Below are 71,642 nucleotides of genomic sequence, written 5' to 3'. Positions count from 1 at the left end.
GCAGTTTTCTATTATTCAATGTAATCCTGTTTGTCTGTTTTTGCTTTTGTTGCCTGTGCTTTTGTTGTTATATCCAAAAAAAATTGTTGTCCAGACCAATGACATAGAGCTTTCCCCCTATTTTCTTCTAGCAGTTTTACAGTTTCAGATCATTTGTTTAAGTTTCTTTAATCTATTTTTGAGTTGATTTTTATCTATGATGTGAGATTATGATCTAATTTCATTCTTCTGCATGTGGATATCTAGTTTTCCCAGCATTGGAATAACTTTTAAAAGGTATTCATTCTCAGCCAGGTACGGTGACTCATGCCTGTAATCCCAGCACTTTGGGAGGCCGAGGCAGGCGGATCACGAGGTCAAGAGATCTAGACCATCCTGGCCAACATGGTGAAACCCTGTCTCTACTATAAATACAAAAAAATTAGCTGGGCGTGGTGGCATGTGCCTGTAGTCCCAGCTACCCAGGAAGCTGAGGCAGGAGAATTGCTTGAATCCGGGAGGCGGAGGTTGCAGTGAGCCGAGATCATGCCACTGCACTCCAGCCTGGTGCCTGGCGACAGAGCAAGACTCTGTCTCCTAAAAAAAAAAAAAAAAAAAAGGTATTCATTCTCCTTTAACATTTCTTTCTGGAAAACTTATATTACTTGTATTTATATTTACATTCTTTCATGTTTATTTTCCCCTTGAGTAATGTGACTAGGCCCTTACCTTGTTATCATAATCATTTTTCTCAGATATCCAGTTAATGTACATTTTATTTTACTCTTTAAGATTCTATTCACTACATCTTGTGTATATATGTATGCATCACTGTATAAAACTAAGACTATCTTTAGTTAATTATTTATTTTTTGAGACAGAGTCTCGCTCTGTCACCCAGGCTGGAGTGCAGTGCCGTGATCTCGGCTCACTGCAACCTCCACTTCCTGGGTTCAAGCGATTCTCCTGCCTCAGCCTCCTGAATAGCTGGGATTACAGGCGTGTTCCACCACGCCTAGCTAATTTTTTGTATTTTTTAGTAGAGAAGAGGTTTCACCACATTGGCCCAGCTGGTCTAGAACTCCTGACCTCAGGTGATCCACCTGCCTCAGCCTCCTAAAGTGCTGCAATTACAGGTGTGAGCCATCTCACCCAGCTGTAACTATCTTTATTCTTATAGAAAGCAATCTTGAGTCTGAGACACAATGTCTTTAATGTCTCCTAAAGTTTTGTTGTTTTCTTTTAAACTGGGTAGAAATCTTACCTCTCCCTCTCGCATTCCCTCGCTCCCTTCCTTTTTTCTTTCTTTGCTTAAATTACCTTTTTGCTAGGCTTCTGAGATTTCTCCCCACTGTGCAATCATTTTTTGACTAGAGATAGGCCTATTATACATTGTTTTGAGCAAGTTTACCGTGCTATTTAAATTTCTTGAGATGACAACTACAACATCTTGTGATAGCTTTAAAAACTCTTGCTTTGGCTGGGCGCTGTGGCTCATGCCTGTAATCTCAGCAATTTGGGAGGCTGAAGCAGGTGGATCACCTGATGTCAGGAGTTCAAGACCATCCTGGCCAACATGGTGAAACCTCGTCTCTACTAAAAAAAATACAAAAATTAGCTGGGCATAGTGGTGGATGCCTGTAATCCCAGCTACTTGGGAGGCTGAGGCAGGAGAATTGCTTGAACCCAGTGGTGAAGGTTGCAGTGAGCCGAGATCGGGCCACTGCACCACTCCAGCCTCGGTGACAGAGCAAGACTCTGTCTTTAAAAAAAAAAATTCTTGCTTTCCTCACCCTTATTTCTATCATTTCTTGATTGCTCTGTTGAACTAATTTAGAATGTGCATATTGGAAGTGTCATACCTTGAGAGTACTGAAAATTATTTATGTTGTTAGCAATTTATTTTGGCCCAGAAGGAACTACTACAGTTTTTACATCTTGGTTCCATATGCTACATAATAAATGTTTTATGTTCCAAAATAATTTTTAAATTGTGTTTGTGGGTTATGCCACCAGCAATGTAATATTAGCTTTAGCTTTTCTCCCAGCTCCGTTTTCCCCATGAGAAGTATTCACTTAGAAGATACAATCTTGACCTCTTCTGTCTCCGTAACTCCAGAGATATATGTCATGTGTCCTCCTATTCATAGGCAATCTAGATCCCTTTTAATTCCAGAGCTACTCATTTCTAATTCAGAATGTAAGTTGTTTTTGGTAGTGGACATCTATCAACTCGACTTCTATTTCTCTTTTTCATTTTGCCAAAGATGCTTGCTCCAAAAATCAACCTTTTCTTCTTTTGCTTCCAGAACTTAGACATACAATATACAAATACCATATGCAATGGTACTAAAATTTAGTAGTTAGTCCCCAGTAGCTCACTTAAAAAGGGCTATCACTTCTTCAGCCTTCGTGCTTTCTATTGGATAAGGCTCAGGCTATTAAGTGCTCTGAGACAAACTGATCTCCTTCTGTATCAGCTTCCAATTAGAACCTTCTTCTAACAATTGATTATAAAATAAATATGGTAAAAACTTGAGGTGAGTGGTCAGAAACCAGGGGAATCAATAAAAACAAAGGGGCAGATGGAAAGGGGCAAAAAGTGGAAAATGAAATGATCTCCCTGGAAAGTTCTATTAATCCATTCTCACACTGCTATAAAGAAACACCTGAAAGTGGGTAATTTACAAAGAAAAGAGGTTTAATTGGCTCATGGTTCTGTAGGCTTTATAGGAAGCATAGTGGCTTCTTCTGGGGAGGCCTCAGGCAATTTACAATCATGCTGGAAGGTGAGGGACAGCTGGCATGGCTTACATGGCGGGAGCAGGAGGAAGAAGAGAGATCTGGTTTAAACAGCCAGATCTCCTGAGAACACTATCAGGAGACAGCACCAAAGCAGTGGTGCTAAACTATTCATGAAGGATCCACCTCCATGATCCAATCACCTGCACCAGGCCCCACCTGCAACATTGGGGATTACAGTTCGACATGAGATTTGGGTGGGGACACAGATCCAAACCATGTACAAAGTGAAACATGAGAGCAGGAGAGGATGTTTTGTGTTCATAGCATTGTCCAACTGGAGAGGAGGAAATACAGAAAGCATTATGTCATTCAAAATTGTGTATATTTTGAGCACATTTATGGGAATACTAAATATTTCTGCTCATAAATTTTTCTATTATGTTCGTTATATTTAAGAATATTGTCAGCTGGGTGCCGTGGCTCATGCCTGTAATCCCATCACTTTGGGAAGCCAAGGCCGGCGGATTGCCTGAGGTCAGGAGTTTGAGACCAGCCTGGTTAACACGGTGAAATCCCATCTCTGTTAAAAATACAAAAATAGCCAGGCATGGTGGCACACGCCTATAGTCCCAGCTACTCAGGAGGCTGAGGTAGGAGACTCGCTTGAACCCAGGAGTGGAGGTTGCAGTGAAGCGAGATCATGCCACTGCACTCCAGCCTGGGCAACAGAGTGAAACTCTGTCTCGAGAAAAAAAAGAATATTGTCCTGGCAGAGCCCTGCATGTGATTGTATGCTTACTAAGTACAGTAGAATTTCAGCATGGGATTTGTAGTTAGGAAGAATAAAGCCCAGATGGGGAGGGATGAAAGGTGTGAATCAAGGACCTTCTTTTCTTTCTTTTACTTCCTTTTTTCCAGAATCTAACACAGAAGATATGTAATTCACCATTTCATTGTGGAATGAGGCTTTTATTCTTGTTCTGGAACGTGGCAGCAGCAATCATTCTCCAGTTAGATCTAAATGATTGAATTGCAAAGTGAACTATCTTGGTGGCTAATTCATCTTCCCTCACCCCAGCACCCTCTTTTCCCAAGATCAAGCCATGTTCTTTAGTAAGGAACTGTATCCACTATCAAGTAGCTTGGAAATTAAGAGGTCCAATGCATCTTTCAAGTCCTTATTTCCTTTCTTTCTTTCTTTTTTTTTTTTTTTGAGATGGAGTCTCACTCTGTCACCTATGTTGGAATGCAGTGGCACGATCTCGGCTCACTGCAACCTCTGCCTTCCGGGTTCAAGTGATTCTTCTGCCTCAGCCTCCCAAGTAGCTGAGACTACAGGCATGCGCCACCATGCCCAGCTAATTTTTGTATTTTTATTAGAGATGGGGTGTCACCATATTGGCCAGGCTGGTCTTGAACTCCTGACCTTGTTATCCATCCGCCTTAGCCTCCCAAAGTGCTAGGATTACAGGCGTGAGCCACCGCACCTGGTCCCATGGAGTACTCTTCACCATTGCCAATAATTCCCTCCAGAGAACACTTCTGAAGTGTCTTGGTAAAAGGTAGAATAATATGGGGAAATGGCTGAGGGCTGAGTTTAGCAAATCAAGGCCCAGTGTTATATTTTTCATTCCTCATCATAGGAGAGATTTGAAAGCATGATCTTGCACTCCATATATGTGTGAGTTCTTTTGATCCCTTTTTGGTATTTATAGACTATGATTTTCTTTTTTTTTTTTTTTTTTTTTTTTTTTTTTTTTTTTTTTTTATTGCATTTTAGGTTTTGGGGTACATGTGAAAAACATGCAAGGTTGTTGCTTAGGTGCATACGTGGCAGTGTGATTTGCTGCCTTCCTCCCCTTCACCCATATCTGGCATTTCTCCCCATGCTATCCCTCCCCAATTCCCCACCCCCCCGCTGTCCCCCCCACTCCCCCACAACAGACCCCCATGTATAGTGCTCCCCTCCCTGTGTCCATGTGTTCTCCTTGTTCAACACCCGCCTATGAGTGAGAACATGTGGTGTTTGATTTTGTGTTCTTGTGTCAGTTTGCTGAGAATGATGGTTTCCAGGTTCATCCATGTCCCTACAAAGGACGCGAACTCCTCGTTTTTAATGGCTGCATAATATTCCATGGTGTATATGTGCCACATTTTTCCTGTCCAGTCTATCATCGATGGGCATTTGGGTTGGTTCCAGGTCTTTGCTATTGTAAACTGTGCTGCAATGAACATTCGTGTGCATGTGTCCTTATAGTAGAACGATTTATAATCCTTTGGATATATGCCCAGTAATGGGATTGCTGGGTCAAATGGAATTTCTATTTCTAGGTCCTTGAGGAATCGCCACACTGTTTTCCACAATGGTTGAACTAATTTACACTCCCACCAACAGTGTAAAAGTGTTCCTGTTTCTCCACATCCTCTCCAGCATCTGTTGTCTCCAGATTTTTTAATGATTGCCATTCTAACTGGTGTGAGATGGTATCTCAATGTAGTTTTGATTTGCATTTCTCTAATGGCCAGTGATGATGAGCATTTTTTCATATGCTTGTTGGCCTCATGTATGTCTTCTTTTGTAAAGTATCTGTTCATGTCCTTCGCCCACTTTTGAATGGGCTTGTTTGTTTTTTTCTTGTAAATCTTTTTTAGCTCGTTGTAAATTCTGGATATCAGCCCTTTGTCAGATGGGTAGGCTGCAAAAATTTTTTCCCATTCTGTTGGTTGCCGATTCACTCTATTGACTGTTTCTTTTGCTGTGCAGAAGCTGTGGAGTTTGATTAGGTCCCATTTGTCTATTTTGGCTTTTGTTGCCAATGGTTTTGGTGTTTTGGTCATGAAGTCCTTGCCTACGCCTATGTCCTGAATGGTTTTGCCTAGGTTTCCTTCTAGTGTTTTTATGGTGTTAGGTCTTATGTTTAAGTCTTTAATCCATCTGGAGTCAATTTTAGTGTAAGGTGTCAGGAAGGGGTCCATTTTCTGCTTTCTGCATATGGCTAGCCAGTTTTCCCAACACCACTTATTGAACAGGGAATCCTTTCCCCATTGCTTGTTTTTATCAGGTTTGTCAAAGATCAGGTGGTTGTAGATATGTTGTGTTGCCTCCGATGCCTCTGTTCTGTTCCATTGGTCTATATCTCTGTTTTGGTACCAGTACCATGCTGTTTTGATTACTGTAGCCTTGTAGTAGAGTTTGATGTCTGGTAGTGTGATGCCTCCTGCTTTGTTCTTTTTGCTTAGAATTGACTTGGCTATGCGGGCTCTCTTTTGGTTCCATATGAAGTTTAAGGTGGTTTTTTCCAGTTCTGTGAAGAAGGTCATTGGTAGCTTGATGGGGATAGCATTGAATCTGTATATTACTTTGGGCAGTATGGCCATTTTCACGATATTAATTCTTCCTAACCATGAACATGGAATGTTTCTCCATCTGTTTGTGTCCTCTCTTATTTCGTTGAGCAGTGATTTGTAGTTCTCCTTGAAGAGGTCCTTTACATTCCTTGTTAGTTGTATTCCTAGGTATTTTTAGACTATGATTTTCAACACAAACTACTGTGCCAGAAACAACCTCTTCCTCTGAAAGCAAGTGACATAAAGATATATCTGCTGGGAGACACTTCCTCCTGCTGCCACTGAACCACACGGTTGAGTACATCTTGAAGTTGTTCTCCAGTTTTTAACAGGGCAAAATTTTTTTCCCAAAAATCCAAATGCCACAATGGCCATGGGGCAAATTCCCACAGCACACATAGAAATGAGGCACAGCTCATGCACCTCTCACCCTGAACCAGTAATTCTCATCGCTGGCTGCACATTGGAATCACCTGGGGGCTTTCAAAAATCCCCCTAAACCAAGTTGCAACAGACCACTGAACCCAGAATTCCTGGAGTGAAACCAGGACATCAGTACTGTTAGGAGTTCCCCGAGAATGGAGGGTGGGGGGTGGTTCATGCCTCTAATTTCAGCACTTTGGGAGACTGAGATGGAGGACACTTTGAGCCTAGGAGTTGGAGGATGTAGTGAGTTATGATTGCAACTCTGCACTCCAACCTGGGTGATGGTGACAGAGCCAGATTTTATCTTAAATTTAAGAAAGAAAAAAAAAGCTTTTTGTAGTGTAGAGCCAGTCCTCAAAACTGCTGCTTTAAAGCAACATTTTTTTGGTAAAGTCTTTGCAAGTGTTTTCTCAAAGGAACGTAAAAACATTTGCTACAGAGTTGTGGCCTTTCAGTCTTCCCTGCATTACCTATTTACTTGCCTTGGAAAGAACTGACCTCTACTTCATGTTTTGTGCCAAATTTAACCCAATTTTACAAGTCTCCCATGGCACTGTGCTAGGTGCCAGGGCCTTGGTGAGCAGCACGGTCGGGGGAGGAGTTTACTGAAAAAACTGCATCGTGCAAAATAAAAACTGTGCCACTTACCAAGGGATAGGACATGACTAAATATCTCACAGTATTAAAAGTCAACTGACGGTGCCATGAGTGAACATGTCCTGTTTTAAAACAAAAAACAGTGCTGCCGTTATTCTGAGATGCTGTTAGGATTTTTGTGTTTAAATGCAATATTTAAGATTTTTATTGATTTTGTAACATGCATACAGAAATGCATGCACAAAGCATTCATGTAAAGCTCAGTGCATTATTACAAAGTGGATAAACTTGTGTGACCAAGAAATAGAACCAGCCTCTATCATGCCCTGACAATCACTTTTTCCTGCCCTCCTCTGCAAAGATAACAAAAATTAGGAGCTAACATTGTAGATAACTTGTCTTTTTAGACCAGTGTTTTATTATAGAAAATTTTAAACATGGAAAAGTAGGCAAAATAGTATAATAGACCTGTCACCCAGCCTCAAAAACTGCTACTATTCATGTGCTCTTTTCATTTCCTCTATACTTCAACCCATTCTCCATCCCATTAGCTGGAGTGCAGTGGTGCGATCTTGGCTCATAGCAATCTCCGTCTCCTGGGTTCCAGCGATTCCCCTGCCTCAGCCTCCCAAATAGCTGGGACTACAGGCACGCACCACCAGGCCCGGCTAATTTTCTGTATTTTAATAGAGACTGGGTTTCACCAGATTGACTGGGATGGTCTCGATCTACTGTGACCTCATGATCCGCCCACCTTGACCTCCCAAAGTGCTGAGATTACAGGTGTGAGCCACCTCGTCCAACCTAGTTCTTTTTTAAAAATCAGCTCAAATGTACATATATTCATAGACACAAATATTAACTGTATATTTTTGACAATTAAATATACCCATATAACCTTCACCCATTTTAAGAATAAAATAATTAGGCAGGGCACAGTGGCTCATGCCTGAAATCCCAGCACTTTGGGAGGCCGGGGCTGGTGGATCACCTGAAGTCAGGAGTTCGAGACCAGCCTGACCAACATGGTGAAACCCCATCTCCACAAAAAATACAAAAATTAGCTGGGCATGGTGGTGGGTGCCTATAATCTCAGCTACTCAGGAGGCTGAGGCAGGAGAATTGCTTGAACCCAGGAGAGGGACGTTGCAGTGAGCCAAGATTGAGCCATTGCACTAAGAATAGAATAATCCCATTATCCCCAGGAATTTTCTCATATTTCTTCCCAGGCAAAGTTTTCCTTTCCCAGGGGCTATTTTTAGTCTGACTTCTTTCACTATCGGTTCGTTTTGCCTGAAATCACACAATATATATTACTTGGTGTCCAGCTTGTCTCGTGTAGCAGGTTTAGGAGATTCGTCTATGGTGTGTGATTCAGTAGCTTGTTGCTTTCTGTGGCTGAGGAGTCTTCTGTTGTATGAATGCTCTACAATTTGTTCATCTGTTTTCCTAGTGATGAACATTTAGTTTTTTGTTTTTGTTTTTTAACTTTTAAGTTTAGGCATACATGTGCAGGTTTGTTACACAGGTAAACGTATGTCATGGGGGTTTGTTATACAAAATAAAATGTTTTTCCGCATCCTCTCCCTCAACCCACCTCCACCCTCCAATAGGTCTGAGTGTGTGTTGTTCCCTCTATGTGTCCCTGTGTTTCCATCGTTTAGCTCCCACTTATAAATAAGAACATGCAGTATTTGGTTTTCTGTTGCTTTCTTAGTTTGCCAAGGATAATGGCCTCCAGCTCCATCCATGTCCCTGAAAAGGACATGCTCTCATTCTCCTTTATGGCTGCATAGTATTCCATGGTGTATATGTATTGCATTTTCTTGATCCACTCTATCACGGATGGGCATTTAGGTTGATTCTATGTCTTTGCTATTGTGAATAGTGCTACAATGAACATACATGTGCGTGTGTGTTTATAATGGAATGATTTATATTCCTTTGAATGTATACCCAATGGGATTGCTGGGTCGAACAGTATTTCTGTCTTTAGGTCTTTGAGGAATTGCCACACTGTCTTCCATAATGGTTGAACTAATTTACATTCCCATAAGTGTTTCATTTTTCCCCATAACCTCATCAGCATCTGCAGTTTTTTGACTGTTTAATGACAGTCATTCTGACTGGTGTGAGATGGTGTCTCATTGTGGTATAGTTTAATGAACCTAACGTCTTTTCATGTTTATTGGTAATTTAGGCTTTTGTATTATTATGTGTCTTTTGGGTTGTCTTTCTTACTGTTTTGTAGCAATTATTTATTTATTTTAGATCCCATTGCAAATATACTCTCCCAGGCTGTGACTTGCTTTTCAACTTTTTTACATCTCTTACTGTTGAAAGATGTTTTATTTTTCTGTGGTATTTTCAATATTTTCATTAAGATTTATGATTTTCAAGTATTGTTTGAGAAATCTTTTCAGATTCATTGTATTTCTCTTCCATAATTTGTTTCATACTCCATTCCGTGTTTATTCTGTAAATACCTTCCATATTTATTATCTTCCATAAGCTTCATTACCTTCTTTTCCACTTTAAAATTCAGCTTTGTTGTTGGTGTTTTTGTAGGAGTTGGGGGATGTTGAGTGCAATAGAAAACACAAGAGCCCACTAATTGATATAGACAGGGTCATGAACCTTGATTTACCTTTTACATGTTACTGTAGGGCCATCTCAAAACATAGTGAGAGTGAGACAGACAGACAAACATAGATATTCTATGATGGCATTTTATTGTGTTTTTTAATAAAGGCTCAAGTATATTTTAACTTTGAGCCTGATTTTGTTTTAATGAAACATTGCATTTACCAATTTTTGTCTAGATTTACTGAAACTAACAGGTGGTAATTAAAATAATTTCTAATACAGCCTTTGCAGCATATACAGCATGTGCTCACATGTTGTCAGACCACAGATGGCAGCAGGGAGCACAGCACTAGCCAGCATGACACAGTCTCAAAATACACCAGAGGGCGCCAGACCCACACAAACGATACATATTCAGATTGTATATATACACATAATGTATGTATTTAAAATTCAGCTTTGTTGAATATATGCATAATGTATAATGCATATATAATATATGCATAATGTACATATACATATATAATATATATTATACATATATTTAACAAAATATATAATATATTATTATATATATATATTTGTTTGTTTGAGAAGGGGTCTTGCTGTGTCGCCCAGTGGCATAATCTAGGCTCACTGCAACCTCTGCCTCCCCAGTTCAAGCAATTCTCCTGTCTCAGCCTCCAGAGTAGTCGGGACTACAGGTGCACAGCCTCCCCAGTTCAAGCAATTCTCCTGTCTCAGCCTCCAGAGTAGTCGGGACTACAGGTGCACACCACCACACCCAGCTAATTTTTTGTATTTTAGTAGAGAAGGGGTTTCACCATGTTGCCCAGGCTGGTTGAACTCCTGAGCTCAGGCAATCCACCTGTCTCAGCCTCCCAAAGTGCTGGGATTACAGTCATGAACCACAGCACCCGTCTACCAAATGATATTAGCAGTTTGGTTTTTGCGGTTAGTTTTTGATGGTAGTTTTCAAGTCCTTTGCCACTTTGCCTCTGACTTTTCTTTCTTTTTTTCTTTTTTGAGACGGAGTTTCGCTCATGTTACCCAGGCTGGAGTGCAATGGCACAATCTCGGCTCACCGCAACCTCCGCCTCCTGGGTTCAGGCAATTCTCCTGCCTCAGCCTCCTGAGTAGCTGGGATTACAGGCACGTGCCACCATGCCCAGCTAATTTTTTTGTATTTTTAGTAGAGACGGGGTTTCACCATGTTGACCAGGATGGTCTCGATCTCTTGACCTTGTGATCCACCCACCTCGGCCTCCCAAAGTGCTGGGATTACAGGCGTGAGCCACCGCGCCCGGCTGCCTCTGACGTTTCTATCCTTAATCACTAAAAGCAGAGGTGAGCAGTGAAAAGGTTCAAGCGGTCCTCCGTACATATTTCAGAAGAAGTAGAACACCCAACTCTGTGAAGAAGTGACTGGCTTCTTTTTTTTTTTTTTTTAGAAATTATATGGCAGTGGAGTAGAAATGACTTAGAAATTCCAGAATCTCACCGCCTCCTTTAGGATGGGAAAGCTGAAGCTAAGAAGCACTCTAACCTTCTTGGGATTGAGCAAGAGCCCTGGGTGTCCTAATTTTCAGACTATCCTCCTGCACTTGAAAACTCTGCTTTGGGAATTGCAACAGAGAAGGGCTCAACAAACATGAATTTTTGGATAAATGGAGAGATACTATTGCTGCTTCAGGCCAGATATTCGGACCTTTTGTAAGGTCGGCAAACTTCAAACTTGCTGCTATGAGGAGTTGGGGACAGGATGGGACTATTTTTCTTGAGAAATAGCCCCATATTGAGGTCTGGGGCATTCTAACTAAAAGTTGGGGAAGTGACCTGCAGGGCCTGAGGACATATCCCCTGTGAGCCTCCCTACATGGGGGCAGAGCATGAGGGCCCACCCACCGTCCTCTCCCGTGCTCCTTCAGGACTCCAGCACTAGTCCTCACTGACCCTTCCTCCATCCATTCGTCAGGGGACTTCTCCATCTGCCTTGCTCACAGTCAGGGTGGGGGATGGCTCTCCTGACCAAGCAGGGTGTGGGCGACAGGTAGAGAGCTCAGACACCTCCAGCTTAGAATCCCTTCTTTGGAAAGGCTGCAGATGTCCCTTCTGATTCAGGAGGTTGGGAGTGGAGCCCAGGCCAGTGATCTTTTACAGCTGTCCTGGTGCTGGATGTGCCTGGACTGCATCCCTCACTAGAGAGAGCTTGCCTTGCCTTACAGAGTTGAGGTTGCATCTTCTGACTCCTTGGCGGTTCACGTGCATTTCTCTAGTTCCTTCCATTCCCCGGTGTATGTTCCCTGCTGTGTGCATCATGGTTTCTCCTTTTGAAAACATGAAGCTGTAGACACTGGGGGAGAAACGGGATTGTATTTGTTTGCACGGAGGCAAGTTTTTACGCTTAGGAAACCTCAGAAGGGCAGTCAGTCCAAGCTCATGCCCTGCATCATCTACTCTTTTTTTTTTTTTTTTTTTTTTTTGAGTCAGAATCTCACTGTGTTGTTGCCCAGGCTGGCCTCCAGCTCCTGGGTTCAAGTGATCCTCCTGCTTCAGCCTCCCCAATAGCTCGGATGGGCTGACTTTTAAGAGGAAAATGCAGCCTGTTGTTTCTGATGGCCACAGAATGCACCCATATTAGTCACTAATGGTGCTTGCTGCTGGCTGATGGGTGCCAGCCCCAGGGTGTCTCTTGGGAGCTACCACAGGCACCTGGCTGGGGTAGAGTGGGGGTCCGCACACCTGCAGCTGCTCCTGCCACCTGGCCAAACCCTGGCCTGGACTCCTCTGTGGTGGGAAGACTCTCGATCCCTCTTTCCACCATCATAATAGAATAAAAAGTTACACTGATCTGGAAGCAGAGTCCTGTCTCAGCTCTCGTGGTCTCACTGTGGCAGTTTTTGGCTGCCACTGTCTGTCCTGCATGCCTTCCTGTCCTCTTATTCACTAGTTGGATGTGCATCCCCTGCAGTTCACGAACCCTGGTTGTGATTCCAATGGAGATGGATCCATTTCAACAATGGCTTCAGAGAGAAGATGAAGAAATAAATGAGGGCCTGTTGAAGACTATTGGGGTAAGGGGGATTTGAGACTGTGGAAGAATGGCAGCTGGGTCACGAGGTCAAGAAATTGAGGCCATCCTGGCCAACATGGTGAAACCCTGTTCTACAAAAAATACAAAAATTAGCTGGGCGTCGTTGCCTGCACCTGTAATCCCAGCTATTCGGGAGGCTGAGGCAGAAGAATCACTTGAACCCAGGAGGTGGAGGTTGCAGTGAGCTGAGATTGCAGTGAGCTGAGATTGCAGTGAGCTGAGATTGCATCACTGCACTCCAGCCTGGCACCAGAGCGAGACTCTTGTCAAATAAAGAAAGAAAGGGTGGAAGGAAGGAAGGAAGGAAGGAAGGAAAGATGGAAAGAAGGAAGGAAGGAAAGAAGGGAATAAAGAATGGCAGCCCAGTGGAGTGGGGCAGCCAGTGTCATAGAAAGCTCACAAACGGAATGCAATGCTGAGCCTTCTTTTCCCTCTCAGGCATTCTCCTCTTATCTCTTCCCTCTCCCTCTTCTTTCATCATACAGGCAGGTAAATTCCCATCTGAATTGAGAAGAGTTTTCTGAAAATAGTTATTCCACATTCACTGGCCTATCTGTTTAGTGAAAGCAGTATCTTAAATGTCAAAGTTCTTCACTGCACTGACACCCAAACTGTTTCCAAATCCCCAGTGCCTCCTTCAGACCTCCCAGCTCACCAGCACCACATGCTCTTCAGATCCCTGTCCTTATCAGCGCTCTCCATCTCGGCTCACAATTACGCGCTCTCTTTTACTGGTTTCACCTGGGTTAGTCTTGTTTTTGAGGCTGATTGCATATTCCTAAAGATGGCCACCATCTGATGTCACCCTATATGCTCCCCTCCAATGTGATGTTGACCCTCTTCCATCGGTGGTGGGTCTGGAAGCTGGTGGGTGAGGAATAGAGTGGTACCCAATGATGCTAGGGAGATGGGCAAAGTTAGCCCTGGCAGAGCGTGGCATGTGATGAAATACTGACCTTTATCATGCAGGGGAATGATGAAATCCAACTGCCTTTTCTCTCTTTCATGCTATAAGGAACAGTTGGTAGCAATGAATACAAGAGCTGCAGTTTTGTTATCTTTACCTTTCAGATAAAGATGTTATAAAAATTATGAGGTTATTATTTTAGACTAAGCTCCTGCACCAGGCTCCAGCTCACCAGATAAAGTCACTCATATTAAACTTGCATGCCACCAAACCAAATCATCTGAGCCTTGGAGAAATCAGGAGATAGAGTAAATAGCCAAATCCCCAAACAGGCCAGTTTCAGTCAGCACATAATAAACTTCCCTCTGCCTTTAATCTGCACAACAAAAAGGAACCTGAAAGAGGCCAGGCGTGGTGGTTCATGCCTGTAATCCCAGCCCTTTGGGAGGCCGAAGTGGGCAGATCACCTGAGGTCAGTAGTTCAAGACCAGCCTGGCCAACGTGGTGAAACACCGTCTCTACTAAAAAGACAAAATTAGCCGGTGCGGTGGTGGGTGCCTGTAGTCCCAGCCACTTGGGAGGCTGAGGCAGAAGAATCGCTTGAACCCAAGAGGCAGAGGCTGCTTTGAAGCTGAGATCATGCCACTGCACTCCAGCCTGGGCAACAGAGCAAGACTCTGTCTCAATAAAACAAAACAAAACAAAACAAAAGTAACCTGAAATAATTGGTGTTAACCAGTCAGTTACCCTTCTGTTGTTCCGTTTTCCTGTTTCCACCTTACAAGGAAAGTAACTTTGAGATGATCAATCTGCTTTTTCTTGTTTCTGCTTTCTTCTACACTTTTCTGTCTATAAAACCAACTCCTTCTGCTCAATTTTTTGGAGCATTTATTCTATTTTATGGAATGGAGTGTTGCCTGATTCTAGAATCACAAATAAAGCCCATTAACATCTTCAAATTCACTGTAATTCTGTCTTTTGACAAGGAGCTGTTACAGCTGTGGGACTTTCCTACCCAGGATCTTGCTCACGAGGAGGGGAAGAAGGGAAGTGTAGCTCCACCACAGGGCAGGGCAGTGTAGTAGGAAGGCTTAGGTCCAGCAGACTCCACACTGTGGACACCTATGAGCTCTGTGACCTTGGGGCAAGTCATTTCCTCTCTGAGCCTCTGTTTCCTCATCTGCAAAATGGGGATAATGGTGCCCACCTGGATGGGCTGCCCAGGGTACTCCCAGTGCCTGCCCCAACGAGGGAGCCAATGAACACAGGAACAAGAACAGGAGCTCATGACTCCCAGCTTGCTCAGTCTCTGGCTTAGTCTCTCCACCTTTAAAGATTTTGAGTGAGGTGTGCACTGGAGTCATGAAGAGAAGCAGGTAGGCACAAATCAGTCACTGACCATCTGAGCGATTTTGCCAAATCGTTCTCTCAGGAACTCATTTCTCCTCCCCTAGGAATTGCGCAGATCATTTCTCAGGTTGGTTATGAGGATCAACTTGAAAGGGCTTTGCAAATGTCTGCTGTGAACAAGTGTGAGGTATTTGTGTTGTTCTTAATTGACATTTGCCCGCCCAGAGCTGCTAATGTGTGGACAGAGTCTGGGGCCGTGGCAGGTGGCATGTACTGGCAGTGATGACCAGTGCCACAGCAACAGTGGCAGCCTGCTCCCTGGACTCTGCATCTTGAAGCTCACGCCAGGCTGCAGCAGCATCCACAGTGGACAGGGAACCTCGGAAAGCGAGCTGCCATCAAGCAGCAATTGCACCAGCTGTGCTCTTGGGTGGCCCCTGCTTAGAGCTTGCAGGCGAAGGGAGGAGGCCGTGGAGGCATCCAGACCTGAGTGCTTGGAGCCTTGGTTTTCTGGCATTTTACAAATGGACTAGTAGTCATAAACCTGCCACCTCATTTAATTTCTAATGATGCTGTAAAACTAAATGAATTTGAAAATTGTATAATACCTTTCAAATGTTTTTGAGGTTTTATTTTTTCTGTTAATATACAGCTGTATTAGTATGATCCAGTACAATAATATAATAGTTTCACTGTGGAAAGTATTATTGGGGCATGTGATCTCTTCAAGTAGAAGAGACTAAACTAATATTTTTGGACTTCCCAGGCATTGACTAAGCTCCTGTTTATGAGAGATGGTATCACGCAATGAGTGAGAGCACGGACTTCGGGTTTGGCTGAACGGGCTTGATTCCTGGCTTTGCTGCTTCAAGCTAATTTTGCGTCCTGGGCAACTTAGCCTCTGTGAATCCCAGTTTTCTAATCTGCAAGATGGGTTGATAATATAGTTGCCCTTCAGTATTTGCAGGGAATTGGTTCTAGGACTCCCCTTGGAAACCAAAATCCACTGATGCTTAAGTCCCTGATGTAAAATGGTGTATTTGCATATAACCTACACACATCCTCTCATATAACCTCTAGATTACTTATAATAACTCATACAATGTAAATGCTATGTAAATAGTGGTTGTACTGTATTGTTTAAGGAATAATGACAAGGACAAATAGTCTACATATTCACTACAGATGCAACCATCCATTTTTTTCTTCCTGAGACAGATTCTCATTCTGTCACCCAGGCTGGAGTGCAGTGGTATGATCTCGGCTCACTGCAGCCTTCGCCTCCTGGGTTCAAGCGATTCTCCTGTGTCAGCCTCCCAAGCAGCTGGGATTACAGGCACCTGCCAGCACACTTGGCTAATTTTTGTGTTTTCGTAGAGACAGGGTTTCACCATGTGGGCCAGGCTGGTCTTATACTCCTGATCTCAAGTGATCCATCCATCTCAGCCTCTGAAAGTGCTGGGGTTACAGGTGTGAGCCACCATGCCTGGTTATCCATAGTTTTTTCCAAATACTTTCAATCCCAGGTTGATTCAATCCATGGATGCAGAGGGCTGACTGTACAGTATCCATCTCTTAAGGTTGTTGTGAGAATTCAATGAGTTAACCTGCATCAAAGTGCTTCGAAGAGTGTCTGGCAAATAATAAGCACCATGGAAGGCCCTACAGTGAGGGCCTAGCATGGTTCTGGGCATGCTGCAGGGGCTTTGTAACCTATATCATTGTTTCTTTACCCCTGTCCTCTTCTCCCACTGAGCAGACTGAACTCAGACATGCCCTGTGTAATAGAGTCTGACTCTATTTTTTTTCTATTTTTAGACAGAATCTGACTCCATTGCCTAGGCTGGAGTACAGTGACATGATTTTGGCTCACTGCAACCTCAGCCTCTCAGGTTCAAGCAATTCTTGTGCCTTACCCTCCTGTGTAGCTGGGATTACAGATGCATGCCACCAGCCTGCCTAATTTTTTGATATTTTTAGTAGAGATGGGGTTTCGCTATGCTGACCAGGCTGGTCTCAAACTCTGGGCTTCCAGTGATCTGCCTGCCTCGGTCTCCCAAAGTGGTAGGATTATAGGCGTGAGCCACTATGCCCAGCCTGACTCCATTTTTTTAAAATGTCTGCTTCTAATAGCTTTCTCTTAAGCATCACTCCTTTCTTTCCCTTTCTGAGATTCATTCTCCTCACCTGTGAACTGCCCCATATCTGAGTGAGGTGATAAGGAAGCCTGGATATTCTCTCTTTTGGACCCCTCTTTAAAAACCCCATGCCACGGGCAAGGACTTCATGACTAAAACACCAAAAGCATTGGCAACAAAAGCCAAAATAGGCAAATGGGATCTAATTAAACTCCAGAGCTTCTGTACAGCAAAAGAAACAGTCATTAGAGTGAACCAGCAACCAACAGAATGGGAAATCATTTTTGCAATCTACCAGTCTGACAAAGGGCTAATATCCAGAATCTCCAAAGAACTTAAATAAATTTACAAAAAAAAAAAAAAAAACCATCTAAAAGTGGGCAAAGGATATGAACAGATACTTCTCAAAATAAGACATTTATGCAGCCAAAAAACATATGAAAAAAAGCTCATCATCGCTGGTCATTAGAGAAATGCAAATCAAAACCATATTGAGATACCAACTCATGCCAGTTAGAATGGCAATTATTAAAAAATCAGGAGACAGCCAGGCGCGGTGGCTCACGCCTGTAATCCCAACACTTTGGGAGGCTGAGATGGGTGGATCACCTGAGGTCAGGAGTTCGAGACCAGCCTGGCTAAAATGGAGAAACCCCATCTCTATTAAACAAACAAACAAAAAAAGATTAAAAAATTAAAATTAAAAAAAAATCAGGAGACAACAGATGCTAGAGAGGATGTGGAGAAAGATCACACTAATTTACACTCCCATTGTTGGTGGGAGTGTAAATTAGGTCAACCATTGTGGAAGACAGTGTGGCGATTCCTCAAGGACCTAGAAATAGAAATACCCAGCAATGCCATTACTGGGTATATACCCAAAGGATTATAAATCATTCTATTATAAAGACACATGCACACATATGTTTATTACAGCACTGTTCACAATAGCAAAGACTTGGAACCAACTCAAATGCCCATCAATGATAGACTGGATAAAAAAAATGTTGCACATATACACCATGGAATACTATGCAGCCACAAAAACGGATGAGTTCATGTCCTTTGCAGGGACATGGATAAAGCTGGAAACTATCATTCTCAGCAAACTGACACAAGAACAGAAAACCAAACACTGCATTGAACAATGAGAACACATGGACACAGGGAGGGGAACATCACACAATGGGGTCTGTTGGGGGGTGGGGGGCTAGGGGAAGGATAGCATTAGGAGAAATACGTAATGTAGATGACAGGGTGATGGATACAGCAAACCATCATGGCACGTGTATACCTACATAACAAACCTGCACGTTCTGCACATGTACCCCAAAACTTAAAGTATAATAAAAAATAATAATAAATAAACACATTAAAAACAATAAAAACCCCATGCCAGTCTTCTCTCCCTGCTCTCTCAAGCCATTTTTGGACCTGCTTGGGAACCACCTTGGGATAAAGTTTCATTATGTGAGTAATGAATCTTTTAATATCCTCTCGGTGTGTATGTGTGTGTGTTGCATCAATAGTCTTGACATCTGAACCACACTTTGGGTGTAGTCTATTCTGTTTCTACACAGTGACTACAATGCCTTCTCTCTGATAATGCAATATGTGAAGAAGAAATTACTGCTTGTGAAAGAGCTAGAGGAATTAATGTAGAATGTAAATGGAGTGGCTGCTAGCTTCTGGAGAATCCAGTCCAATCACAAGGGAAAGATCATACAAATTTGTCCTGTTGCCCTAAATCTTCCATTTTTGTGGTAAAATACTGCTTTTTAGAGAAAAACAGGACACATCCTGGGATGCAGCCATCCTTGAGATAGTCTGTGCATTGGGTTTTAGTATTTGAAGATCAAAGCAATTTGCTAGACTTGCCCTTACAGAAGCAATTTCAACGAGTGGCGGTTAGAGGAGGCAAGTTTCCCCTGAGAAAATGTGACAGCTCTGTCCTCCTTTACCCAACCCCCAGTTTGCCCTCACTTTCTGATAGCACCCAATCCATCCCTGGCTCTTGCTTCCTGAGACTTTCCTCAGGATCTCCCAGCACAAGCCAAAGCCTAGCACGCGTCCCTCACAATTCCATCTTACCTAGCTAGAACTCCATGGTTTTCTTGGTGCAGTCTCTCCTTTGAAGCACAAGTTGATGAAACCTAACTCTGACCACAGGTGTGTTCCTGGTAGTCTTGGTTGGTGGCTCTGACAAAACACAAGTGGTCTTACTCCAGGGCTCGTGTTAGAAGCTGCTTTTTCTTATGCTACTCTGACTCCCAGTGAAGTATTACAGGTGTTTGGCAATGTCACATCAACGCGGCCCATTCTCCCCCTACCCAGTGAGGGTGCAGAAGCTGGGAAACCACAGAGAGAGGAATTTCTAGGACATGGTGTAAAATGCTGCTGAGAGGCCAAGCACCATGAGGACTGAAGAAGGGCCGCTGGACCCGGTGAGAGTAGCCACAGTGAAGAAAGAAGTCAGATCCCAAGGACAGGGGAGCAGGTGCAGCTGTGGACGCTACTTTGCAAATAAAGTTTGAGAATGTAGAGGACAGAGATCACTGCTCTGTGTGCTCAAACTACAAACTAGAATGGCCATCAGTGACCTTTTACTAATGTATCCATTGGACATAACCTGCCCCTACCCTGGGCTCAGCTTACTTGCTGATTCACTTTTTAGATGAAAATTGAGAGCCTTTTATTTGCCTAAAACTAGACTTAGTTCCATGAAGACTATAAAAGAACTAGAGGACACTGGCTGGGTGCAGTGGCTCATGCCTGTAATCCCAACACTTTGGGAGGCCAAGGTGGGCAGATTATGAGGTCAAGAGATCGAGACCATCCTGGCCAACATGGTGAAACCTGGTCTCTACTAAAAATACAAAAATTAGCTGGGCGTGGTCGCACGCACCTGTAGTCCCAGCTACTCAGGAGGCTGAGGTGGAAGAATCGCTTGAATCTGGGAGGCGGAGGTTGCAGTGAGCTGAGATTGCACCACTGCACTCCAGCCTGGTGACGAGCAAGACTCCATCTAAAAAAAGAATTAAAAAAAAAAAAAAAAAGAACTGGAGGACACTATCCCTAAGTCTAGCAGTTGAATAAATCTATTTTCTGTCTCCTCCTCCCCCTTCTCCTCCTCCTTCTTCTTCGACAGGGTCTTGCTCTGTCACTCAGGCCAAAGTGCAGTGGCACAATCATAGCTCACTGCAGCCTCAAACTCCTGGGCTCAAGCAATCCTTCTGCCTCAGCCTCCAGAGTAGCTGGGAGTACAGGCGTGGGCCACCACACTTAGCTAATTTTGAAATTTTTTGTAGAGATGGAGTCTCGCTACATTGCCAGGGTCCATCTCAAACTCCTGAGCTCAAGCAATCCTCCCGCCTTGGCCTACCAAAGTGCTGGGATCACAGGCATGAGCCACCGCCCTGGGCTCCTCCTGCCTTCTGAGTGCAGGTCTTTCTAGGTTCTAAGCCTCTTTTCTTGACTGTTTCCCTTGTTGACAATCTGTTCCACTTCCCCAAGGTCCTTCATTCATCAAACATTCACTGAGCGATCCTGAGTGCCAGGCACTGCTGTGGCTTCAGTGGGGACTCTGAGAGGCAAGGTCTCATCCTCCTGGAGCTAGTGTCCAGGGCTTGTTGATGAGGAGGTGGCAATAAGGCAGCCGTGAAAACACGGGCAGTGAGAGGCTGAGAAAGTTGTGCAGAAAATCGAAGGTAGAGAGGGCGGGGAGTGTGGAGGGAGGATACTGGGGTGTTAGTAGGGGTGGGCAGATCTGGGAAGGTGGAGGAAGAGCTGGGGACGTTGGCAGAAGCATTCCCAGCAAGCAGCAGCAAGCCAAGGCTGATCTGATCCAGAGGCTGCTGGGGTCCTAGAGGCAGGTTCCAGGCCGGCATGCGCAGTCAGAGGCGGGCGATGCAGTGGGGGGTGCCAAGTTGAGGACGCTGCCAACACCTTCTGAGCCACTGGAGGGCACCGGGACTCAGATGGGCCCTTTTCTTCTTCTTTTTTAAAATTTATTTTATTTTTTTTAATTTTAGGTTCAGATGTGCAGGTTTGTTACGTGGATCTATTCTGTGGTGCTGAAGTTTGGGTTTCTAATGATCTTGTCGCCCAAGGGGTAAGCATAATACCCATTAGTCGTTTTTCAATACCTGCCTCCCTTCCTCCCTCCTTCCACCCGCTTTCAGAGTCTCCAGTGTCTGTTGCTCCCATCTTTGTTTGTGTGTACGCAGTGTTTAGCTGCCACTTATAAGTGAGAGCATGCAGTATTTGATTTTCTGTTTTTGCATTAATTTGCTTAAGGTAATAGTTTCAGTTGCATCCATGTTGCTGCAAAGGACATCCTTTCTATGGCTACACAAGCCTCTTTCTGATGGACAGCCTTTAGCATCCTGGCTCCTGTGTAAGGGACTTTCTGAGGATCTCTGCTGTAGCCCTTGATGTGCTGATTAGAGTTGTCCTCCCACAGGCAATCCTATTTCTGTCTGTAGGGGTTTGGTCAATGGATACTGCACTCCATTGAGGAATACCAGGTGGAATGCTAGACCCAGGCCATAGGGTCTCTGCCCCACATTGACTTTGTCCTGGAGGGTGCCAGTTCTCAGGGACATGGCTGTGACCCACCTGGGCACATCTCTGGCCCCTGCCCCTTCCTCTGCTTCACCTCTGCAATTGGAACCCTACTTCCTCAAGGCTGAGTTGGGGGCCTTGCCTCCTGGCACCCTCCACTGTTGCCCACCAAATTGGTCTCCCTGGACGCCCATAGCACTGTATACCTCTCAAGGCCTGGACCAAATCCTGCCCCTGATTGACAGCTTATTTGCAAACATGCCTGGTTTTCCCTGTTGTGTTATCCTGTCCTCTGACACCAGCACAGCATTGATCTGCACAGTGCTGTGTACCTAGTAGGCACTTAACTTGAAAGAACAAAAGCAGCCGGGTGTGGTGGCTCATATCTGTAGTCCCAGCACTTTGGGAGGCTGAGGTGGGTGGAGTGCTTGAGCCCAGGAGTTTAAGACCAACCTGGGCAACATGGCCAAACTCCATGTCTACAAAAAATACAAAATTAGCTGGGTGTGGTGGAGTGCACCTGTAGTCCCAGCTACTCAGGAGGCTGAGGCAGGAGAATTGCTTGAGCCTGGGAGGCGGAGGTTACAGTGAGCTGAGATCACAGCATTGCACTCACTCCAGTACTCCAGCCTGGGTGACAGAGCGAGACCCTGTCTCAAAAAAAAAAAAAAAAAAAAAGAGGAAGAAGAAAATTATAAAAGCGGGGATTGGGGGAGGGGAAGAAATCCTTTTGTGTAAACAGAAAATGTTAAAAAAAAAATTAGAAAAAAAATCCCCCAAACCACAAATAAACTCTGGCACTGAAATGCTTCACTCCACCAAATCTCAATTTACCTACACAGTAAGTCTGAGCAGGGCAGCTTTCATCCCTTTAAAATTAATCAGGCTTTTACCTTCAATTTCCAGTTAACTTTATCTTAGAACCTCTGGACCAAGAAGAAAAAATCTCCCAAGCTGGGTTCTGGTATGTCAGAGGGGAGGGTGGGGAAGTAGGAATGGGGACAGGGAGGAAAGAGCTTCCTGAGAGAACTGGTCTGAAGCAGAAAAAAACAGCATCTGTGCACAATAGCAGAATGGCCCTGGAGTAGGCGGGGATTCAGGAGCTCGGGATGGCTGGGCTGTCTACACGGAGGGGCTGAGAAGGGCCCTGAATGAGGAGGGAATCGTGCTTTTCTTCCTCTGTTCATTGTGAAAGGATAATTTTCTTATACAGATATAACAGTCAACACGTATTAAAGATTTCTTTAAAGCTCACCACTTAAATAGGGAACTAGGCAGTTGTTAAAACCTACTGAGAGGAGCAGAGGCATACTTTTATCTGGAATCAGGAATGTTGGTTGATTGTGCAAAGGGAGCAAAACTGGCTTTTCTGGGGAGGAAAGATCTTCACCCCACAGGATAGGATTTATTTGCATATCTGTAGAAATACTTTTCGTTTTCCGTAACCTGCAGAGCTGTAAGACAGAACTCATGCCTGCAGGCTATGCTCTAGAAGCACCTATTTTCCATGGAAGGGCAAACTCCCCCTAAGCACGGCTGATGCCACAGCTGATGTGGCTGTTGTGAGCTTCATAAGGTCTGCTGTTAGGAACCCAGAACATAATAGATACTTAATAAATATCAGTGATTTCCACTGTCTTTTTAAGAGACATTAGATGCCACTAGTGGAATGATGACAGCAGAATGAACAAATGTGGAGAACTCATGGTCTTTGTAGAGTCAGAAGCACCTATTCAGGCTCTTAAGCAGGGCAGCGTATGTGCATTGAGGCATGTATCTTCTTCTAGGCTTTTGGCGAGATGACACCTGCCTGAGCGTCTCCACTGTCTCTATCTTGATTGTAATGTGGGCAGTCAGGGTGGTTGTGGGCCTTTCTAGGGGCCTGAGTTGAACATATATGTCTTGAGTCACCTAGAAGGAACTCCCCTTAAGAAACTCTTCCATTGAAGTCTGTGTATTCAGTAGAAGGTACACACACACACACACACACACACACACGCGCGCGGAACCAGGTCTGCTGGCCTCACACCAGTCACCACAGCCTGGTCTGCCTCCCATTCTCTACACAGAAGCCAAAGTAATTTGAACATGTCAACTGGATCAGGTCACCACTTTTATGAATTGTCTTCAATAGCTTCTTTGTTTTTGCAGAGATGGGGTCTCCTATATTGCCCAGGCTGGTCTCAAGCTTCTGGTCTCAAGTGATCCTCCTGCCTCAGCTTCCCAAAGTGCCGGGATTACAGATGTAAGCCATTGCACCTGGCCTAATAGCTTGTTTTGAAATTAAATCCAACCTTCTTCATTTGTTCTCTGAGTCCCTCTCGGGTGAAATTCTTGCCTGTCCCTCCAGTTCCCCATTCCCCAGTCTTCCATCACTGTGTGTTCCTGCCAGGCCACTCTGACCTCTCAGAGCCTTTGCTGATGCTGTCCCCTCTTCCTGTGATTCTCTCTGCTTCTTTGCATTCACCTCCTCAAAAAGGACTTTGCTAGGTCGGGCATGGTGGCTCACGCCTGTCATCCCAGCACTTTGGGAGGCCGAAGTGGACAGATCACCTGAGGTCAGAAGGTCGAGAGCAGTCTGGCCAACATGGTGAAACACCGACTCTACTAAAAACACAAAAATTAGCCAGGCATGGTGGTGGGCACCTGTAGTCCCAGTTACTGGGGAGGCTGAGGCACAAGAATCGCTTGAACCTGGGAGGCAGAGGTTGCAGTGAACCGAGATTGCGCCGCTGCACTCCAGCCTGGGCGACAATGCAAGACTCCGTCTCAACAACAAAAAAAAGGACTTTGCTGACCACCTTATTTAAAAGAACTTTGCTGACCCAGGGATCCTATCACCTGATTATCTAAGCCCCATTATGTCTTTTCAAGATCTTACAACAATTTGTATTTTCCTTTGCCCCTCTGCTGGTGTACTGGCTCCATGATCTATCTCCTTCTGGGCTGAGTTCTCGAGCCCTACAGGAGCACTTCCTACATCTTTGTTGAATTATCAAAAGCTCTACGGTTGACTGATCATTCACATCTTAGTGATACGCAAGATAAATATTCTTTTTCTATTGCTGGTGGGGGTGGAAACTGATACAGCTTATCTAAAGATAAATAAGGCAATGTGTAGCCAGAGCCTTAAGAATGCTTTGAGGAATCTTTTATAAATTAGAGATGTGTGGTACAATATTGAGAATAAGATGCAGCCTTTTTGAGAAAGATACCTAGAAGGAAATTAACAAACTATCTCATACTGAAGATATAGTTAGTGAAAGCACTCTCAGTCTGGAATGCTGCGTAATCATTAACACCATGTTTTTGATGTTAAATAAAAAAGGCAGAATTGAAAACTTTATTTCAATTTTACCTAAAAATAAACATGTGTGGAAAAACTCCAAAGAAAGAATTACTCTTTCATTTAGGTATGTAACTACATAGTGACATTCAAGGTGATTTTAATTTACTTTTTACTCTCATTCTAAATTTTTTATTTAAGAAACATAGCTCCTTTAGGGCTGCAACTTTGTAATCAGAATAAAACATATTGTTTTAAAAAGCAAAGACCCTAGGAATTCAGCCTCAAGTGTATGTCTCTGAGATACTCTACCACATCAATTAGATTTAAATCGACATCATTTTTTCCTATAATAAAAGCTATCTAGGCTTCAGTGGGTCAATTAAATAGTCCCTCCAAAAACATCCTCTGAAATGGGATTTCATTGCCTTTTTCTGTCTACCACTTAATAAAGCTACTTGATATATACTAGTGTCCTTTCTGGGATTTCTTGTTAGTTATTTGTTAATTTTATAAATATTTGAGTGTCAACTTTTTGCAAGAGTAGGTAAGCACAGATATGAACGTTATTTCATACACAGTTCCTGCTATGAGGAGACTTCTACTCCCAAGTTAACTCCTTTCAACCCTAGCCTTGCAGCTTTGAGGTAAATTTATGGCCTCGTCCTGCTGGCTTTGGCGGGACCAAAAGCTGCCAAGCATCGCAGCCAAGGGGGCAGCCTGTCAAGAAAGAGCAAGTGAGGTCAAGTTATTCTTAGCTGAAGCCTAGAAAGCATCAGCTGCCTTGTCGAGACTGGAATGAGGAAGCCATGACCACACTGCCCAAAGCACTCTGGGAAGTGTTTCCAGTTCACTGGAACTGCTGATAGGAGATCAGTCCCATGATCGTTGTGGCTGAACGTAGATTACAAATCTCCTGAGGACAGCAACATTAGTTCAACTTACATGGCTGCACACAATACACATTGGAATCTATATACATAAAGTTACAAGGAGAGTCTCCTTCCCTCTTTCCTGGTTCTCCATGTGACCCCAAGAGCATGGTGACTCTACGGCTGCCTTTTCCCGTCCCAGAGGTGCCAACCTAGAGCCATAACCCCAGATGCCCCCGGGGTGAAAGGCTGTAATGGAGGTGACGGGGCAGGCCACTAAATGAAGAATGTTTAACCAAACATAATTCTTGGGTTTGTCAAATTAGTTAGTGCGGCATGTGCGGTTGATGGAAAGGCCGTGGAAACCACTTTCTCTTGAGTGCTGCTGCAGAAAGACGGGCCCTGAGGCATCTGACCAAGAATCATGGGCACATCAGAGGCCCAGGCTAGAGCCCTGGGGCCATGAGGAAGAGTTCAAAAGAAAAATCCTACATTTCCAGATCTTCCACAGATAAGTAAAATGACCAAAGGGAGGAAGAAAAAGAAAATAAGAAATCACGTCTTATTTTTTTTTGTCCTATGCTCTTCATTTTAGAAAAACGTGAATCAATTAGAACACAATTAAACCTGGGTTTATAAAACATCTTTTACTTAAAAATGAGGCCTTTCCAGGCCTGTCAATATGGGTGTGTCACACATGAATACACCTAAGTTCAAACATGAAACATAACTGACAAAATACTATTGCTGGAGAGCACCTGGCAACTGTTTTAAAAGAAATAAATATTACTAATGAAACCACAATAGCTCTCTACTGGGGTTGAATCCTGGTGAAGAAAGCCCCCTTGGATTAGCTGAGCATTTTGAATTAGGATATGCAAAATGAACTGGGAGCTCCGTTTTGGAGGAGCTGACGTAGGGGTGGAGGGCGACAGGGGCATAAAGGGCTGGGGAGGTGACCAGAGGTGGGACGAGGTGACGTGGCCAGGGAAACTATCAAGGCCAGGTGGCAGAGGTCTTCAAGAAGGACGTCTCAGAGTCAAAAGAATCAAAGCTGAGTCATGAGTGCTGCTGTGATGTGAACCTGCCACCACTTCCTTCTCCCGCAGACCCTCGGCTGAGTTAGCCTTTTCTGAGCAAGGAGACCATGAAAACATACCTTCTCAAGGGAGTTGCAGAAATCTTAGGGTGGTCACTGAGCCTTTAGTAGGGTGTGGAAAGAAGTTCTGAGCAATCCTAGCTAGATCTTAAGGCAGATCCCAGTAGATGCCTGGGTTACACGAGACTATCAACATCAAGCAGCTTCATATACATATAAACACATTCTTCCCTATGCCATTACCTTGAAATGTACACATTTTTAAATGAGGAGATGGAGATAGAAGTGAAAATCATATATCAAGAGTTGAATTTCAGTTTTAAAGTACAAAACATCAGTGAGTATCCTGCATACAGTTTTCTGCATGAAAATTTCCTCTTGTATGAGTTTTGACGATGTCTGCACTGCAGGGGAATCTCCCAGCGAATGGTCAGAAGATGAACAAGCACACCCCAGTGTGCCGCTGGGAGACTTGGGAAGCGAGGTGGTCTTAATAATACATGTTCTTATCCCACCAGCCTGTAGAGGTAGAAAAAAGTACATCAGAAATGGAGAGTCTGTTGAAGTGGGTAAACAGAGCCTCTAAAATCATAGACTACTCACTTCCAGGGTAGAGCCTGATGAAGAGTTTCCGCACCTCGTCATACACCCAGATCAGGATGGCGTGCGGCACAGCCACGAACCAGTACTGAGCCCTGGAAGCAGAGGGGTGGAGGGTGAGCCCTGACTCATCTACAGGGATAGCCCAACCACCCCCCAACAAGAATGGGGTTTCTTGTTCATTTTTCCTGTTTTGCTGCAAAGAACAACAAATCCACGAGGTCCCACAACCTAAATCTGGAAAGCTCCTTGTTTAACCTGCACTGGGACTGCTAGAAGCAATGTCTGCCTTTGAAGCAACCTGTTGGATGAGGATGAAGGCGGGTTGGTGAGGTCTGGAAAACCCATTTCCACTTCTGGGAAATGCAGATCAAAACTTTGGGCTCATAGAGCATGGGATCAGTTCGACCACTTCTGAAAGACTTGGGGGAAGAACCTTGGGAATTCTCAGGTTTATTTAGGCTGCGACAGCTCAGAGCAGAGGGTGGCTCTTTCCTGCATGCTGCTGAGGGTGAACTCACCTGAGCATGGTGAAACTCAGCGCTGTGACACTTCCGAGGCCATAGGACAGGATCAGCCCAATGATGATCTGTGAGGCGATCCCCACCCAGATGACTTTATTTCTGCAAGACACACAAAAGCAGACAGACTTAGGATTCTCGTGGCTTCATGATCATACACCCAGCGGACCATGCCCCCAGCACAGTCAGTGCCTCTGGGGTTACAGCTGTGGCCAGTGCTCGGTCTTGTAAACAACAAACCATCGTCCTCCTTGCACAGCAGGCCCAGGGCTGCCCCAGGAGGCCGGGCACAGGCAGTACCTGAAGAGACCCTGCTGGAAGATGGAATTCCTCCGGGTTTTCCTGATGATCAGATCTGCTATTTGCTGGACCAGGATGCCAACAAAGAAAGCCGTGTAGCCAGTCCATTCTAGGTATTCCCTCTGGTACCTTGTCTATTAACAGGCAGAGAAGGAAGAGACCGTGAGGCCAAAAGAAGAATTCTAGGATATTTCAGTAAACTTCTCTATAGCTTTATGGTCTCTCCCTTCCTCCCCCAGACTGAGACTGGACCACCTCCGAGTGTTTGGAAAGAAGCATTTTTCTTTCTTGAACCAGGCGAGTAAGGAAAATTTTAATTTTTAAAAAATTATCATTACTATTGTTATTATTTTTTTTTCTTTTTTTTTGAGACGGAGTTTAGCTCTTGTTACCCAGGCTGGAGTGCAATGGCACGATCTCGGCTCACCGCAACCTCCGCCTCCTGGGTTCAGGCAATTCTCCTGCCTCAGCCTCCCAAGTAGCTGGGACTACAGGCCTGTGCCACCATGCCCAGCTAATTTTTTTGTATTTTTAGTAGAGACGGGGTTTCACCGCGTTGACCAGTATGGTCTCGATCTCTTGACCTAGTGATCCACCCGCCTTGGCCTCCCAAAGTGCTGGGATTATAGGCATGAGCCACTGCTCCCGGCCTACTATTATTTTTAATACAGACAGGGTCTCACTGTGTTGGCCAGGTTGGCTTCAAACTTCTGGGCTCAAGTATCCTCCCACCTCAGCCTCCCAAAGTGCTGGGATTACAGGCATGAGCCACTGCACCCGGCCTGAAAGATGTAAATTTATTTGGCCCCACTGTGGGTGTGGCTGGGCTGGTCACTCTTCTATACCAATGGCAAAGCTAAAGTAAGCAAAGGGACCTCTTGGCATCTAGACTGAAAGAGGAGGCTATGTCCTGAGACCCAGGAAAGGCCAAGCATGTGTCAGCAAGGGGGCCCTGCGCCCTATTAATTGAAGCTTTCCTAGGCTGTTCAGGGACACAGAGGTTCTGTGTAAGTCTGGGCCAATCAATGAGCATGGGGAGAATCAGGGGGACTCTGAGGCAGGGCTCCTGTCACTCACCCATTCCTGCCCATAGTGATCTTCCAAATCGTTCACGTTGTCATTCTCCCATTCTACCCGCAAGTTAATGAGAGTGTGGGGCAGAAAGCCCTCCTGCGCATAGACGGTGAAATACACAAGGAAAGCTCCCAGGGCTTGCATGAGGCCTGAAAGAACAAGGGATAGGACACAGGCTCTGTGATGGCCCCAGGGAACTGCCTCATCCTGTCTCCTCTCGGTTCCCCCTTCCTCCCCAACGCAGGCACCCACGGGAAAATCACACTTTCTGGCTGTGCCCCGGACTCCAGTGAATTCAATTCTCAGGGCAGGCCCTGGAGTGACGAAGAGGACGTGCCCTTGTCGTACCAATGTGCAGGTATGAGTACACGGCGAGTTGCTTGTTCACCAGCCTGTCCTTCTTCTTGTGGCGAGGCTTCCTGTTCATGATGTCACTTTCTGCCTTCTCGTATGCCAAGGCGATGGAGGGGATCTAGAAGGGAAGAGGTTGGTGAGGTGTAACCCCAGGATGCTCTGCTCTACCCACGGGGGAGGGGGGCTGGGGCGGGTGGGGCCCTGGGTGGATGGTGGGTGGGGGCATGCAGCTGGCCCATCCAGGCTGTAGGCAGTAGAGGGCGTGTTGCCTATACAGGAATTTAAAAACAGTGCCTTTAAAAATCAGCTGCTTTTTAATCACCCAATGCTGGCAGTTCTGAACAATGCTGGTTATAAAACACTTTCCCTACAGGGAAGATTTCTTGTGCCGCCCTCCCGCTCCAGTTTGGAGGACCTGCTAAAAGACAGATCACTGTGCCCCACCTCCAGACTTCCCAGTTCAGGAGAACTGGGCTGGGGCCAGAGAATTGCCTTCCTCCCTCCCTCCCTCCCTCCTTCCTCCCTCCCTTCCTTCCTTACAATGAGTGTACAACCTATTTCCATGATTTCTAGCCCAGTTATCTGGAATAACATTTTTTATTTTATTTAATGTTTTGTTTAATTTTTATTTTTTAAGAGACAAGTTCTCTATGTTGTCCAGTCCTGACTCAAACTCCTGAGCTGGAGCAATCCTCCTGTGCTGGCCTCTTAAGTAGCTGGGGCTACAGGTGTCCACCAGAGGCCCAGAGTGTGCATTCTAACGAGTTCCCAGGGGATGCCTGCACCATGTTTGGAGAAGCACTGCAGCAGAGCAAAGCAGGCAAATGTGAAGGGCTTGGAAAATGATCCATCAACTTTGGGGACCTGAATACCCCTCAAAGGGAAAGACATCTCCAGTCTCTCTAGGAATTAGGGATTACCTGGGTATTGTAGAAATCAAGAGAGGGGAAGGGGGCAATTTGAAGAGCCAGTTTCCTGCTGAGAATTGAGCTTGTTGTCTGTTGCTTTCCCTGCTTGCCCACATAAGCCACAGCCACATGGGCAGCTTTCATGGGGCTTTCTTTAAATGGATACTAGAAAAGGGGATGGTTTAGGTGACATTCCTGTAGGGCAAGGCTTTATAAAGTCTTCATAACTGCTACTTCTTACTCTGTTTAGATAAAGGGCTCCCAGGTCAGACTCTCTTACTTAACAAGGGGTGGCTGTGGGATTATCACTTTATTCACTGGGCCCCAGTGGATATTTGGGTGATTAATTTGAGTGACAGCTTCATCTTCCCAAAAGAAAAGGGAGGCACATAGGGTGAAACTGATCAGTGGATTTTCTTTTTTTTGGATGAAGACTCATGTCTTGAAAAGCTTGCTATAGGTCAGGTGCAGTGGCTCATGCCTGTAACCCCAGCACTCTGGGAGGCCGCAGTGGGTGGATCACTTGAGGCCAGGAGTTTGAGACCAGCCTGGGCAACATGACGAAACCCCATCTCTACTAAAAATACAAAAATCAGCCAGGTGTGGTGGCACAAGTCTGTAGTCCCAACTACTTGGGAGGCTGAGGTAGAAGAATCACTTGAGCCCAGGAGGCGGAGGTTGCAGTGAGCTGAGATAGCACCCGTGTACTCTAGCCTGGGTGATGAGAGTGAAACTCTGTCTCAAGAAAAAAAAGCTCACCATAGAGTGATTTAATTTCCGAACATTGGCAGATGCCCCTGGTCCCTTGCTTTGAGGTGTGGCGTGTGGACCAGCAGAATGGGCACCACCTGGGAACCTGTGAGAAGTGCAGAGCTACAGGCCCCATCACCTGGAACCTGAGAAGCATTGACTTAGTCCATCCCCGGCCCTTGAACTTGACCTCCCCTGGGGTGGACATCACACCCTGTTCCCTTCAGAGTCACTTACAATGTCTGTTCCTAAGTCAATGAACAGGATGGTGATAGTGCCAATGGGCAGGGGGAGCCCGGCGATGATGTAGATCAGAAAGGGGCACAGCTCGGCAATGTTCTTGGTCAGGGTGTAAGCAATAGTCTTCTTGAGATTGTCAAAGATCAGGCGACCTAGGCAGAGAGGTTCCTCCTTTAGAACCTGCTTCTAGTCCCCCAGACGACCCCAGCCCTCAGGAAGACCCCCTGAAACTCACTCACCTTCCTCCACCCCTGTGACAATGGATGCGAAGTTGTCGTCCAGCAAGACCATGTCGGCTGCATTTTTGGCTGCATCAGAACCTGCTATCCCCATGGCAATCCCAATGTCTGCCTTCTTTAGAGCCGGAGAGTCATTAACTCCGTCCCCTGTCACAGCAACAACGGCATCCTGTGGCGGGGGACCCAGGGAGAAAGTGAAGTGAGCAGGCCTGGCAAGGGCAGCGCGGCCTCCCTTTTTCTTGAGGCTGCAAGGACCATTATGGCCGAACTAAAGGGCCCGTTTATGGGAAATGATAAAGATGAGGAATCTTAGCAGCAGGAACAAGGCGCTCCAAACAAAATGTGTGCAAATGAGGACAACCTAACACGTAGGTGTTTTATATCTTCTGTCTTCACATTTTTTGTTTTATATCTTTGCATTTTAAATCTCTTTTTACTCACCCCTACCACAATGCCAAATGCTTCACCTCAGAAGCCTTGGGCTCTCATGATAAAACGCAGAGAGCTGGAGTGAGCCTTTCAGGGAACATGTGGTAGGGGTCTCAAAGGAGGACAGGGGCCAGCCCACCTGAGAGGGCGGAGAGGTCAGGTGATGAGGATGAGCCAAGAACTCTCTCTTGAGGTTTCAAAGGCGCCACAGCCTGATGTGAGATCCAGACCTCTGCACTTGCCCGTGGACAGTGATGGGCCTGTCAGTCCTCTGGGCACTGCCGGCCACCCACCTGCCTCTGACAGCCCTCCACAATGATCAGCTTCTGCTGGGGGGATGTCCGGGCAAAGACAATCTCCTGGTAGTTGGCTAAGATCTCATCCAGCTGTTCCGAGCTCATGTCATTCAGCTCCATGCCGGTCACTACAGTGGCCTTGGCATCCCTAGAAGGGCCAGAAGAAACTGAGTGAGGCCCAAGGGCAGACCTTAGGTTGAAGCACTGTTCCAGGCAGGATGCTGGCTGAAGCCTGTCTGACTTGACCTGGAACCCAGTGTCCTTGATACCTAATGCTCCAGCAAGGTGACAGGAGTTATGAGTCCTGGGAGCACTTTAGTCTCCACTTTAAGAGGGCAAACTGAGACTAAAAGATCACACCGTTTCCTGGTGCCATATAACAATAGGAATAAAAAACCAGGTAGCCTTATCCTTACTAGAACAGGTGAGAGGCGGTACTTCCTGGAATAACGCTTTACTTCACAAGTAAAAGGAGGTTTAAAAACTGCCTGTTTAGGGCCAAACACAGCAGTTCATGCCTGTAATCCCAGCACTTTGGGAGGCTGAGTCACAAGGATTACTTGAGGCCAAGAGTTCAAGATCAGCCTAGGCAAAAGAGTGAGAGCCCCCATCTCTACAAAAAATGTTTTAAAATTAGCCAGGCGTGGTGGCACACACCTGTGGTCCCAGCTACTCGGGAGGCTGAGGCAGGAGAATTGCTTGAACCCGGGAGGCGAAGGTTGCATTGAGCTGAAATCTCACCTCTGCACTCCAGCCTGCAAGACAGAGTGAGACTCCGTCTCAAAAAAAAGTTTTATTTTTTAAATTTGAAAGTGAAAAAAAGTATAATCCGATTATTTCACAAAACCAAACAAATAAACAAGCCCCAAACTTGTTTTCATAGAGAGATGTTATGTACAGCAAAAAGCATTGCAAGACTTTAGACTTCAGGTACTGCTGCCGTGCCCAGAGGCGGGACCCAACCCTGGCTGGTTGTCTGACTTGGTAATTTGTTACGACCTGACAGCTGTGTGTCCCTAAAAGAACTAAGTGCTTGGGGAAACTGAAGAGATGCATTGGTCTTTCCCTTGTCTCCCCACAAGTGTGAAAGCATAATCCAGCTAATGAACACTTCTTCTCAACCTGAGAATTTGGAGTCTTTGACTCACAGAGACCACGCACAGTCCAGGCCACTCTCCTGCACACCCAGCTCCCTGGCCCTGTGTTTCTCCTTCATTATACCGACCACATCACTGTTAGCTTTCAGTCTGTCTCCTTGGCTCGATGGGAAGATCCCCAAGGGTATAGGCAGTATTGTTCGCTTTGCTACTGTAGTTCCAGGTCTTGCCTGGTATATAGTCGGCACGCAAAAAATAATTGTTGAAAGAATAAATACATGAGTGAATGAATGATGGATGAACATAATTAAAAGAATAAGGATAAACATGACTAAAATAATTAGGAGAAATGAGAAAAGACTTTCCTTAGGAAGCTTCCATCCATTTATTACCAAATAAAAAAGAAGAGTGTGTTTACATAGCTACACGCTATAAAACTGGGTGGATAAATATCCAAGACGCTTACTAAGGTTAGGGGGGTGCGTGAAACAACCCACAGGGTTCTTACTATCCCAAAGTATGCAACTGCATCTATGGCAAGTAATTTCACACAAACCCTTCGTTTCAGTTTTTCTTATTCTAAATTGGGCACATTGGTTTTGTGCCTAGGGCACACTGAATTTTGAAATTTCAAACAAGGAACACATAAAGATTCATTTCATGGTATTAATACTGTGCCTGGCACATACTAGCTGCTCAGTGAAATTAGAGTGACTACATGGATATGCAAATCATAGTTCAAACCAGCCTAGCATCATTCTGATAGTAAAAAGCTGATTTGTTCCAAGTAGTGCAGCTCTTTAGAGCCAGTGGGGCCCCATGGGCATGAACTGGAGCTTTTGCTATGCTGCTCCTGTGCTTACCGTTGGTTAACTTGCTCCACAGGGATGTTGAGGCGATGTGCAATGTCTTCCACGGTCTCACTGTTGGCCGAAATGATCCCCACACTCTTGGCGATAGCTTTGGCTGTGATGGGATGATCGCCAGTAACCATAATCACCTAGAGCACAGACAACGAGAAGGCCCATGGACAATAAAGAACTCGGTTGGTCAACGTGGGAATGGCTCAGTATTGCCTACTCCATAGTGCCCTGGGAGAATGTGTTGGTGATTACAGTGGCAGCTCTGGATCTACAAGACAACTGTCTTTGGAGGACACACTAATCCCATTGGGTCTGCCCTTGCTCCTAAGCTTCATACGCTTCCTCCTCTAACATGAGAGGAACCCCTTCCCCTTTGATGCCACTTTATTTGTGAAAGGGCTGGTGAGTGTCTACTTGGGGCAGCCCCATGTTGTTTCAACAGTCTTAATATTAATGTAGTAATGATGAACATGGATTATGGGTGTTGAACCTCAAGATTGAGTAATAAAGCCTTTTAGTATTGATCATGGTCTAGGGCAAGGTATGGCCACTTCAAGGCACTAGGAGATTCTTCTCATTGCACTTACTCTTTATGTGGTTTATTCCACATAGACACAATCATTTTGTTTTTGCGGGACACTTTCAGTAATCTTAGCACAGTGAAACTAGAAATAAAAATAGGAATTATGATATTTACTTGAAGACGCCTAAATACTGACCATCTCCTATGAAAAAGATTCTTAGAAAGGAACATGCCATAAAGAGAGAACTTCCTGAGCCAGGAAAATAACTCCCACCTTGATCCCTGCACTCCGGCATTTGGTGACTGCATCTGGCACAGTGGACCGAGGGGGATCGATCATTGACAAGAGTCCCACAAAACAGAGGTTGGAGGTGGGAAAGTTCATGGCATCTATGTCAAATGAGTAGGTTTCTGGAAACTCATCTGCTGGCAGGTAGAGATGACAGAAACCTGTAATACAGATGAATTAGGGAGTCAGTGAAACTAGGATAGGAAATGAAAAAAATAAGAGGGAAACATGCTGATACACCTCAGTCCTTTACTGTTTTACCAATACATTAGAATAAGCCAGAATCATTTAATTTCTTCAACTCCATAATACAGTTTTTTAGGAAAGCCATATTTCATCCAAATATAATTCACTGTGTGCTCATTAGGCTCTATGTTCTAGAAATATATCTTGCTATATTGCCGAGTTCTAGATATATAAAGACCCAACGTGCACAGCCTCAACTTCTGAAGCTCGGTGGGGCACAGAGTTAAAGGAAGCGGGCACAGAGTTAAAGGATGCAAGCACAGTGCTCGTCTCAGGGAAGAGCCACACTTGAGCTGCCTGGAGGGTCAAGAGACACCTTCCCTAAGGAGGTCACATGCAAGCTGAACCTTGAGGGGGGACAGATGATTTCTAGGGAAAAAAGGGAGGGTGGAGGTGGGAAGGGTATTTTCAGCAGAGAAAACAGCATGTGAAAGAACAAGGGGTTTCAATGGAGGGGCACGAAGTTCAGTGTTAGATCAAAATAAGCCCAAGAGAAAGGCCAGCAGGAATGGGGCCGAGCCATCCTTTTCTCAGAAGACTTCAGCCCCTCATAGGCTGAGATGAAAGGTACTCTTGTGTCTGGTGGGACCTCCAAGATTGTGTGATCAGCTTTCACATGCAATGTATTTTCAGCCTGGCCCACTGCTTTGCAAATGTCAGTAGAGCAGGCTTTGAGAGGTCAAACACAAGTGGGCATCAATCCTAAGTAGAATAGCTGGTGTTGTGGGTTATTGGATGCCTGAAGCATTACCATCTCATTTATGTTTGATCTGCTTTGCCAACTCAAATAGCCTTTAGAAACACACATTCCACAGATTCCGTCTATGTCGGCAAGGACTTTCATGTTTAATGAGCCGGATCATCAACCATATGGTTCTGTTTCCTTGAATTCATCATTCTGTGGTCCTGATGGGGCACCACTAGCTCCAGTGCTGACAAGACGCAGGGTCCCCTGTGACAAAACTGCAGACACCCCCATTGGTCTCCTCCCACCGTGATTGCACTTCTAAGGTTCCTTCCCTCCTGACACTTCGTCTGCGTCACTGGCATCACTCTTCCTAGTTGCTAAACAGGAAGCTTAATCATTTTTAAATTGACTATTCTCCTCTAACTGGTTCTAAGTCTTACCGGTTCTATCTCTATGAAGTCTCTGGCCCCTGATCCCTCCTTCACATTCCTATCACCCCAATCAAATTCCCATCTCTTTCTCCTGAGCAAGGGCAGCCGCCTCCTGTGGAGATGCGCGTCTCTCCTCTCCCTGCTGCCATCAAAGACTGTCCTTCCTCAGCCCCAATGCTGCCCAGCTCACTCTGGCGGCACAGCCCTCGGTGCTCCCCACTGACTGCAGGATGAAACCTGGCTCCTCACCGCATGTTCAAGGCCCCCATCTCATGACCTCTAATCTAGCCCTCAAGCCCTGTTTCTGTGACCGTGCCATCTCACCTGCCGGCAGCACCCGTGCACCCCACACCGTTCTGCTTCTGTGCTTGGCCTGTGTTGTTCCCTGGGCCCTGGTTACTTTCCCCCATCTCTCCTCAAATGCAGTCACTTAAGGTTCAGTTTGAAATTTAACCTCCTTCCAAAGTCTTCCCTGAGCTTGCTTCTCTGGAGGCCACACCACCCTGCTTGGTGCTCCCCTTGTTCTCATCCTGCTTATCATGTTCTCCTTTACCCGCTTCATGTGGATGCCACAGCCACTCGGCTAGGTCACAGGTCCTCAAAGGGCCTGCCTCATCTCTGCGCCCACCAGGTGATGGGCAGGGCCCTGCCGTCACACTCACCCAGCACGCGCTCGCCCAGCCCGCCCAGCTCCATGTAGGCCGTGTGGAATGTCTTGGCGGTGCTCTCGTCCAGCGGGTGCTCCTCGCCATTGATCATGATGGTGCTGCACTTCTCTAGGATGCGCTCAGGGGCCCCCTTCATCACCATGAGGAAGCGCTTGTCGTGGGGGTCATCCGTCTCGTGGATGGAGAGCTGGGAAGGAATGAACCAAGTGTGTTACCTACAGAAAGGCGAAACACATTCCTTCTTCTCTACCGGCCCATTAAATGTAAAGGAGGAAGGGGAACGATGGCGTCCTCAGCACATTCTGCCCTTTTTATTTCTGTGGCCAGGTAAGATGAAGAGATCTAGACTTGGCCTCAGCCCACAGTGGGGCACCCTGGGTTGGAATCTGCATAAGTCAAGTTTATCTTTCAAACAAAACTGGCTGCTTTACACAGGCCAGATGTGGTCATCAGCATGTGAAACCTTGTGCCTTGAGCAATATCTCCCAGGGTGCCCGTGAGAGTTAGGGGGCTGCGAGCCTCTGCATCTTACCTCCTCTATCTCCCTGTGGGGAGCAGCCATCTTTCAGACCCAAACTATTCTGAGCTCAGAAGGGCACAAGCCAGCAGGAATTCCTGCACCTCTTCATCTCACTGTCTACCCAGTTTTCCTGGTTGGATGTAATAGAAAATGGGGGTGAGGTGGGGTGGTGAGGAAGTGGATACTTCCACGTATAGTCTTTCAGGAAGACAGCTGAGTCACAGGAGTCTCAATTTTAATAGAAATGCTCTTGACCTAGCAATTCTACTTCCAGATCCATCCTAATAAGATATGCAAAAAAAAAAAATCTATACATAAGAATAAAGTGACTAATTCATCTATCCCTTATGATAAGTCAGGTACTCTTCTAAGCACTCAAGAGGAATCTCAGGAAGCTGGAGTGTTTGGGAGAAAATAAGTTACAAAGAAAAGTGGGGCTGGGGGCGGTGGCTCATGCCTGTAATCCCAGCACTTTGAGAAGTTGAGGTGGGTGAATCATCAGGTCAGGAGTTTGAGACCAGCCTGGCCAATATGGTGAAACCCCATCTCTACTAAAAAATACAAAAAAAAATAGCTGGGCATAGTGGCACACTTCTGTAGTCCCAGCTACTGGGGAGGCTGAGGCAGGAGAATTGCTGGAACTCGGGAGGCAGAGGTTGCAGTGAGCCGAGATCACGCCACTGCACTCCAGCCTGGGCAACAGAGTGAGACTCTGTCTCAAAAAAAAAAAAAAGGAAAAGTGCCACCATTTTGGGTCTAACAGGAATTCACAAATCAGTATTTCTTAGACTTTTGGGTAGCAAAGATGAGTGCAAAGGTGAGTACAAAAAGAAGTATTGGCTGATAGGGTTACCAGCTGCTACTGCTGCTTTTATTAATGGGCAAGTAAAGACATTGAGAAAACCAACCAACCAAACCAAACGAAAACCCTCCCATCTGTTATCACATCACTTTCTAAAACATGGGCCTTCTCTTTTTCTTTCTCTCTCTGTTGATTTTTTTTTTTTTTTTTTTTTTGAGATTTGGTTCCACTCTGGCACCCAGGCTGGAATGCAGTGGCATTTAAAACAAAGGGATAATACAAAACACTTTTATGGTGTGTACCACATGCCAGGCACTGTTCTAAGTGCTGTCCACATCAACTCATTTATCCTCAAAACAATCTTAAGGTCATGGGTACTATTAGTATTCCCTTTTACAAAGGAGGAAACTGAGGCACAGAAGTTCAATGCTTTGCTCAAGATCACTGAGCAAAGGTGGCTATCAGGTGGCTGAGTTGGGATGTGAGCCCAGGCTAGTAGGCTCCAGAGTCCCTGCCCTTAATCATGGAGGGTACAAAGGATAATCCTTTAAATCAAATACATTCATCTTTATATAAAACATTTTCCAATTTGCGATAAACTGTTTAAATGTTTTCATGGACCAATGTGTTTGGGGCATCACTATTCTAATCAATAAAACATAGGCTTTCCACTTTCTTTCCTTCAAGCAGAGACGTCTCCTTCTAAGGCCGTGACATCTAAAGCCCTGGTGAGATTGAGCACTGCTCACATGTAGATACAAAACAACCCCAACAGCATCCAGACAGCATCTTCGACCTCTTCAGTGGGAACTCACACAGGCCCCTCTCCCCTTTCTAGTCCCACTCTATGTACCCCTTTTCCTCCAACTTGTACACGAGGCATCATGGAACCTGCTTTTTCTCCCTTCTTGCAACAGGGCATGCCTTTACCATGAAAGACAGAGCTTCGGCAGGGCACCGAGTCCTGCTGACGATGGAGACATCATCTAACCCCATCTTCACACTGTGCACTGATGCACTGCACCTCAACCTCCTCATCCTCTACCCACCCCACAGCGTCGTCGTGAGAATGAGTGATTTAATATGTGTGGAAATTAGCACAGAACAGCTCTTATTATTACTGTTCTTTTAGGACTGTTACCCACTCTGTTTTCACTTAGGTTTTATGTAAAAGATGTGGTTTCTTGGCTTGCGCATTTCACATCATATGTTTCTGGTTGGTTGTCTATTTAGCTAACTCTAGTTCTCCGTTGGCTCACTGTCCACAAAGAAGACGTTTGCAACACAAGAGTTCTTCTCTAGGCTAGGTGCGGTGGCTCATGCCTGTAATCCCAGCACTTTGGGAGGCCAAGGCAGGTGGATCACCTGAGGTCAGGAGTTAGAAACCAGCCCTGCCAACCTGGTGAAACCCCAGCTAAAAATAAAAAAAATTAGCTAGGCATGGAGGTGCATGCCTGTAATCCCAGCTAGTAGGGAGGCTTAGGTAGGAGAACTGCTTGTACCCAGGAAGTGGAAGTTGCAGTGAGCCGAAATTGTGCCATTGCACTCCAGCTTGGGTGACAAGAGTGAAACTTATTCTAACAACAAAAAGAGTTCTTCTCTAACTCTAAATTCCGTTTTAACAAAGATGGGTAGATAATCACCAGAAACCTCCACACATACAATTGTGGTTATCCCATTTCTATACTTTACTGTTGCGCAAAGCCCAAGTCCTGATCCTGCTCTCAGCGTGGACTCTGTGGGAAATCCCATTTGCCTTGGGACCTGGGCTCCCAACTGCCCTTTGTCTTAACATGGGGAGGATGCAACGGCTGTCAGCCAGGTCTGCATGCTGAGATAACCAGGCAAGGATGGCCGTCTTCTACCTGAGCAGGAGGTGGAACGGAGACTCCCACCCACAGCACAGGATGGCCCAAGAAAGCAACGGGACTGTCACCCGAGGGACCGCTCACTGGTCTCCCCAAAGGGCAGGGCTTGCTTCTGTGGCTGGAACTGTGCCGCGCTCCCTCTGTGTGATGGTAGAAGAATTACGGACTTAGAGTCAGGCTTGAGAACACTGGGCTGTGGGACTCTGGTCTCTCAACACTTTCTAAGGGCTTGCCTCTTCCTCTATGAGTCAGGATGAGTGAGTCCTACCTCACAGGCCTGATGTGAATGTGGAACAAGATCACATAGGTCAAGGGCCTGATGCACCTGGGGTGTGAGCGGTGTTTGGCCTCCCCGCTGCCCACCTGGCATTTATCTTTGGGGTGTGGCTGCTGTTCCTCATGGCAGAAGGTACCTGGTAGTGGTGGTATGACAGTGTGTGAGTGTGTGTGTGTGTGTGTGTGTGTGTGTGAGACAGAGAGAGAGAAGAGTGTGCCTGTGACAGTGATGGCTCATTCATAGCAACAGCCAGGCCCCGATGAGGTCATTGCCTTTCTTTCTTTCTTTCTCTGTCCTGCTTCATGGCTAGGAAGGAGGCCAGCAAGGGAGCTTGACCTGGGGGACCATGTGCCTGGGTGCTGTATCCCTGACAACTGTCTTTGATGTCAGGTATCCTCATATTTTGATATGAGTTAAGCAAAGGATATATGCAAGCAGAAAGGTCATCCTGCCAATAACAGAGATGGCTGGTTGTGAGGAAAAACTCACCTGAAATTTATTAGTAGAGTTAAAAGGGATTTCAACTACTTTGCGGTTTCTTTTTCTAATTTCCATCACGTCACCCAAAATGACCTCTGAGAATTTTAAAAGAGCAGCTTCCGAGGCATCTCCAATCACAGCTTTCTGGGAATCAAAAGAGAAAAATATTTGCAGCACATATTTAATGAACCAACATGCCCTCAGCACAGGACCCAAAACACCCCCTGATCCTACTACCATCTAGTTCCAGAGACAAGATATTGTCACGTGACAATCAGGGAGGCCACAAGACAGTGGTAACCATGTAAACAATGGTGCCACCTACTGGCATCAGGGATGTTCAGAGACGCTGGATCTGTGTGATGACAAGTTTCCATGGAAAAAAAGCAGCTATGAACTAGATCTTTCTTGATAGATAGGTGGATTGCCAACACACAGAGAAGAAAGTCTTCCAGAAATCAGGATGCCGGTGCAGGGGTGTGAGGTGCAGTCTCGTCCGTGAGTGTTTAAGGTACAAGTGGATGTGGAGGGTGTGGCAAGACCTGGTGGGCCTTGAAAGGCAGGCTGAAGTCTAGACTTGAGAAGCAGAAAACAGGGAGGTACAGAAAGATTTTGAGCAAAGTTAAGTGAACATAAAAGGATCATTTAAGAAAAATTAATGGCATTTGAGAAAGACTACAGGAGGGATAAAGTGGAATCAAGGAGGCTTAATTCCAATCAATTAAGAGGTTGACACAGCTATTTAGATGCAAGGTACTGCTGATAAATAGTCATGTAAAGTTACGTATATTTTGAAGCAAGGATGTTAGAACTTGGTGACTCACTGGATATGAGGAAAGAAGACAGTCAAAGATGACTTCCGAATGTTCTGGCTCGATGACAAACAGAATGGTTATATCATAGAAAATTAGAAAACGGGGCAAGACACTTATGTGCAGCCAGGCTGGGTACAGGTGGAAGTTAATGACCATGATTTGTGGAACTTCCTAGTGGAAGCACACAGCCAGCTAGAGATCCAGGTTGGAGTTTGGGTAAGAAATTAGAACTGGACATAAAGATTTGGAAGATACTGACAAAGAAGCAGTTGGCCAAAAAGAATATGAATGAGCTGTCTGATGGAGAGAAAACCAAACAACAACAACAACAACAAAAAATAAGAAAGAAAAAGAGTCAGAGAAACAGATGGCAAATAGAAAAGCCAGGAGAATACAGATTCAGTGACTCACTGAGATGGAGAAGAAAAGGGAGAAAGGGAAGGAGGAAAGTAGAAGAGGGAGGGAGGGGAGAGTTTATTATAGGATCTGATATTCCAGGACCCTTTAGAGCTCCGTCTGCAGCCATATTCTAGTTAACAGGAAGACGTGCTGAATCAGTCCTTTTATTTTATCCAATCACATTTTAAACTTCCATGAATGGCATGTATATTAAAAATGAACTTTGATTACATCCACTAAGCTGGCAGAGAAGTCAGGAAAGTAACTTAAAGGTGCATTCATTTCCAGAATTTTCTAAAGGTCCTTAAGCAATATTCTGAAACCTTTTAAGCATCTTTGTATTTCTCAAAGCTGGTAAGCATGAAGAAAACTTTCTGCCTGTCTTGTGAGTCCAACTGGCTCTTGCAAGCACTGGACAAACTTTATGCAAGTGGAGAGATGAAATCAAGCACCCGATCACCGGAACAAATGAATACAAACTGGCTGTGATTTAAGACCAAGTGCTGCAGAAGTGTTACCTTCATGATGGGGACATTTTCCTGTCCTGGCTTGAACTCAGCTCGGTTACACAATGTTATTATCTTGGATAAGGAGGCCCAAGTACTAGAGCTTTGGTCAAAGACTTGGTCTGAAAGACAGAAAGAACAGTGGCTGCTGTGGGTTGGGCTGGCCGTCCAAGAGTCACTGTCCAGCAATCTTCCAGCTGCAGATCTGCTGCATGCTCAGGTCAGCCTCAGGACGGAGTCCACAGCTTTGGCCAGACCGAGCGCTCCGTAAGACTTACTTGAATGGTCTTCACTGGTGTCAGCCACAAAGATCTGATTGTCGAACCACAGATGGGCCACTGTCATCCTGTTCTGGGTCAGTGTCCCAGTCTTGTCCGAGCAGATAATGGAGGTGGAGCCAAGGGTCTCCACGGCCTCCAGGTTCTTCACCAGGCAGTTCTTCTTGGCCATCCGTTTTGCTGTCAGTGACAGGGTCACCTAACAGGAGAGGGAAGGATGCTTTGGGAAATATCCTCATTTGAATTCAGGTCCAATAATACAGAAATAGCCGAAGTTAGCTGGGATTGAATTTTAGGAGACAGCCAGACTAGTTTTAGGGGAGAGGTGCTGGTGGCTTATAGGCCACCAAAAGCCCTCTATGACACAATCCTTTTTTAAAGATTAAACATGAGACACTTTTCTTGTCCCTTCATGACTTGAAGGAAACAAGAGACCCACGGGCAGCAAACACAGACAGTGCTGCCGTGGCTGCTGGTGCTCAGGTATGCTCCTGACACCTCCTGTGGTCCCCAAGCAGGAGTGTGTAAGAGAGACTCACTGGTGCATGCCAAAGAGATTGCCCCAAAGGACACATTTGTTGCTTTGAGGAATTCAGCAGCCTTTGTGTTGTTTCATTTTAAAAGCTCCATATTTTAAAGATTCTTTTAAACCTCCAAATCTCAAAGGGTTTTTTTTTACTCCAATTTCCCCAAATTACCAACTCCTGGAGTCAGAGGAGACCTGGAATTCAAACACTTCTTCTCTTTTCTTTGATCAGGACAATGATCATGTAGTTACAAAACTGGACATGAACCCTGTCTTCTCCTACCCCTGGGGACCCCCACAGCAGAGACAGAGGAGGGGGCTCAGTCTAGGGGCTGAATGACATGGGCTGGTACAAACAGAGCTGGAGCTGAGTCTAGGGCTGGCCAGGAAAGGGCTAGAGTCCTCCGCAGAAAAAATGGGAGGAATTTTTTTTTCTTGCCTAAGAGAGAGAAGGGGAGTGTGGCAATGCGCCTAAATGCCTAAGTTGTAGAAACGGCTAAAGAAATACAGGGAAGGCACCACGCTTCTAGAAAATCTGTGAATGGTGGAGCCTGTCTTATCTAGATCTTAAGGGGCAGAGTAAGCTATGTGAAATGCAGATTGAAAACATAACGTTTCCAGGGAAAACACATTCAAATATTAAAAATACGCCAATTTCTTTTGTCTCTGTAAGAAACAGTCTATTCAGAATGTTCCATGGTTGTCCCTGGCAGGGAGGGCATGGTGCTCTACAACTGGGGGAGACTGCAATTTGTGTGGGTGCCTCCCCAGCAGCAATGCTGTGTCCACAGGGCCGGGTGCAGGCTGCTCAACAGCATGGACTCACAGTGACAGTGCCCAGGAGGCCCTCAGGCACATTGGCTACAATGATGCCAATGAGGAAGATGACGGAGTCCAGGACTCGATACTTCAGGGACACTGCGATGATGAAGAAAAGGATGCCGATGGAGACGGCCACTCCTGCCACAATATGAACAAAGTGCTCGATCTCAATGGCAATAGGCGTCTTCTCATTTCCAACTCCTGAGGCCAATGAAGCAATATGGCCAATGATGGTGCGGTCACCCGTGTTGATGACCATGCCGGTGACAGTGCCTATAGGAGAAGCAGACGTTTAATTCCAGGGGTCCTCAGCTAGAAGGGGCACGCAGCCAGCTTGCAGCCCTCTCTGGGGGCTGGCATGATCAATAGGCACACAACATGACAAAGGTCAAGCACTACCCTCTACGCCCTTCAGTTTCATGCTTCCTCTGGGATAAGCTTTGTGACAAGGTGCGGTAAAGGACAGACCTGAGAGCCCAGGAGGGAGAGGGGACACAGGTGGACATGTGGCCTGAGAGTCAGTGACCTTACCTTCCAGGCAGGTTGTGGAATAGAAGCAGATGTTCTTTGTTTCCAGGGGGTTTTCATGGGTAAACTCAGAGGAGCGGGGCTGGGGCTCAGACTCCCCCGTGAGAGATGAGTTATCCACCTAGAAGAAAGGTTGAAAGTGGTTCAAAGCTAGGTACCTCATTCCCTGCCTCTTATACTGACGCCGGGAAAGACAACAGAGCCAGTGAGTTTGGAACACGGTGCTCGGTGTGGATGCCCCCTGTCACTTACCCGACACCCCTGAGAGGACAGCACCCTGACGTCTGCAGGGATCTGGTCCCCTCCTTTGACCTCCACAATGTCCCCCACCACCAGTTGCTCTGCAGGGATTGTCTTCTTCTCGGAATCTCGGATGACGACAGCTTGCTGCAGAAGAAAACCATGACAGACACCTCAGACCCTGGAAGGACACCGGCCCTCCTCCCCAGTCTGCGCCGCACCGAACCCCAGGACGGAGGCCTTGGGACTTCCTGGCCACTGTCACTGCTAAGTCCATGCTGATGGGCAGCCTGCACCTGGCCCTGTGGTTACAGCCTTGCAGCCGTAGTCTAAGGCTGTCTGAATAGCAAGAATGAAACAGAAGACTGCTTCACCCGAGGCCTGAAGACTCTAAGAACTACTGTTTCTTGAGCTCATGGAGATGTTCTTGGTACAGAAGAGTCTGCTGTTGGCCGGATCTGGCCATGCCAGAACTCTGGGCCTCCTAGAAAGGGAGACCATTCAGGGTGAGCAATCCTGGCTGGATGTCCAGGCAGAACACTGAAGGTGGGGCTGGGGAGGCTGATAATCTTGCATGGGTCAGGGAAGCTTTAACAAGGTGATCTCCTGCTTCAAGCTTGGCAGGAGGTGTCTTTTCCACCCAGAATCTCTCCTCCAGCCCACAGCTTTCTGGGCCGGAGACAGTGTGGACACCTGACAGGGGTTTTTGAGGAGGGGAGCACTAGGCTTCTCCGCTGGGTGCGTTTTGGGGCTTAGGAACAGGAGCAAAAATGGTCACAGATAAACAGTCGTAGGTGGGTCTCCTCAGCTGCCAGTGAAAGAGCACTCCCTGACCTTCCACAGGTCCCTTCCAGAACCCAGAACAACTGTCCACAAACACTGAAAAGCAGGAACAGAAGGTGCCGCGTGCTGACCAGCACTGCCCTGGGTGCTGCCTCATTTGGCCACAAAAGTCCTGGGAGGAACTGGGGTTCTGACAGATGGGTTCATTCGCCCTTGATTGCTCCAACAGGGTAGGAACTGGGAACCCTTGGCCCTCAGGGCCCGGTGCACCTCCCAGCTGGGGCTTCCTCCGCTGGGAGTCACCAGAGCCAGAGGACTGGTGGCTGCCACTCACCTGAGGGATCATGTTATTGAAGCTGGACATGATGTTGGTGCTTTTTGCCTCTTGGTAATAAGCAAAGACCCCCGTCAAAATGACCACCAGGACAAGCACAGAACCCAAGTACACCTGGGTGAGGAGAGGGCGTCAGTCAGAGAAACTGGCAGCAGGAAGGGGCCAGGCCCTGGGGCTAGAGCTCTCCATGGGAGGATGTGATGCTGGCAGTTATGCCTGGTGTAATTTACAGGCCACAGAAGTCGCCCACATTAAGTGCACAACTTATTGACTTTCTTTGTTTACAGAGCTATGCAACCACCCTCCGCTGCAGCCTCAGAGCATCTCCATCCTGCTTGGAGATCCCCCGGCCCTCTGCAGTCACTCCCTGCTCCTGTCCTATGCCCTGGCATCACCGACCTGGTTCCTGTTTCCAAGGATGTGTCTATTCTGCACATTTCATGCCAATCCAATCCTATGACATGTGGCCTGTTGCCTCTGGCTTCTGTCTCTTGGCATCTTGTCGGCCAATTCAGTTTTGTGGGTTTAGTACCCAGGTCTCGGCAGGCATAGATGCTCTCCGAGTCAAAGGGAGAGGTTAGCTTGGGGGTGACAGAGCCCCAAACTATTTCACATGGAAACAGATTTCCTCCCCCTTAAAACTTTAAGGTGTTTTGTGTATCTCTCTTCATGCCCACACTGCTTCTGGGACATCAGAAAGCCAGATAGAATTTGGTTTTACAGATGGGAAAACACCTGACTTTCCTAAGCAGCAGCAACCAGCCCCTAGCTGTGTCCCAGAGGTCTCACTGAATGGCTGTGCCAGCAAAACCAGGAGGGGACACCCCAGAGCCTTACGTTGTTCAGGGACGCAGACTTGTCGCTGGAGTACTGAATACCATATGCAATCCAGCAGAGGAAGGCGCCCACCCACAGGAGGATAGAGAAGCCCCCGACCATCTGCTTGAGGAACTTGACGATCTCAGGTGTCTTCTTGGGAGGGGTGAGGGAGTTGGGCCCGTCCCGTGCCAGGAGCTCAGCAGCTCTGGTGCTGGAGAGACCCTGGGAAAGCCAAACAAAGCACATGCACAATCAAAACAAATACGAATTAGACATTCCTCCTCCCTCGGGGGCTGGGCTGCTTAGTTTTGCAGCTTGGGGTGAGGCATTAACGTGCCCAAAGAAAGTGGACTGTGGCTCACTCCTCCAGCTGCCCAGCTTTTCTGAAAGCCTATATAATGCTTAATACCAGCTAAGCCCTGTGCTCTGTATATTCACTCCTTTAGTCTTTAAAATAACCCTTGAGGCAGGGGCCATTATTCGTCAGTCCCCATTTGCACAGGTGGAATTTGAGGCACATAGATGTTATGTAACCTGCCCGAGGGACCTGGCATGTCGATGGCAGAGACAGGTTCAATGTGATGGCTGGGTCCAGAGCCACTGCACTCTGCTCTGCTAAGGGGTGTTAGTTTCTTAGAGGTTTATCTGGCGAGAGAGGACTTGGAATGAAAAAGCTGGTCACCAGGGTTAAGAGCCATCTAGAAACTCCCCAGGAACTAGGATAGCTTCTGGAACCCTGGATAGGGAGCATTTAGTTTCCATCCTTACGTCTGCTCCTTTTCTACCTTCCTACACATCCAGCCTGAGTTCTCATTCATTTTGACAAGCCTGGAGCCTATGTGAGCAGCCCCTGCCCTGGGTGGCCTGCCATCCATGAGGCACCCTCACCTTTCAAACCCTACGTGTTCACTGGAATTTCCCCCACAGTCTTTGGTGGACAAGTCTTTAGATACCTCTTTTTTCTTCTCCCTAATTATGTTGTAAGCTACTTAAAGGCCAGGAATCTGTCTTGGTCTTTTTTTTTTTTGAGACGGAGTTTCGCTCTTGTTACCCAGGCTGGAGTGGTGCAATGGCACGATCTCGGCTCACCACTACCTCCGCCTCCTGGGTTCAGGCAATTCTCCTGCCTCAGCCTCCTGAGTAGCTGGGATTACAGGCATGCACCACCATGCCCAGCTAATTTTTTTGTATTTTTAGTAGAAACGGTGTTTCACCATGTTGACCAGGATGGTCTCGATCTCTTGACCTCATGATCCACCCGCCTCAGCCTCCCAAAGTGCTGGGATTACAGGCGTGAGTCACCACGCCCGACCTTTTTTTTTTTTTTTTGAGACAGAGTCTCGCTCTGTTGCCCAGGCTGGACTGCAATGGTGTGATCTTGACTCACTGCAACCTCCTCGCCCCAGGTTCAAGCAATTTTCCTGCCTCAGCCTCCTGAGTAGCTGGGATTATAGGCACTGGCCACCATACTCAGCTAATTTTAAAAATATTTTTAATAGAGACCGGGTTTCACCATGTTGGCCAGGCTGCTTTTGAACTCCTGACCTCAAGTGATCCGCCCACCTTGGCCTCCCAAAGTTCTAGGATCACAGGCGGGAGCCACTGCGTCTGGCCTGTCTTGGTCATTTTTGTGTTCTCTCTTGGGTCTCATGCTTTTTCTGTGGTAGTGATTCAAATACCTGTTGAATGCCTAGATTCAGGCTCACCGCCTCAATCTCGTCTTTCTCCACTTGCAATTCCTTTTCCAGAACCCCAAACTCATCTTTCTGAATAACTTGGGAAAGTCTCCTCAGGGGTGTTCCGGAGAGGCTTCTCGGTACAACTCAAAATGAATTCATCATCGTCTCCTCCCTCCTGCCTTCCCTGCCTCACCACCCAGCTCCCACCCCAGCCCATCACTTGACCAGCTCTCCTCCTCCTGCTGCTGTGATGTGCTAGCGAGATGAGGAACTCCATAAAAACCTGCCAAGTCCTGCTGCTTGTGACTCTGCAATGTCTTTCTAACTGGTCCCTTTCCTTCCCACCTTCCTGGCCGCCGTGTTTCAAAGCCTCATTTCACAGTCCTGGGCTATTGTTCCACTGTTCTAGACCCTCCCATTTATCACTTTAAAAAAACAATCTTCTAGGAGAACTGCCTTTTGAAAAACCAATGAAATCACTCCCTGTGTAGAAACCATGTCCCTCTGCCTCTAAGACAGCCCCTACTCCTTAGTTTAACGTGAATACCCTTGACAGCTTCACCCAGATGACCTTCCTGGCTTCATTCCTGCCGCACCTGTCTCCTCTCCACACAAACTAGCTTCCACCAAGCCCAGACTGTCTCCCAGCCCGCTCTGTGCTTGCTGGCCCTGGGGTCCCCACCAGCTTTGTGGGTAACACCCGCCATGGGCACAGAGGAAGGAGAACTGTGCAGACCCCAGGCACAACTAGTGCCTGAAGTATAACTCACTGCTTACTTATATCTAGCTTATATATATATAATCATACTTAGTTCCATATAATCTTTCTATATACTCATATAGGTATTGTAGTCGGAGCTGTACTTACACATTTAGTGTTAATTTCTAGAATCCTGTTATATAACCATATAGTAGTTTGTAGTAGGAGGAATGCCTAGAGCAGTCACAGAACAGAAGCAGTACATGGGAAAACAGCCAGACCAGGACAAGAACCAAAGACCCAGACCTGCCTGAAAGGGCACACGCTGTATGGCAGGCTTGGAGCAAGAGCCTCTCCTCCTGATAAAGGAGTTGTAGTTCCTTACATCCAGTTCCTGTGGAAAGTAGGCCTCAGGCCTGAGATCCTGGAAATAACAGAGGGAGAAGAACCCCTCTGGTGTGAGCAGTCACTGCGGCTGTACACCCTGTCAGTGTTTTCTCGCTTCTGTGCTAGCTCAAATCATCCTCCCATAAATATCTTAAGAGAAGAGCACAAGTCTGTCAGCTCCCACTGCATTAAGCTTACAGTATCCTTCTATTAGAAACACTTTTTATTTTTATTTATTTATTTATTTATTTTGAGACAGAGTCTCTCTCTGTTGCCAGGTGCCAGTCTGGAGTGCAGTGGCACGATCTCAGCTCACTGCAACCTCCGCCTCCTGGGTTCAAGCAATTCTCCTGCCTCAGCCTCCCGAGTAGCTGGGACTACAGGCTCATGCCACCATGCCCAGCTAATTTTTGTCTTTTTTTTTAGTAGAGACGGGGTTTCACCATGTTGGCCAGGATGGTCTCAATCTCTTGACCTTGTGATCCGCCTGCCTCGGCCTCCCAAAGTGCTGGGATTACAGGTGTGAGCAACCGCGCCCAGCCTTAGAAATCCTTTGAAGTCTCCAGCCCCCAGATAAGAAGTGTTGCACATGACACCTGTTGCATACAGCCCACCTCCTTGACTCGGTGACCTAATGGGCGTGGAACCCTTTTCTGTACACGACCCTCTACTACTGTGCACAGCACGGCCCCCTACTGTGCACGGCCTACCTCTCTGCCAGTGACATAATGGGGTGGCCCCCTCGCTTGTGACTCACATGATTATGCATGCCCTATCACTAAACCTATAGATGATGACCTCACTTACGACCCTGCCCCCTGCTTGTACCTAATAAATACAGACGGTTCTGGGCATTGGGGGCCTCCACTGATCTCCACTCATAGGTTGCATGGCCCCCCAAGTCCAGATGCTTTTCACCAGTTCTTCCATGTCCTGTCTCTTTACTTCTTGGATCCTGCACTTCAGCACAGTATAAGGGACACCCCACGATCCTGTGGGGCCCTAGAGCCTTACAGGCTTAAATCCGAATCATCCTGAGTCCCACCACAAACACGACAGCAGCCCAAGAGCTGGCTCTGGCCCCTTCAGTTAGAATCCACCATTTCCCAGCAGAGCATTTCTACCTCTTGTGGCCATCCCAGTGGGACAGGATGGATCTCAGGACACCCCCCTACATATCTGCCTTCCCACCTGGCCACTATCTCCTTGAGGCCAGGGGTCATCTGTCCCTCTGGGTCCCTCTCACTGCCAGTGCAGTGTGAGCCCCAGAGTAGGTATTTCTATTGCCTTGAACAGCATCCAGATGCAAATAACTGTAGTCTCAAAGGTGCTGCAGAGCCCCCTCCACTTAAAGGTGCCGTCTACTCTCCCCCCTCCACCCCCCCAACACACAGCCTTCCCTCTGTACTCAGGATGCCTCTCTTCCAAATCCCCGGTTCCCATGACTCACCGTAATGATGTTTGTGCCATATTTCTTTTCCAATTCCCTGTTGCTGAGTTTATGGTCATCCTGAAGTCCATGAAAGGAAGAACAGAGTGAATTAGATAATTCCAAAAGACTCAAGCCCCAAGCTTTGACCAGCCATGGAAGCTGGCAATAGCAGCCCTGAGGATGGGAGGATACCAAGGAGTGTGGGGGACGGGAGAGAGCCCCTCATCTCCCTGTGCCAGGTGGCTGCCCAGAGAAGAATGGCACTGTCTCAGGAGTGACTGTCCCTGAGTTAGCACAATCCTGCACTTGCCGTTACTACCCAGGAGCTGCCTGGAGCTTTTCTGAACAAAGCCACAGTCCTCACTTCAGTCTGAACTCCAGCACGTACAGGTCCTGGCACCCTCGTTGTCCAGGTGCCAGTGAGCTGGAGGCTTCCCTCAGGCCTGAACCCTGGGATTGGCTGGAGATGATGGCAAAACCATGCTAGACCTGATCCTGGGCTGGCACAACTCCTCCTCCTTTATTACATGCGCTCTGGCAGGGAAAAGCACTTCCCTCACTCAAGCTGTGACCTACGGGGAACTCACTGGTGGAAGAAACCCTACAGGTGAAAGTCCTGCTGAATAAACAGACACCATTGTGGCCCCCACTTTTGAATTCTGCTTCAGAATCATTAGACTGCAACAGGGTTTGCCACCGGTGGCCCTGCTGCCGTTTTGGTTGAATAATTTTGTTGTGGGCTCCACCCAGTAGCATCCTCCCCTCAGTTGTAACAAAAAATGTTTCCATTTTTCCCCTGGGCGATGGGTAGGGGAATCCTCCTCTCCTCTCCCTTTGAGAACCACTTGGCTAAAGGTCTAGAAGCCTCTTCCTGTAGCAGAAAACCTAGGGTAAGTTTTCCTCGATCCACCTAGAAAGCCCTAGCACTCAGGATTTTTTTTTTTTTTTTTTTTTTTTTGAGATGGAGTTTCGCTCTTGTTGCCCAGGCTGGAGTGCAATGGCACGATCTCGGCCCACTGCAACGTCCACCTCCCGGGTTCAAGCGGTTCTCCTGCCTCAGCCTCCTGAGTAGCTGGGATTACAGGCATGTGCCACCACACCTGGCTAATTTTGTATTTTTAGTAGAGATGGAGTTTCCCCATGTTAGTCAGGCTGGTCTCAAACTCCCGACCTCAGGTGATCCGCCCACCTCGGCCTCCCAAACTGCTGGAATTATAGGAGTGAGCCACCGCACCTGGTCAGCACTGAGGATTCTTTAAACCCCAGTTGTCTGAAACAGTGATTGATACTGTTGACTGATGCTTACACCATCGCTTTTCTTAAGTATATGCAAAAAATCGTTCCATGTTGCAGTAAGAGACTAGGTCTTCCAATAAAACAGAATTCGTTATTATCATTATTATCTTGCTTCTAGCCCTCTTCTCAGCCAGATTTTGCTTTGCTCCTTCATCCATTCCACTTACATCCATTCAGGGTGATAATGCCGGGGATTCAGAAGATTAAGGCAGTGTTCTGCGCAAAGCACAGCGCCGTGCGCTGTTTTGGGCACATACAAGCAGTGGATGATCCGAGCTATTGTTTGCATGCATGGACCTCAGACTTTAAAGGCCTTGCAGTGAGCAGAGGACCTTTCCTGTCCCTTTACCCTGGGCTTGGGGATGAGAGCATGGGGGAGGGTTGGGGCAGGTGGTGGTGGGGTCTGGGGTGCCCTCTGCTGGCCAGCACTGGACTAGCACAGGGCAGCACCCACCCACCCCTCGGGTCATTTCTAGTCCCTTTTATTCAAAAGCCAGGGTACTTCAGTTGTCATTAGGCACTAATGTGCCAAGAAAGGTTGGGAGGCAAAAGCATTCAAGTATGCTGCTGAAAATTACGGGAGTTTGTAATGTCAAGGAAAAATAGATATGTCTTCAATCTCAGTGCTAGAGAGAGTGGGAAATAATTAGAACTAGATATTGTCTGGTGCTGGCTGTCTTTTTCCTGTTTTGTCTCATTTAATCCTCCTGGTAACCCTGAGAGGTAGAAAAAAATTTTTATTTTTTCAAAATAGAAAACTGAACTTCAGTTACACTGGGATTTGAACTGAGGTCAGTCCAATTTCAGGGATGTGTTTTTACATATCTATCATGATAGACATGGACAAATGCCCAGTGGTGTGCTGTTAAATGTTTAACAAACTCTCCAGGAAAGATAAATAAAAAGCTCGGATTTGTAGAGTTTGCCAATTTCTTACTAGAACCAAATTTCAAGCTGCCAACAGGATGTCAATCAGCTTGCCAAATTTCTGAATACTTAACAACTGGCTCTCTAGCATGAAAGAGCAGGCTCCCTCAGTACTGTCATAGGCTCAGCAGTCACAGAGCTTTAAGTCTGCTGGGGACCGTGGGGACAACCCAGTACATCTCAAGCTCAGTGTAGAAGTTTCCCCTTCAGTGTTCCCAAGATAAAAATTTGTCACATTTCAGACCTAAGGCAGTTTTTTTATTAAAGTGGCCAGTTTTCATAACTCCAAGCCTCTTCTTTAATAATAATAAAATATTGGCTGGGCGTGGTGGGTCATGCCTGTAGTGCCAGCATTTTGGGAGGCTGAGGCAGGTGGATCACCTGAGGTCAGGAGTCCAAGACCCCCCTGGCCAACATGGTGAAACCCCATCTCTACTAAAAATACAAAAATTAGCCAGGCGTGATGGCTCACACCTGTAATCCCAGCTACTCAGGAGGCTGAGGCAGGAGAATCGTTTGGACCCGGGAGGCGGAGGTGCAGTGAGCCAGTATCACACCATTGCACTCCAGCCTGGGTGACAGAGTGAGTCACTGACTCAAAAAAATAGATAAATAAATAAATAATAATATTGCACTCCCCTAAAACACCTGAATTACAAAATCCTCATCTCATTTTTTCCTCTCATAGACCCCAGCAAATTATTTATTTCCCATTTTACATAAAGAAAATGGACCTTCAGTGAGGTTCGGTCATTTGTTCCCAGTTTTAGCTCAGTGGAGAAGTGGGACTCTGATGGAGCCTGAGGTCCTCCCAATCCAAGCTCCACATTTTGACCACTGAAACTGTGCTCTTCCAGGCGGTTTCACACCTGCAATCTAGCATTGCAGGTTTTCCTCCTTAGAAGTTACAGCTCAGATAGTTTTACTAATCAACTGAAAACTGGCAAGTGGTTACTTATGTCTCACTGAGGCATTTGATGGGGAGAGAGGTCTGGCCATGCCTGTGGGGCCTGGAATCAGAGGCTCTCCCTTCTGAGTTCTACAGAGACTGCCTCCAACCAGAATGCAGGAATCCTGCAGAGGCCCTGACCTCTGGGCAGATACTATCACACCATTCCAAACACACACTCCCCACATATACACATGTACCACACACATGCCACCCACACACCACAACACACCACACACACATACACAGACACCACCACACACGCCCACCACACATACACACACACCACACACACCATACACACATACCACGCATACATACACCACACACATAAACACACCATACCACACATACAACACACCACACACACACAAACCACCACACACACCCATCACACATACACACCACACACACCATACACACATACCACACACACATGCACACACCACACAGACACACCATACCACACACAGACCACACACACACACAAACACCACCATACACACTCATCACACATACATACCACACACACCATACACACATACACACCACACACACCATACACACATACACACCACACACACACCACACACATACATACACCACACACACCACCACACACAACACACACCACCACACACAACACACACCACACACACACCACACACACCAAACACATACACCACACACACCACACATACCACACACACGTACACATACCACACACACCACACACATACACATCACATACACATACACACACCTCACACACATCACACACCACACACAAGGAAACCAACCTCAAGGGAATTTCAAATCCCTGAGACTGAGTGTCCGTGGGAGAAGGCGGGTTCTAGGGACAAGCTCTTGCGGGGAAGGGCGATAGCCGGCAGGACCCCTGTGGCTTAAGGCTACTGACCAGTTGGAGTTCTTTCTGAAACTCCTCTTCGTGAGTCTTCTTTTTGCGTTCCAGGCAGTTGTTCTTCAGACCTCTGTACTTCTCCTTGTCATCCCCTTGGTCTGTTCTCACAATGTCCTTAGTTCCGCTGAGCTCCACGGAATAAATTTCTGACCTTTTCTGAAAGAGAAGCCCAGGTGCAATATTGGCCCCAAATGGGGTTTGCGAAGAGGTGCTGAGCGCCCGTCTGTGGGGTCAGGACCTGCAGGGGTCGGGAGCCCCTTCTCCCTTTCCTTTCCTCCTCTGGGGAGGCGGGAGGGAGTCGGATCCCGGAGACTCTCCCCCATCTCCCGCCGACCGTGGCTTCCTCTCCGCCCGTGTAGAGGGGAGGCGGAGTGGGCACAGGCAGCCAGCAGCTCCTCAGGGTGACCCTTCTCTGGGTGGAGCAGGTGGGAAGTTACCCCCAACACACACTCCTTACTGATGCCTCCAAGGAGCTGTGAGGTTTCCTCAGAACCCGTTCCGAGGCACACATCCGCTGTGCGTCCTGTTTCTTGGAGAGGGGATATCCACTAAGCTTAGGACTCTCAGATTGGAGGCGTCGGGAGACTCCTCTCCCTTTCCTCACCAAACTTTTCAGACCGCAAAGCATCCATATCAGCCCATCCTCCGAGTCGGAGCCCGCAGGTGATACGGAGCAGGCCTAGGACCGCTGGGCCCCCTCCTCGCACATCCGGACTGGCTTCTTTCCCCAGCCAGCCCCAGAGGCCGCAGGGGGCCGTGGCGGGGAGGCAGAGAAACTTTGTCCAGGCTAGGGGCGCCCAGAGGAAAGGCGGCCTCTCCTTTCCCCGGGACGGGGCATTTCTTTTCGCCTTTCCCTCGCTTCCCGCCAGCCCGCTCCGGTCCCGGGGGGCCTCGGCCCGGTGTCTCGAGTCCGCGGCGGACGTGGGGGCTGCACGCACCTGGCGCATGCTGGGCTGGTGGCGCCGCGGGCTGCGGGCTTGGAGCGCGGATCCCGGCGCGCGGCGGCGGCGGGGCGCGGGGCTCAGCGTGTGGCGGTGGCGGTGACGGTGGCGGTGGCGGTGGCGGTGGCGGTTGAGATACCGGCGGCGGCGCAGACCCTGCACGCACCTCCGCGGCCGATCGCCAGCCGCTGCCCCCAGGAGGCGGCACTCGCCTTAAATGCCGCCTGCCCCGCCCACGTCCCCGCCAGGGCGCGGGTCAGCGGACGACTCCGAGGGCGGGAAACTCGCGGGCGCGCGGGCGGGGCGGGGGACCCGCAGCTACGGGTCCGAGAGCCCTGGGTTGGGGACCCGCCTGGAAACCCCGTTTCCCTCAGGAGCAGAACGCCAGGGTGCGGAGTCTGCAGGGGCGGGTCCGGCGTCCGGGTAACTGCAGCCCGGGTGCCGGCTCGGCGCCCAGAGCCAGACCCGCTACTCCGGCTAGCTCCTGGCGCGCCCACGAACCGTCCAAGCTTCCCTAAAAACCCACACACGCTCTTTTTTTTTTTTTTAATGTAATTTGCCTACCAATAAATCCCTTTATAAAAATGTGTAAGCAAAGAGAGGGAAATTGCAGTTTCTCACAGTAACTACTGTTGGAGACGTCCCGGCTAGAAAAGGCGAGTGTTCTTGAGAATGGATTTAGATCGGTAAATTCAAGTCTCCAAGATCATCTGGGAATAACTGAGAGACTCTGAAGAGTAGCTGAATTACTTTGCAGGATCCAATAAGAATCTGGAATTCTGAAACCATTTGGAGAGGGAGTGGGGAGGAGAGATGGGAGGGTTAGGGTCTGTGAGACCCCAGGAACCTGGGGCCCCAGGCTGCAGGTGCGCAGGAGGGAGGCTGTTGGTTAGATGGGGCTGGAGATCTGTCTCCATAGTGCTGCATGCACAGGTCTTTCCCCGCCTCTCCCTCCTTCTTCCTTTCCAAAAGGACAGAATGTGAAGCCTGGGTTCCTCCCTCTGTGAAGCAAGGATGACACCAATGAGTCGTTTCTTAAATTATAAAGGACAGGAAGACTCCTACTGACATCTGTGTAGAGATACACATCATGGATCCTGTAGCGTTGGAGGCAACATTAAATTCGAATCCAAACCCCAGCCACAGTGTGCCGCTGAGGAGCTCTGCGTTGGATTCTTGGAATGCTCTTCAAAGGAAAGATTTGCAAATGGGTTGAGGAAATACAAAATGCGTATGAAACTGATGTTCCACTGTCTGCTGAGAATCCAAGCTAAGGGGCTTTTGGGAACAGGTGGGTGCTGCTCACCTTCAGTTGTTCCAGCCCCTGCTCCAATTACTGGGACAGATGTAGAATGGAGAAGCAAGGTGCCCAGAGAGGTGTCTCTGAGCTCAAGGCCAGTTCAAGATCCAAGAACAAACTCAGATCCTAGGGATCTGACTGGGGAGTAGGAGAGTGGGAAGTTGGGGAGAACTGGGCTAAGGAGAGATGATGACACAGCTTTAGAAATTACTAACTGACGGCACCCTCCCCTGATCCTTGGAGAAGATTTTTTTTTTTAACTTGTCCTGCTCTGTTGCCCAGGATGGAGTGGAGTGTGATTACAGCTCGCTGCAACTTCCGCCTCCTGAGCTCAAGCCATTCTCCCACCTCAGCCTCCTGAGTAGCTGGGACTACAGGCACAGCTAATTTTGGTGGGGTTTTTTGGTAGAGAAGGGCTATCACTATGTTGCCCAGGCTGGCCTTCAATTCCTGGGCTCAAGCCGTCCACTCACCTCAGCCTCCCAAAGTGCTGGGATTACAGATGTGAGCCACCGAGCCTAAGATTGCTGCTTATTCCCATTGGTATCAAGGGAGGGAGAGTGTTCGTTACTGCCAGAATGGACAAAAGTGTTTCCATGGTCAGGTTCTCTGGCACTTCTCTGATCTTACAGGGTTCTTGGCTTCTGCCAGGGGCCAGACTCAGCTGTCGCTGCTGTGGCCCTTTCGGCAGACGTTGGTGCAGTTCAGATGTCCTGGAGTGTTGACTTCTACCAAAGAGGGAAAATGGGGCCACCCCCAGCTCTAAGTCCAGAATCGTGTCCCTGGCTGCCTCTAGTCATCTGGACACCCCACTCTGCCTTGAGGGGAGCAGCCCCTGGGTAACTGTGATGCAGGCATCTGGAGGCACTCGCCTGTAGAACTGGGAATTGGATTTCTCCTGAGATATGTTTGTTCCCAGGACCATCACCCACGGTGTTCTGGGCAATGTACCCTGATCCCACCTAGTGCAAATGGCTCCTCAAGGGTTGGTCATAGAGGCCAGTCTGCAGCCCGGAGACTTCTTCAGCCCATGTGTGCTAGTAGCAACTTTTGCTTGAGGTTTTCCTGCTTTTCAAAACAAGCCTAGCCACGCCCAGGTCCTTTATTATACCTGCTCATATTGACAACATTATATATTTGGGATAGGATGTCATGATATATGTATTTTCAGCTCATTTTCATTAAATTATATATTTCATGTGTTTAAGCTGTACTAGATATAAGGGGTGGTGGGGAGAAATGGTACTAGAATTATGCCATCTTCTGCCCTCTGGGAAGTTGGGCTTGAGTTGGAGAGACAAAATTGTGAAGAAACAATAATAAATGAGCCAAGAAAGAAAATAATTTAGTGCTAACTGGTATAGGCTCTAAGTGCCTTCAGAGTTTAGAGGAAAGAGGTTTCTGTGGGGGAATGGCACAACTTGTACAACTTAGGATTAACTATTCAGATTTTTTCCATCCATTTGCATTCTCCAAGAAACTGGGGAGAGAGTCTGGGAGAGATCTGAGTTGGGGCCTTGTGTGTGTGGCTTCCCCTGGGGGCCCCAGGAGGCTCCTCCTGCCACAGGCTCCTGTATTCAGGGCCGGCCACCAGCTGGCTCCAGGAGATGTGAGTGTGGATCCCCACACGGAGGAGGAGGATCCAGGTGACAATGGGAAGAGGAAGCTCCACTTCCTGCTTTGCATCCTACTAGCTTTTCCTCTGCTGCCCACCCAGCCTCTCCCTGTCCCTGGATTCCTCTCCTACACATGGGACAGTCCCCACCTGGAGCCCTTCCCACACACCTGTGTCCACTCAGCACACCAGGCTGACTCGGCCAGTGTTCCTCTCCCGAAGAGAGGGCCGCCTGGGGTTAGAGCCAGGATCAAAACAAAACCAAACAAAACAAAACTTCAGGCAAGCACGGTTCCATGCTGTGTCTTCATTTCTTCATATATAGGAAAATACTGAGATTGGCATATGAACATCCTACAGAAAATAAATTGGCTTTTCAGAAATTAGCACCTCAGCTCCAGCGATGATCCTGCCTGGGGCTGCAAACTCCATGACTGATGAGAATCAGCAGTGGCGTTTCCAGAAGCAGGTGTGGGCCTGTGAGGGGCTCAGACAGGTGCGCCTTCTCCCCTTGTGGATACAGCTCCCCACAAAAGTCACTATGGCTGGGGTATTTTAGGCTACCACAGTGTTTATTCTCTGTGACTTATGTTGGGTAATCAGATGCTTTTTATTGTATTTAAGCTTTACAACATGATGCTTTCATACGCACTGTGAGGTAGTTATGATTATCAAGCAAATTAACATATCCATCCCCTCCCACAGTTATCCTTTGTGTGCGTGTGTGTGTGCATGTGGGCCCGTGTAATGGGAGCATCGAAAGTCTCTTCTGTGAGCACATTTCCTGGATCTAATGCAATGTCGCCACTACAGGGCTCATGCTGGACCTGGGATCTCTACACCTTCTCACCCAGCATATCTGCGGCTTTGGGGCCTTTGCCCTGCACCTCTCCATTCCCCCAAGTTCCCCATAATGAGATGCTTTCTCAGAAAATTACCATTTTCCATTTAATAGGTGATTGAAAAACAAACTTTATTCTGAGTTTTTTGATTTTTGTTTTTCAATCTTAGGATGAAAACAGGTTCCACCCACGTGAATCATCTCCGCTTTTGTCATAGAAAGTTATAACATATATACAACACATATATATGTATAAACTGTATATAACATAAAAGATATTATTCACATGAATAGGCTCATTAACTTGCTCGTTAACGAAGAGGAGTGTGCCTCTTTGATAAATGGGAGTCTGCCCTCTTGGTCACTGGCTCCCACACTCTCCAGAGCTGGGGGGGGCAAACACAGACATGCTAACATGTATTTATTGGTGAACTATTGATTGTGATATGTGTGCAGCATCATACCGGGTCCATCTCCTGAAAGAGCTTTCAACCTGGCTGGGGAGATAAGACATCACCATTAGATGAGAATATTAACATAAGAGGAGTCTGAAGCCAGCCTGAAGCCCAGTGCTGGCTCAACAGGTTAGACCCAAGGGTTCAGAGCAGCCAAGGAAGGGATGAGCTATAGACCAGCAAAGAGGGGCCCTTCTGGAAGGAGCTGAAGTTCAAGTGGATTCTGAAGACTGGGTAAGCTGAGAAGGAGGGCGCTGCAGGATGTGGGAGAAGAGGAGGCAGGAGGGGACTGGCTCCTGCAGAGTCCAGGGTGGGGGCAGGAAGGAACACGATGGCTCAGCAGACAGTCCCATCAGAGCACAGGGGAGTCTGGCTGTCCAGCCAGGGGCTTTGCAGACACTGGGCTTTATCCTTGTGCTTTGAGGCCCTTGAGACATTTAGGAGAAGAAGAGAGGGTCTATCGCAAACAAAACAAGTTGCTTGGCCTGCAGCTGTTCCAGCCTGAGACTCCAGCCCGGAACCCCCTGTGGGAACTGATCTGTACCAGGAGGCTCCTGCTTCTGCTAGACACAGTTTAGCCCCCGACCTCGCCAATTTCCTTGAGGCTATTTCAGAGTCTTTGAGATGAAACCAGGGAAAGGGCAAAGGACAGTCACCCAATCTAAGTTAGAGAAATTTCTATGTCTCCTCCCCTCCCCTCTCCAGACACATAGATATTTATCCATGTTTCCAGGGTGAACCAAGCTGCACTAAGAGTTGTGTGGGGAGACAGGAGCTAGGGAATGAAAGAATGTCACAAAGAAACTGGCCACCTTGGTCACAAAGATTAGCTTCAATCTAATAATGATGGGGCTGTCATTCTTAAATGATGATCTAAATTAATTTTTTTTAAAGTAGGATTTGAGATCATGGCTCTTTTTTTTTTTTTTTTTTTTTTTTGAGACAGAATTTTTTTGCTCTTGTTGCCCAGGCTGGAAAGCAGTGGCACAATCTCGGTTTACTGCAAGCTCCGCCTCCCAGGTTCAAGTGATTCTCCTGCCTCATCCTCCCAAGTAGCTGGGATTACAGGCACCCACTACTATGCCTGGCTAAGTTTTTGTATTTAGTAGAGACAGGGTTTCACCATGTTGGTCAGGCTGGTCTCAAACTCCTGACCTCATATGGTCTACCTGCCTCGGCCTCCCTAAGTGCTGGGATTACAGGTGTGAGCCACTGCGCCCGGCATAGCTTTTTCTAATTAACAGAGCTGTTCATCCCCCCAAATGTTCATGCCAGATCTGTCCCTTGTGAGATGCCAGGCTAGGTTTTGAGGTTCATTAGAATGACCTTGTCCTTTTGGGGCCAGTGTCCCCCTATGGCAGGTGCAGATAACGATTACTTCATTATCTTGGCCGCCTTTCTTTCTCTCTGAGGTGCTTTAAATAATCATCTGTGATAACCTAGCATCCAAGCCAGCATGAAACAAGCTGGTCTAGTTCGTGAACACATCTATCTTGGGATCAGCACTTCACAAAGACAAGAAATTTACTTTTGGAACAACTGGGGAAAAGAGAGAAGGAGCACAGCCCCCATGCCAGTCTCACACACACCAGGCCCCGACTTAGTCCTTGCTGACCCAGAAAGGTGCGCAGAGCGGGCTGGCCACAGCCGGTGAAGGGTTTAAAAACAAACCTAGAGACCTTAGGCATGAAAAAAACAAGTAAAGAAAATGAGAATAAAACCGTGCTGTCATGGGACGACCGAGAGAAACCTGGTAGCTGCTTGGCTGCAGGTTCTCCTGGGAGGTCTGCCTGAGAGGTGGCGGTGGCTGAGGTCCTCAGGTCTCATCCACCACTCATGCAGGAGGGGTGGTGCCAGGCCAGCTCCTAAAGTGGACTTGGGTGCAGGGAGATGGAAGTGGGAAAGCCCCAGTTTAACCACAGGACACCCTCTCCTGGTTCACGTGAAGGAAAACGGGTCAATTTATGAGCGATCTTTTTCTGCCTGTGAAATGTCACCTTAGGAAATAAAGCCACTGGCTGCTGAAGCACAATATGTGTTAATGTGCAACCAGCATGAGTATAGGCTGGAGAGCAGGCAAAGTCAGACAGGCAGGACTAGTGGCATTTGATTAATCAATTGATAAACGGAGCAGGGCTGGCCACCTGCAACCACAGGAGAAGGCAAAACTGCAGGGAAGAGTTCCATAACACTGGCATTGAAACCAAGGCCTTGAAGATGATAAAACCAAAGTATTTTACTAAGGTTCTTTAAAGTGTCTCATAATAAATAATTTGTATAAAAAAGACAAAATGGTGAGATTTAAATCAGCCCTGCAAAGATGGCAGAGAATAGGCTCTTCCCAGTCTGAACTCTTGCAATAGCCCCCCTCACAGAAGACTTGTACTGGGGTCTCCGTGGGATAGTCTCTCATCGCTGGTCTAGTGGCTCAGCTGTCATCAGTTCCAGGCACCAGCACATATGAGTAATTTGCATCCAAGAGCCTTCTAAGTCTCGAGTGACCTTTCTTCTCATCCTAGTCCCTCTTTCCTCCCTGATAAAACACAGGAAGCCCTGTGAGATGTATTGCTATGTCTCAAGTATTAAATGGGACATACTTATGCTTCATACACCATTTGTTGTTTAACCAAAATGCGCCTTTTTTTTTCCTTTTTTTGAGATGGTCTTGCTCTACAGCCCAGGCTGCAGTGCAGTTGTGCAATCATCAAATTCCTGGGCTCGAGAGATCCTCCCTCCTCAGCTTCCTGAGTAACCAGGACTACGCTGAAATGCACAAGTAACTGACCCTCTGGTGTTTTTACTTGCTGACTCCGGTGGCCCTCCTCCCACTACATGCCTTAGGTGTGAGTCCTTTACTCCCTTACAGCTTGTCCATGGGCACATCTGGGGACTTTGCCTAAGCTGCACTGCTCTGCTCGTTGCTATGCCAACTATGAAAATAAATACATTTGATTTTCTCTTTTCACCGTATCATTCTCTTCTAAGAGCCCATGTGAGCCAGATTTGTCTAAGGTGGTCAATCTGAATGACTGTAGGAGTCCAGTTGTTGTTGTTTTCAATCAAAAATCACTTTAGCCGGAAATTTCTAATCACCGTGCAGAGGTCAGATTGTTGGATCTGAGGAGAGCACTGTGGGAATTCAAGTCTCTCTCAAAACCAAGTTTTCGTTTTTAGTGGGAACCAGCAGAGGGAGCACATTCTACAACTCTCGAGGCTCGGGACACAGGGATGAGATCATCATCCATGCAGGACACCTGGGATTACTCAAGCACCAGGAATTTACAGAACAGCCCCAGGCTTTGCAACCATGTGCCAAATGCTTCATTTCTGACTGGGCAAAGGATTGCTTGGGTGAAAGACAACCCCAAGCAAACCAACAAAAATCAAAAGAAACCACAAAACACTACAACAACAACAGCATAAAAGAACAAGGAACTAGAAAATCTAAAAGAAAAAGCAAACGGGGACTGTTACCTTCTTGTACGGTTGGATGGGGGCTTAGAGCCATAATCTGCCTTTCAGACTTGTTTCGCTAAAGGAGCATTATCTGAGCAACCCTCTCCCCACTCTCCTAGGTCTGAGGCATCATCGTGTTTGCCCTGCCACTCTCTGAGGGCTCCATTTCATTTGTTTGTCTTCCTGGAAAGGATGTGTGCTCCTGGAGGCCACGTCTTGTACTTCCTTGAGGTCTTTCAAAGACACTGCCACAGTGACAGACATGTCAGGTGGCTTCTACATCTCAATTCTCATGGAGAAGTGAAAGAATGTTTTACAAATACCATTTTACAAGGAGCCCTCCCTTATCACCCTTGATTCCAGTGATTGACTTTTGCAATTAGGAAGGTCTCCCTTACAAGCAACTGAAAATGCTAATTTTGGAGTTGGAATTTATTTCTAAATGGTGGCGGGGAGTGTTTCTTGATGAAGTACAAAACACGTTTTAGTTTTTTGGGACCACTAACACATATTTCCTCCTAGCTTGAGAGATTCAATAATTTTTCATAAGCGATGCGGAACTGCGAGTCTGTAGACCTGAATTCTAGTCCTGCTTTCTTGTTTGCTCTCTGAATTTGCTGGGGACAGAATGAACATTTCACCTTTCTGTGTCCTTAGACAGTGTTGGAGCTGAGGAGATCAGTGGACCCCAAACCTGACACACTCTCCTGGGGATCCGGACTCCACATCCAAATAATTCTGAGACAAGGCTTCGAGGTTTATCTTTATAAAGCTCCCCAGGTGCTTCTTATGAACCAGTGGGCATGAGAACGCCTGGGCCCCATCACATCACTGGACCTCAGCCTGCCTGTATGGACGCCGGGGCGGCCCTGAGACTCTTAACTGCAGTGGTGAGAGGGAGCTAAGGCAGTTCCCTGGGGGTGTATTCTAAGGTCGAGGGCCCTGGACTAGATGCCCTTTAAGATCTCTGTTGACCCGAGTGCTTGCTGGTCTGGACACTCTAATTTTGCCTTGCCTTTATGTACTTATGATGTGGTAGTTTTATTGTATTTAATTAAAATGGGGTGCTGTGCTCTTATAGCTCCTACCTGTGGACTAAGGGGCAAACATTTCATAGCCACCCCCTGAGAAAGGGTATCTCTTGTTAAAGAAAAGCAGGGTGTGGGAGTGTGGGTGAGCCCACACAGTCACTTACACCAGCAGGGGCAGCCTGAGATGAGGTGCATCACCCACCAAGGGCAAGTTCAAGTGTCCCAGAGAGTGCTGGCTTCTGGTTCATGTGTATTGTTGGCATCCATAGAAAGCTTTTCATAAATAGAGATGTAGATTTCATCCTACAGGCAATATATCGAATTAGGATGACCCCACAGTCATCATAGTTCCAATTATTTCTTAGATGTAACTAGTATGTGTGTGTTTTACACAAGGGCAGAGGAACACATTATCAGCGTGGCAGGGTTTCCAGCTAGAGCCTGTGTCCAGCACCAGGATTAAGCACTGTCCAGGCATGTCTGGTTAACCACCAGAGCGAACCAAAAGGAAGGCAGCCGGTGGAGGCGCCCCCCTCACACAGAAGAAGGTCCCAGGCACACGAAGATTGGTCCAGGCCAAATCCTTAGTCCCAGGAGTGAGGACAGGAGAGTGTGTTGTCTTACGTAGGGTCTCACAGCCCAGCTCATGAACATGTCTCTGGCCCGGGGATGCTGATAGGAAAGCTCCAATGCCTGTTAACAGACCTCGGTCAGTGCTGAGGTTTTAGCACCGGGAGGCTCTGGGTGGTGCCTGGAAGAGTGAGCTGTTCAGCAGGAACCTGCAGGAAGTGGCAGCAAAGCCTTGTGTCTGGTGGATGTGGAGCGAGCTGTGGGATGTAGCGAGCCTTGGAGCCCAGGAGAGGAAGGCTCCTTCACCTCTCCTGGTGTCTGGAGGCTGCTGGGGGCCTTGTAGGCATCAGGATTCTGAATTAGCAGAGGAGAATGAGGCCGGCGGGACATAGCTTACAACCACTTTGTCAGTTTCCAATTCCAGAGACCCTCGTGTTGGGTCTGGGTACTTGCCGTTTGTATGAAAGATTTTCCAGTTCAGTTCAGTGAATCCTGGGCTTTGTCTACTGCTCTCTACCCTCTGTGGCAGGTTGTATGGTCTGATACCATCATCAAAGTGTGGGAGGGCTGCTCTGCTTGGCTTCAGGGCCAGGATTGGTCCCAGTCTAGCCAACTGCAGCTGCTCAGATCTCCAAGATCACACACCTTTTCTCATGAAATGCCTCTGAAGCTAATCAGCACTTGAGTGGCAACTTGGGGGCATCTTTCTTCTCCTTTACCTGCCTCCATGACTGGGAAAGACTAGTGCGGGTAGGGTTTAGGCTAGTAACGGGGAGTCAGGCTGGGGGTTATGCCCTTCCAAGGGACTAGATACCGGCTCCTCTGCCAGGAGCATCATCCCCTCGGCTGACTCAGCAAGCAGTTAAAAAGGCACACCCTGCTGAAATGAACACAATTATTGGATACAATGAGTTCTAAACTTCTCTTCAAAGAATCAGTATGTCAGCGTGTTCAGCTCTCTTATTCTTTAATTCTCTATTTTAAAAAGTTTAACTTCCTTGTAATTCCTTCTCCACTGGTTCTAATCGGTAGTTCGCATCTGTTTCCCTCCTCCCCCCATCCTGATTCATCCCAGTCACCTGATCACCCCTGGCTATCTGCTCTGACACACCTGTAACTACCCTTCCCACCAAAACACCCACCCTGCCACTCCAGCTTGGACCCCTGCTCTTTTTAAAATAGCCAATCGGGATTAGTCTAGCTGGTGCAGTCTAACCCTAGTCAATAGGGGATGACACAGCAGTAGGTCTCTCCATAATGGGGGTGGGCCTTATCCAATCAGTCAAAGGAGTTAAAACACTGGAGTAACCTGAGGAGGAGGGATTTCTGCCTTCAGACTGCCCTTGGCTTTGAGTTACATCAACTGTGTCTGGGTCTTCAGCCTCTCTTGTAGACTGGATTTGCCAGTCTCACAATGTGAGTCAGTTCCTTCAAATCTCTCTCTCTCTCTTTCTTTTTTTCTCTCTGTCTCAACAGCCTATTGGTTTTGTCTCTGGAGAACCCTAATACAATCTCCTTGGGCTCATTAGCCCAGTAAACCACATAGAGAACTTCTAGCATATAGAGAAGAAATCAAACTAAATGACAGTTTTCAGTTTTTGTGTGCATCCAGTAGGAGACCTGTAGGATCCATTTCCTTTTAGGGTGGGGTTGACATGAAGAAGCTATTGATGAATGCCCAGCTGTTATCAGGAGACTGCTCCATTTTCATAAACCTGATTTCCTCATGGTTTGCTCTGAAGCCAGCTTCCTCATATTGGAGTGACTGGGAGGAGTGGGCTGGCAGACAGTGACAGGCAGTTCCAGGCGGGAGAAGCACTAAGCAGGAGCTCTGCTTTCAACTCACTTGAGAGGCTGCAATGAAGTGATTCGAATTCTGAGTTTTCCCACAAACTCAAGAGGTCAAGTTACTTCTGCTAAATTTCATATTGGTTATAAACTCTGTTTTTAAATGCAGCATGTAAACTCTTTCTGCAAAATAAAGGAAGTAGGACATTCAGCAATTCTCTACTGGATCTGATCAGCAAAGACAAGAGACCTGCAGCTCATGGGATCACCTAGATTTGGAGGCTGGGGAACAGGAAAGGTCTAAACACCTTTGCTTTCTTGGCCTCTTTGGTCTCAGCGACATGGAATCAGATTATTCAACTATGACTGTTATGCCTAAGAAGGGAGAAACACAAAAAGGTGACTTCTTGAGGTTTCCACTTACCTTATCATTGGCTCTGCAATGGTGTGCCGTCGATTCTTAGTCCTGCGACGTGGTCATAAAGACAGACACATTCCACAAAGTTGTAGATGGTGGTCTTCTCCTCCTTCTTGGAGAGCTGCCTGCTATTGTTAGCCTTCTAAAGATGCTAGGCGCCCTTACTCACCTTCAAAAGAGCATTTTCTTAAACAGACGTGCTCACTCTAGACCACTTTGTTTTTGATTTGGAAAATCAAGCTTGGCTTTGGTAAGGTCATATTAAACCAGAAAGAAGATGTTAATTAGTCCAAGTACAATTAACAACAGTAAGTACATCATTAGCATATATAGAATCTAACCCATAAACTATGAAAATGTTACGTTTCTTTTCAAGCCTGGAGGTGTTTTCAAAGATGGCGTGCTTCGGGAACTCGGTGGAGACCCGGTATTATACACACGCCAAGAAGCTGAGCAGGACCTTCATCTCGCCCTTGCCATGTGCCCTGCAGGCAGGTATGTGGTTGGCTGTTGAACAACGTCAGTTTGAACTGCATGGGTTCATTTATACAGAAACTTTTTTCAATAAATACATTGGAAAATTTCTTTAAGGTTTGTGACATTTTGAAAAGAATCACTGATTAACTGCATAGCCTAGAGATATCAAAAAATTAAGAAAAAGATATGTCATGAATGCACAAAATATATGTAGATACTAGTTTATTTTATCATTTACTCCCACACAATATACACAAATCTATAATAAAAAGTTAAAATTTATCAAAACTTATAACACAGAGTATATGGGTCCATTTACAATCAGAAGAATGTAAACAAACATAAAGATGCAGTTAAATCATAACTGTGTAGAATCCACTGCAGTGCTTACTGTACTGCTGTAATCATTCATTGCTAGCAGTGAGTTTGAGTGCTGTGCGTATCTGCTTCAAACACGGTGTGACACTCATCGTCTCCACATGAGCAGTTCATCTCTCCAGTAAATTGCAAATTACTGTCAGTAAATGGTGATCTCTCAGGGTTCTTGTATATTTTTCATCATGTTGAGTGCAATACCATAAATCTTGGTTAACACCATGGGACCCATACAAAGTGCTACTAGTGATGCTGGAAGTACTCCTGAAAAGTAGAGAAAAATAATGACATTACAAGAAATGGTTGAATTGCTTGATACGTACCATAGATTGAGGTCTGCAGCTGCAGTTACCACCATTTCAGACAACTCATCTTGTAAACAGACCATGCAAATTCACAATATTGATAAATATAGCATAGTGCTGTAAATGTATTTTCTCTTCCTTATAATTTTCTTAACATTTTCTTTTCTCCAGCTTGCTATATTATAAGAGAATACAGCATATAATACATATAACACACACAATATGTATAAATGGACTGTTTATGTTATCAGTAAGGCTGTTACCAGTCAACAGTAGGCTATTAGCAGTTAAGCTTTAGGGGAGTCAAAAGTTATATATAGGTTTTTTTTTGTTGTTGTTTGTTTGTTTTGAGATGGAGTCTGGCTCTGTCACCCAGTCTGGAGTGCAGTGACGTGATCTTGGCTCACTGCAACCTCCGCCTCCTGGGTTCAAGCAATTCTCTTGCCTCAGCCTCCTGAGTAGCTGGGATTACAGGTGTGTGCCACCACATCCAGCTAATTTTTTTTTTTGAGACAGAGTTTCGCTCTTGTTACCCAGGCTGGAGTGCAATGGCGTGATCTCGGCTCACCGCAACCTCCGCCTCCTGGGTTCAGGCAATTCTCCTGCCTCAGCCTCCTGAGTAGCTGGGATTACAGGCACGCGCCACTATGCCCAGCTGATTTTTTGTATTTTTAGTAGAGACGGGGTTTCGCCATGTTGGCAGGGATTGGTGCCCTGATCCCTGTGTTGTTCAAGGGTCAACTGTAATTGCAGTGCCTGCAGCGGCCTTGATACTTTGGAGGCTCTGAAGGAGTGGCAGGAATGGGTTTCATTCTCAAGTATCTTCTGATCTAGCCGAAGAGATGCTAGTTAGGAAGCAGCATATAGTGAGTGCGGGACATGCTGTGGGGGTTTACATAGGAGGAAAACAAGACAGAAAATCACTGCAGTCATGCGTTGCTTAAGGACAGGGATAGAGTCTGAGAAAGGCATCATTGGGCAATTCCGTCATCCTGCAAATACCATAGCATGTACTCACACAAACCCAGGTGCGATAGCCTCCTGCATACCAGGCTGTATTGTATAGCCTGTTGCTCCTAGGCTACAAACCTGTACCACATGTTACTGTACTAAATATTGTAGGTGATCACTACACAATGATAAGTATTTCTGTATCTAAACACATCCAAAGGTAGAAAAGGTAGAGAAAAAATAGAGGATAAAAGATAAAACATGGCATGTCTGCATAGCACACTCACTCTGAATGCAGTTTCCAGGACTGAAAGTTGCTCTGGGTGAGTCGGTGAGCAAGTGGTGAGAGGATGTGAAGGCCTAGGACATTACTGTCTGCTGCTGCAGGCTTGATAAGCACTATATACTTAGGCTACGCTCAATTGATACAAAATATTTTTCTTTCTTCAATAAGTTAACCTTAGCTTTCAGTAACTTTTTTACTTTACAAATTTAAAAAAAAATTTATTTCTTTTTTAGATATAGAGTCTCCCTATGTTGCCAGGCTGGCCTTGAATTCCTGTTCTCAGGTAATCTTCCTGCCTCCACCTCCCCAGTAGCTGGAATTACAAGCATGAGCCACCATGCCAGGTTCTTTTTAAAACTTTTTTATTCTGGCTGGGCACGGTGGCTCACGCCTGTAATCCCAGCACTTTGGGAGGCCAAGGTGGGAGGATCAAGAGGTCAGGAGTTTGAGACCAGCCTGGCCAACATGGTGAAACTCTGTCTCTATTAAAAATATAAAAATTAGTTAGGCATGGTGGTGGGCACCTGTATTCCCTGCTACTCAGGAGGCTGAACCCAGGAGGCAGAGGTTGCAGTGAGCCGAGACTGTGCCATTGCACTCCAGCCTGGGTGACAGAGAGAGACTCCATCTCGAAACAAAAAACAAAAAACAACAACAAAAAACCAACGACTTTTCATTCTTTTGTGATAACGCTTAAAACACACACTGTACAGCTGTATAAAAATATTTTGTTTCTTTATATCCTTATTCTATAAGCTTTTTTCTTATTTTAAAATTTTATTTATTTATTTATTTTACTTTTTAAATGACTGGTAACTGTGGGTGACACCCCCCATGGGCACTGAGGAAGGATAACTGTCCAGACCCCAGGCACAATTAGTGCCTGAAGAATATCTTAGTTTATAGTGTTATTACTCAGTTATTTCCTTTATATAATCCTTTATATATAATCACATATTAGTTTATAGAATTAGTGCCTGAAGTGTAACTTACTACTTACATATATCTAGCTTATATAATCATACTTAATGCTTATAT

At 46.6% G+C, this 71,642-nt stretch overlaps 1 protein-coding gene across 1 annotated transcript; it reads right to left on the bottom strand.

Annotated features, from left to right (window-relative positions):
- Positions 1-26,519: 26,519 nt before the first annotated feature.
- ATP12A (ATPase H+/K+ transporting non-gastric alpha2 subunit) lies at positions 26,520-57,079 on the bottom strand. Its single transcript, XM_012434419.3, has 23 exons — positions 56,734-57,079; positions 55,793-55,951; positions 51,720-51,779; positions 47,522-47,725; positions 46,685-46,798; positions 45,580-45,714; positions 45,331-45,448; positions 44,804-45,072; positions 43,452-43,650; positions 43,186-43,295; positions 41,463-41,597; positions 37,501-37,693; positions 35,459-35,634; positions 34,662-34,798; positions 32,699-32,849; positions 31,977-32,145; positions 31,735-31,889; positions 29,834-29,957; positions 29,489-29,634; positions 28,412-28,545; positions 28,112-28,213; positions 27,594-27,685; positions 26,520-27,509 (listed from the first exon to the last, which is right to left on the bottom strand). The coding sequence occupies exons 1-23, from the start codon at positions 56,740-56,742 to the stop codon at positions 27,481-27,483; spliced, it is 3,120 nt and encodes a 1,039-aa protein (XP_012289842.2). The 5' UTR covers positions 56,743-57,079; the 3' UTR covers positions 26,520-27,480.
- Positions 57,080-71,642: the final 14,563 nt, after the last annotated feature.

The sequence above is a fragment of the Aotus nancymaae genome, unplaced genomic scaffold (genome assembly GCF_030222135.1).
Source record: "Aotus nancymaae isolate 86718 unplaced genomic scaffold, 86718_ANA_hifiasm-v0.15.2.pri h1tg000009l, whole genome shotgun sequence".
Classification (NCBI taxonomy): domain Eukaryota; kingdom Metazoa; phylum Chordata; class Mammalia; order Primates; family Aotidae; genus Aotus; species Aotus nancymaae.
This window is presented reverse-complemented; position numbering and strand designations above follow the sequence as displayed.

Bases quoted from the DNA above. Each gene is read 5' to 3' on its own strand.
- ATP12A (XM_012434419.3), bottom strand. The intron at 34,799-35,458 runs GTGGGAGTTATT...TCTGTGCTCTAG, and splicing joins GCCGGAGTGCAGGGATCAAG to GTGATTATGGTTACTGGCGA. The intron at 31,890-31,976 runs GTGAGTGAGTTT...CTCTCTGCCTAG, and splicing joins TGTCACAGGGGTGGAGGAAG to GTCGCCTGATCTTTGACAAT.